The 72089-nt window shown below is 44.0% G+C and overlaps 2 long non-coding RNA genes across 2 annotated transcripts; one reads left to right on the plus strand and one right to left on the minus strand.

Annotated features, from left to right (window-relative positions):
• Nucleotides 1-3804: 3804 nt before the first annotated feature.
• Nucleotides 3805-9175, minus strand: LOC125960695 (uncharacterized). Its single transcript, XR_007470625.1, has 2 exons — nucleotides 8459-9175; nucleotides 3805-4714 (listed from the first exon to the last, which is right to left on the minus strand). It is a non-coding gene; the product is annotated as an uncharacterized LOC125960695 (long non-coding RNA).
• Nucleotides 9176-20106: 10931 nt separating this feature from the next.
• LOC125960690 (uncharacterized) lies at nucleotides 20107-30431 on the plus strand. Its single transcript, XR_007470619.1, has 5 exons — nucleotides 20107-20409; nucleotides 23994-24082; nucleotides 28624-28744; nucleotides 29013-29156; nucleotides 30007-30431. It is a non-coding gene; the product is annotated as an uncharacterized LOC125960690 (long non-coding RNA).
• The last annotated feature ends 41658 nt before the right edge of the window (nucleotides 30432-72089 follow it).

Raw genomic sequence — 72089 nt, forward strand, 5'->3', positions numbered from 1 at the left:
ACTTATTGCTAAATTATCCTCCGGAGAGATGGTAGCAATCTACACTGAATCCAGCAAAGCATAAGAGTGTGAGTTTTCACACATCCTCTCCAACCCTAAGTACTATCATCCCTTCTATTCTTTGCCTATCTGACAAGTAAAATCAACGTATCACACTGTTGGTATAATTTTATGTTCATTATTGTTTCTCTTTCTCCATGTCTTAAGTTCATTTCTTTTCTGTAGAAGTGCTTATTTTTCTTATTAATATATACGAATTTATGGATATATGCTTAATTGTCAAATGGGTTGAAAATATGTTTTCCGGTTTGTTGCATATTCATTTGTATTTATATTACGTTTGGGAGAACTTAAATTCTTTTAAAGAATTTTATTGGCCAAATGTATACATTTTTTTCATGTATGGATTTTTGGGTAGTTTTGTCATACTGACTTGGTGAATAGACAAGAAGTTTAGGATAATAACTCTGACCTTCATAAACCTCAACCTCTCCCAAACACCTTATTATTAGTTGGGATGTTCACCTTTGAAAGTAAGTATGCTAACTTTATACATTAATGAGGAGCCCTTGACTCACAAAAATGAGAAACGGAGAGGTAGGTAAGCTTCAGGCATTGTTTTCCAGGCTCTACCTCCTTCTTTGCTATACCCTCACCTCTGTCCTCTTCTACTGTTGACGCCATGCAGGCTGTCTTTCTTCCTTCTGGCCAGATGGCTGCCAAGAGTCACCACGCCTCATGCTTTCTCACATTTATAAAGGAAGAAAGATCCTTCCCACAATGATCAGGAGAGCGTCCTAAGCTTCTCTCTAATTAGATCAGTCAAACCCATTCAAACGCACATGCGTGCATGCCGTGTGCTGATTGGCTTGAGTCTGGTACGTGAACCAATCGTCATTGGTTGGTGACGTCATTCAGAATGACGTTCTCATTGAATGGTGAGGTCATTCAGATTGGTTTAGACCAATCCGTCCTGGAGCCAAGGGTGGAGTCAAATCACAGGCTATTTCACAGTGGAGGGTGGGTGGGCTGGATGTTGGAGTGATAACCTTGATGTCCACTTAACGTGGTTCTACACCCAGGATGGGGGTTGGGTATGATATAGTGGTTGAGGATCTGGGCTTTGCAGTCTGGAAAACCTATGAAGCTTGGTTTCACCCAACTTTGACTTCAGGGGTAATTGTATTGACCTTGAGAAGTGTTTTTAGGAGGAGACAATGATCTTATGTATGGAAACCCCTGAACACTGTGTCTGACCAATGGCAAGAGCTTAAATCTAGTAGCTATGAACCTTTTTGTTCGTAGCTTGTAACCTGCTTGAGGGCAGGGACTGAGTGCATCTTTGACTCCTCAGAACTCACCCAGATGCCTGGCCTGGAGTAGGTCTTTAGAAAATGTGTGTTTGTGGGTATGAAATATAGTGTGGGGAATATAGTCAATAACTGTAATATTTTTGTATAGTGACAGATTCTAACTAGACTTACTGTGGTGATCAGTTTGAAATGTATAGAAATAATGAATCACTATGTTGTGTACCCGGAACTAACATAGTGTTGTAGGTCAATTATATTTCAAAAGCAAACAAACTCATAGAAAAAGAGGTCAGATGTGTGGTTACCAGAGGCAGGTGGAGGGAGGGGGAATTGGATGAAGGCAGTCAAAAGGTCCAAACTTCCCAGTTAAAGGATAAATAAGTACGAGGGATGTAATGGACAACATGAGAAAGATGATGAACACTGCTGTGTGTTGCATATGAAAGCTGCTGAGAGAGTAAATCCTATGAGTTCTCATCACAAGAAAAAAGTTTTAAAAATTTCTTTAATATTGTATCTCTATGAGAGGATGGACGTTCCCTAAACTTATTGTGATAATCACTTCATGATGTATGTAAATGAGATCACTATGTTGCACACCTTAAACTTATACAGTGCTGTATGTCAATTATCTTTCAATAAAACTGGAAGAAAAAACCCCACATGCATGTCTGGCGATCAGGTCAACAGCTGCAGCCTCTCTTACTCAGGCTGCAGGCACCAGGGACAAGCAAAACCCTTCTCCCTCAGGCAACGTGGTCCCCATGCTGTTTCACAGTGGAGGATCCTTCACGCTCCTCTGTCATGGAAGTTCCAGAAGAGGTAGCTCTGGGCACAGGTATAGAACTGCATAGGAAGTGGGCATAATAACAACGTCTACTCATTAGGTTGTTGTGAAGATTAGATAAGTGGATACATATAAAGGGCTTAGTAATATATAGGGCGGATAAACAACAAGGTCCTACGGTGTAGCACAGGGAACTGTATTCAGTATCCTGTGATAAACTGTAATGGAAAAGAATGCGAAAAAGACTGTATATATACGTATAACTGAATCACTTTGCTGTACAGCAGAAGTTAACACAACATTGTAGGTCAACTATAAACCAATAAATAAATTTTAAAAAATAAAGGGCTTAGGACAGTGCCTGGGTCCTGGTGAACCCACAAGAAAGGTTAGCTATTCATGTCATGATCAGGGGGCAAAGGTAGTTAAGGTCACAGACTTTGGAGCCAGTCTGCCTAGGTTCAAATCTCAGGTCTGCTAAGAGAACTTGCGCAAATCACTTAACCCCTCTTGCGCTTTAGTTTTTTTAAAACTTGAAATGGAGTTAATGATAATAAAAGCTACTTTATAGGACTGTGAAAATTCAATGAGTGAAGTTGTGTGAAGCAATCACAATGGTGACTGACATCTAGTAAATGTTATATATTAAAAAAAATTTTTTTTTTACTACTGAAATTGTTTTATAAGCATAGCAACATTGAGGGTATCCTCCCCAGGAATGAAAATGCCTCTGATAACTGAGAAGAGCTCTCCTAGGGTCAGGCTGGGGTGACCAAGAGGGTGCATGACCCCTTCTGGCTCAGGGCTTCCAGGAGGAGAGATGGGTTGTAGGGTGTGAGTCCCAGCCTGCTGCCATCAGTTGATGTCGCCAGACAGTTTCTCTCTCCCCTTAGTATCTCACTGGCCCAGTCGTAAAAGAGTTAGTTAGAGCCAAGGTTTCTTTCAGCCCACCAGACTGTGAGGCTCTGGTCGAGTTTCCTCTAGGGAAATCGACTCTGTAACACAGGCTGGGAGTGAGCCAAGCCCTAATGCGGTGTCCTTTGAAGGCGCGTCCAGCTTCACCATTTCAAATGCAATATGCTTATTGCTGGTCTGATTTTTATTGGGAAAAAGCAGTGGTGTACTTTCCAGGTCCCTGGGGTCTGAATTAAAATAAAGGAAGTACTTTAAAAAATCAAATCCAAATAGCAGGGCTTGGAAACGTGCTGTTAAGCCAGAGTATCATGGACCTCAGAAGCGGCTTCCACACTGAGTCCTGAGACAAAGCCCCATGGTAATTGCATTTGGAGCTCCCAGAGGCATTGGTAATGGGGGCAAGCTTCTCTGGAAGTCCTGGCTGCTACGAAAAGCAGATCAATTACAAAAGCTACAGCTTATGGGGTACCTGCTGAGTGCCAAGTCCTGTGCCATAGAATATATACTGGTAAGATGGCCACAAAAATGTCTTCGTTTTACAGATGAGGAAACTGAAGGTCAGATTTTTTTTAAAAGCAAACAAACAAAAAAACTTTCCTATAGATGGCAGAGGTGAGATTTGAATCTTTTGTTTTTTAACGTCAAAATCTGTGTGCTTTCCATTAGGCCAGTGTTTTTCAAATTGCCAAGTACTAAGACCCAGTAGTGAGTCATGAGATCATTTTACTGGACTGCAACTAGCATTTTCAAAAATGAAATAGAATAGAATGGAAAATATGACTGCGTTGCTTGGGTAAGGATAACTTGTGTTTAATGAAATATACATATGTATATCCATATATACACACACCCATATATATATATACACACACATACATCCATATATACAGCTATAACACGTATGTTTGTATGTTCTGAGTGATGATGGAAAATATATTTCTTACCATGACTCGTAGTCAAAAAATTTGAGAGGGCTACTTCTCTAGGACATACTGCTTTCCAGCTAGTTATAGCTAACATTTACTAAGATTTCATTATGTATTTGGAATGTTCTATATATATGGGCTTAATTAATCATTACAACAACACTGTGAGGTTGGGTGCTATTAACGTCATCCGGTTTATAGATAAGAAGACTGAGGTTCAGAGAGATTAAATAATTTGCCCAAGGTCACAAAGTGAATACGCAGCAAAACTTGAATTTGAACCTCGATTGTTCAGCTTTAGCATCTGTGTTCTTGATCTCTGCTACCGAGGGGCCTCTTGACCACAAGCACCACACAGCCCAGTCGATGGGTCCTGAGGAATCTGACGTCCTTTTGCATAACTGTATCTGTTACCGTCTTAAATAGCTGCAGTCTCTCACCTCTCCGTATTTTCACTGGCAAGACAGGCCTGCAGATCTCTCTGTTGAATCTGTAGCTTCAAATTTCTCTCATCCTCCTCTATTTTAGATTAATTAACCTCCTAATTATTTAGACATTCATTCACCAACTTGTGTGCAATTCAAATCTATTACACTTCAGGGGATGTGTCTATATCGTGTGTATCCTGCTGCAAATCCCACGTGGTCAGGAGAGAAGTGGAAGGGGGAGATTCGTAGAATCAATTTTTAAAAATTCCAATGCATTTCTGAGGCATCTGAAGTGTTGATGAGATAGCTGGGGTTCTTGGGCGCTTGACTTTTAAATTCACATTTCTGAAAAGCAAGATGCAAAATTGATTATACAGTATGATCTCAACTGTGTTAAAAATGTATATAGGAAGGATTGGAAGGAAGTGAACAGTGTTTGCCTCTGGGTGGTGGGGTGATGGGTGATTTTGATGTTCTCCTTGCCTTCCCCCGCCGCCACCCTCCAAATTTCCTGCCATTGATAAAGAGTGTGGCTTTAAAAATTCACTAAGTAATACTTAATTTCCAAGGTAGAATATGGATTTGGAGGTCATTTTAAGGACAGTGTACTTTGTAAGCCAAACACATCATGCTTTTGATGCAAATTAAGAAGTGTCAAAGTAGCTCATCTGTAGGGTCCCAGTCACGTGGCATATCATGGCATGATAACACTGCCCATGTGGCTGCTACCCACTCTCTTCCTGCTGCCTCAATCTAATATGGGGAGCAGCCAGGCTGGAGCCCCAATTCTGCATCTGACCAATAGTCCCTTGGGTAGGGTTAGGATCTGCTGCTCACAAGCGAGCCACTGCAGAGTCTGACTTCCCACTAGACTGTGCCGTTGCCCCTGGGCTGGCCTCTTGCCTTATCCATCTTTGTACTTCATAGGGCCATGCATGGGACCTGGCCCAGGAGGGATGATGGATGTTTGAGGAATGAATGTGTGTATGTTCATCACTTCCTATAGTAAGCATATATTTGAGGCTTCGAAGGACGATTGTGGGCTTGGTTTCTGTATTTATTTTAAATAATGGGACTGAGTAACCCTGTCAATAAGACAGAAGCTTGTTCCAATGCTTCTCGTGAGCTGCCTTTCGGGGAGGTGCCAATCTTCCCCCAGACTGATGGGCAGGAGGCAGAGTAACAGGGTAGTTAAGCAAATGGACTTTGGAGTGAGAATGCCTTTAGTTTTCTAACAGAAAAAAATAGTAGTGCTTCCTCTCAAGGGTTGTTGTGAAGATGAAATGAGATAATACATGGAAACCTTTTAGAACAGTGCCTGGCACCTGCTAAGGGCTCAGATAATGTGGATGGTGGTGATGATGATGATTCTTGAATTGTTTCTAGGGGGTGTGACACTGTGATGGGCAGAACCAGACTCATCTGTGAGTCCCTGAAGTGGAGGTGGTAAAAATGTCTGGGCCATATGGGCTAAAAATGGAGGAGGAGTTGTTTACTGAGGAAATCCAGTCTGGCCTCACTAGAAGATGGATGAAATGATTGTGTGAGCGGCGTGGGCCAATGGACCGGTAAGGTGGGTAAGCAAGTTCATTCTCGTGGAAAGAAGAGAACATGGGATTTAAAAGCGGCAGCAGATCAACCTTTCAGTCCCAGTTCTTCCATGTACTGCCTGCATGAGTCACATAATTTTGAACCTCCCTCAATGCCTTCCGCTCTCAATGCTTACCACTCACCAGTATCCCCATTTCCTAAAGAATTCACTCTAATTCCTTATCTGGGCGTACAAGGCTTTGCCCCATCTGAGCCCAGGCTTACCCAACCTCGAATGGAATCTGTAATCTAGCCACAAGAAGTTACTTTCAGTTCCCCTAACGTCTCTTGTACTTCCACACCACTGTGCCTTTGTATACACTGATTCTTTTGACTAGAAAGTCTTTTATTCTTTGTACACCTAAAATCCCTGCTCTTCAAGATAATGATGGTTAATACTTATTGAGGACTTGCTATATGCCAGGCTCATATTTAAGCACTTGACATGTGTTAAATTATTTAATAGTCACAGCAAATCTAGAAGGTAGGTACCATGATTATCCTTATTTTATGGATGGGGCAATTGATGTAAATACCATTTAAGTAATTTGCCCAAGATCACGCAACTAGTGAGCAACCGAACTGAGGCTCAAACCCAGGCAACACTGCTGTAGGATATCATTTTTAGCCACCGCACTGCACTGCCTCTCTGGCTTTAAGACATTGTTGAAATTCAAGGCCAGTCACGGGAGACCCAGAAGGCCATTTGGCTCCCAGACCTTCAATCACAGAGAGCAAAAAATTTAAATTTTTGACATTATCTCCAAGTGAAAACCTTTATCCAGTCACAGAGAAACATTGACGGGACTGAAAGAGGAAGATGTTTGTCATGCAGCCTTAGTCTGTGTCCTGTTACTGGACCATCCTACCTGAAATGAACAATGAATCAGTATATTTTCACAATCTTGGAATTACCTTGTGACTAGCACAAGTACCTTGCGTTATAACACATATGCATGACAATCATCTGTTACGTATAAGCATTTAAAATATACCAAAATTCTGTAACTTTGATTTTATGTGTTTATTTTAATATGCCAAAGTCTTAAGAACAGAAGTGATGTGGGCCTCTGGGGCTCTGGGTGAGCCCTGTTTAAATGGTCTCCTGCCTTAGATTCTCCCATCCTCTGCCTTACCCATTCCTCATCACTACAGTGGAAAGGTGGACATTTCTAAGGTGGTACTTAACATGTCACATTGGGCTTGCTTATCTATAGTGCCTGGGGGGGGTAGACTTTACAGCCAGACTCCGTGGGTTCAAATCCTACTTCTGCCATTTGCTCTCTGGGAGAACCTGGGGGAATTTAGTTACCTTTCTGGGCTTGTTTTCTTATCTGTAACATAAGGATAATCACTGTGCCTACCTCACAGAATTGCTGAGGATTAAATGAGTTATCACTCATGAAGGGCTTGGACGGTGCCTGGCTTCAGAAGAGCTCAGTAATGTTAACTGTTCCTAGGATGAGCATGACGAGGTCCTCCTCTCTTCTCCTGGTGTCTGAGAGTAGGAGCTGCATTTTATTCATCTCTCTGCCCCCCAAAATTCCCCAGAGTGGGGTCCAGAATATGTGCTCCCCAAACGTCTCTGAAATAAGTGAATGAATACCTCTGTGAAAGTGAGCTGACTGTACCTACCCCACAGGGTTGTGGTGAAGATCCAAAGAAAGAAACCATGCTATGCTAAAATCCCCAGGACGCTGTAAAGCATGAGATATACGTTCCTTCCCTCTTACCTCACACTTCTTCTAGACACATGCCTCCCTGACAAATGTACTTACTTAATTCAAAGCCCTGCTCATGGACAGCACTGAGCGGTCAGGTAAGCAGGCAAGTTTTGACCAATCACCACCAAGCAGGCAGGTGCTGACCAATCCCCAGCCCGCATCGGTTATTCTGACTGGTCGGCAGCACAGGTGGTTGCTGACTAGCCTTTGAAATGAGGGCACCTGAAGCCATGAGGCCCGGACCCAGACCTGTCTGTGGCTCATTTGGTGCCTCCAGGGAAGCATAGACCCCGTGTCCAGGAACTGGGAGCACTTGGGGGTGGAGAGGCCTGGTCCTTCCCCAGCCTGAGGCTTGGCCATCCTCGAGCTGAGGTTGCCCTCAGGGAGGAGGGGTTGCCAAGGCAACAGGCATTCTCTCACCCAGCATGGGTTGTGGGAGTTCTCGCCCTGCTTCATCTTCTTTAATGGCCTACTGCTGTCAGAGTAGCATTGCTGACATTCCCCGTTCCCCCCTTGTTTATGGCATCTTTGGCTGCCCCTCCCCTGTTGCACGAGAAAGAAGCTAGGAGAACTGTGAAATCACCAGAGGCTTTTGTCCTGTTTGGTACAGAACTGTGTTCTGTGTGGACGTACAACTCCTGTTGGCCCCGGGCGTATTGGAGCAGGGAGCGGGGCAGGGGAGCATAGGTTGGCCTTGGTTAATGAATTCCAGAAGTGCCTGTTTATTGTACCTCTTGAATTATGTTTCTAACAATGTTTATCTGTGTCCTCTCACCTAATCTTCCTTTCATTGTTGGTGCAATGTTCACAGCTTCATTTTCTTTGTCCTGGGGTTGAGGCCAGCAGGGATCCACTGGCATGCCTGGAATAGAAACCTGCAAGATCCCACAGGCTCGGAAAATCTGGTTGGGTTGGAGGGGACTTGTGGCCCCCTGCAGCTTTGAAAAAGTCTGTTACAACTTGTGACTTTCCCTCTCATCTTGTTCTCAGAGATTCGTTAGTTCAAACCTCAGAGAATTGTTTGAATTTATTCCTTCAGCCACTGGTTCTGAGAACCCGCCACAAACTTGGGGTGGGCACCGCAGCTCACAAGGGTGAGAAGACAGATTGCCCCTGCTGGCCTGGAGGCTGCCACCTAGAGGGAGAGGCGACTATAACACACTCATTCTAACCGAGAGCCAGATAAGGCGAGTACTAATAGCAGGAACAAATAGTTTGTTAAGAGCATTGCAGAGGGAGTGAATATTATTGAAAAAAGAGCTAGAAGTCAGGGAGACCATGTAGAAAAGGACAACTATGAAATGGACTTTGTTTGTTTTTTTTATTTTTAAGAAATTTTATTAAAATATAGTTGATTTACAATTTTTTCATTGATTTTTTAGAATTGAAGTATAGTTGATTTACGTTGTGTTAATTTCTGCTGTATAGTAAAGTAACTCAGTTATATACACATATACGTTCTTTTTTATATTCTTTTCCATTATGGTTTATCCCAGGAGATTGAATATAGTTCCCTGTGCTATACAGTAGGACCTTGTTGTTTATCCATCCTATATGTAATAGTTTGCATCTACTCATCCCAAACTTCCACTCCATCCCTCCCCCACCCCCCTCCCTCTTGGCAACCACAAGTCTGTTCTCTATGTCTGTGAGTCTGTTTCTGTTTTGTATATGGGTTCATTTATGCCATATTTTAGATTCCACATGTAAGTGATATCATATGGCATTTATCTTTCTCTTTCTGCCTTATATGAAACAGACTTTGAAGGACGAAGCAGATTTCAATAGGAAAAGAATGGAAAGAAAAACCTTACCAGAATACTTTTTTAAAACACAGGAGGAAGAACAATTATAGGCTAGTCTCACTATCATTATTTGCAAAGTATGGTGTTCGGCGTGATGATGGACCAAGTAAATGAAGGCATGGCCCCTATCTTTGAGGACAGGATAAGGGAGAAGGGTACAACCACACAACATACAGCCTGCTGTGCTGGGGCTATAATCATGGCACAAATGAAATATTTGGGGACTATTCAGAAGGGAGATGATCACGTTACAAAATAGTTGCCATTGGCTATATTTCTTGTTTTAGTTTCTGCCTAGTCATGATTTCCTGGAAAATGTCATCTCTTTCCTTCCCTCCATCCCCTAATCTTCACCACCATCTTTTCTGTAAATGGATTAGAAGACAATGATTCCATCTCATGCTAATGACAGTAGCATAAGTACCACTTACGGACTGGCTATCAATCCTCGATACCATGGTATTAGCTATCTATCGCTGCATAACAAATTACTCCCAAACTTTGCGGTTTAAAACAATAACCACTTGCCCTCTCATAGTTTCTGTGAGTTGGGAATCTGCCTGTGGCTCAGCGGAGCCCCCTGACTCAGGTCTCAGACAAGCTGCAGTCAAGATGTTGGCCGGGCTGCCGTTAGATTCAGGCTTGACTTGAGAAAGGATCTGCTTCCGAGCTCCTTTATAGGGTTGTTGGCAGGATTCAGCTCCTTGGGGGCTGTTGGACTGAGGGCCTCAGTTCCATGCTGCCTATTGGCTGGAGGCTGTCCTCTGTTCTTGGCCACATGGACAACCCATAAGGCACTTCGCAGCCAGGGAGATGAAACAGAGAGAGAGTGGGGCAATGTGGAAGTCACAGCCTCTTGTAACCTAATCTCAGAAGAGACATTCCATCACTGTTGCCCTATTCTGTTTGTCACTAGCTACAGCATACATTCAAGGGGAGATTGCATAAGGACGTGAACACCAAGAGGCGGAACAGTTGGGAACCATTTAGAAGCTTGCACACTCCCACAACCACTCTATATAATAGGGTTCTCTCCTTTTTAAGAAAAGGAATTGGAAACTCAGGCTCACATACTAAGTAGCAGAACCAGAATTTGAACCCGTCTTTCTCCAAAGCCTGCCCCTTCGCACTATCTCATGCTGCCTCCTGTGGCTGGATAAAGTCCCTCAGGACAAACAAGATGACATCCCACCCACAGAGTCACCTGTTCAGGTGGCTTTGTTGACATCTGCCCAGCCTCACACTGAGGCTTAGACTGCCAAGCCTGCCTACCTTTTCTATTCTCCCTGATCCCGAGGGCATTCCAGGTTTAGAAAACAGTGAGGTACAGGAAAAGCCAAATATTTGATGCCCTCTGAGCAGCTCTTTTCCTGGAAGCCTCTGCACGAACCATCCAGGGTCTTGTCGAAAGCACTTGAGTGAGAACACGCACCTTGCAGTAACATAGTTTATTCAGAGATGATTAATCAGGAGCGTCCCCGGATGGTTTGGCACAGATGGAGGTAAGAGAGAGCGCCAGGTCGTAAATCCAAGTGAATGTATAGCCTCACCATCCATCCCGTTATTACATCAGGAAGTCTGTGTTTCCCTTTAGTGCTAGAAGATACGGAAGAGGATTTGCATAACGAGGGCTCAGTACAGAGAGGCTAAATCCATCAGGCAGGTTTTTGATGGAGACTAACCAATGGGACATTGTTTTGGACAAACTTAGGGATCTTGTCTTTGCTGATAGGAGCAGCATTATAGAAGTTTCACAAGACACTCTTAAGGCACTTAATACATGATGCCGTAAACTGTAGTTCTTTCTTGTTTCCTATTTTACCCTCTGTCTTGAAACTTCTCAAAGATTACCAACTTTATATCTGCACATCTCCTAAAACATCTTGTCCACAGTAGGTACCTAATCACTTTCTTTTTGGAGACCGTCTTAGGAGTGTAACCATCTCCTAAGTGAATTTCAGCAGCCATCTTTACATCAGTTTCAGCTCAGGTGGTTCTTTTTGCCAAAGCCTGGAGTGCCAGCGCCAACTCCTTGTGCTTGTAGCAATTCACGTCTACAGTGCTTTACACCGTCTATCTGGCCAGGAGGTGGGGTGCATGAATTTCCTATTTCATATTTAAGGCTTTTATAATTACTGAAGAAATATTCTGATGAGACTCTGGTAGCTCTGAATCTGTTCCTGGTTCTTGAAAATATTTGCCCTTAGTTCTGGGTCTGCCCTACGCAGGACTCTTACCTTCTCTGCCATTGTTTCCCTGTTTGTCCAAGGTAGAGAACAGTAAGCCATCTCTATTTTAGGATGTGTGAAGACAGACAAATTTCTTAATAAAAGAAACATTGGCCCAGGGACCAGATCTCTGTGTAAAAGTTACTTTGTTTCTGATATTGTCCCTTTTACAGGTCGTGGAAAAAACACTTATTCTGCCACTTGCCACATGGTATTAGTCCAATAAAATACATTCTTTACTGGACATTAGTCCAGTAAAATACATTCTGAACCTAACGTATCTCTATAATGAGACTATTATTACTCTCCTGCTTGCCTAACAGGGTTTAGGTGGGAATCACAGGAAATAATGGATATAAACCACTCCATGTATGCTGTTAATGATGACAATGTGATTGCAATAGTAATCACGCATCAGGCAGTTTCTCTGTGTCGGGAAATGTGCTAAGTGCTTTATATGAATTATCCCCTTGAATCCTCATAACAACCCTGTGAAGTAAATAGTACAATCCCATTTTACAGATGAGGAAGCTGAGGCCTAGAGAAGTTAAATGACTTGCCCAAGTTTATACAGCTTATAATTTATAAATTATAAATTATGCAGCCAGGATTCAAACCCAGACAGTACAACTACCAAACTCATGAATTTTCTAATTGACACAAAACTACCTCACAACATAAAGTACTGTATAAATACAGGATTATATTACCCCCCAGCCCCGGCCATCATTTATGCAAATATACAGTGTTTCTATTTTATTTTCACATTTACCCACAGAGTGCATTGAAATCTTTGTCTTTCACAATATAGGAAGCATGTAAGACCTTCTACATGGGCGCCAAGACCATCCAGTGGGGAAAGGAAAGTCTTTTCAACAATGATTCTGGGAGAACTGAATATCTGTGCAAAGGAATGAAGTCATATGCTTATCTTATGTCATGTACAAAATTAATTCAAAATGGGTTAAAGACCTAAGCATAAGACCTAAAACTATAGAAATTTCTGAAGAAAACACAGGGGAAAACTTTCATAACATTGGATTTGGCAATGACTTGGGTATAAAAGCATAGCAACAAAAGAAAAATTAGACAAACTGGACTTCATCAAAGTTTAAAACTTTTGTCTGCTAAAAGACAATATCAAGAGAATGAAAAGGCAACATACAGAATGAGAGAAAATATTTGAAAATCATGTATCTGATAAGGAATAAAAATCCAGAATCTGTAAAGAACTCCTACAACTCAACAACAATAAAAAATCCAATTCAAAAACGGGCAAAGGGGGCTTCCCTGGTGGCGCAGTGGTTAAGAATCCGCCTGCCAATGCAGGGGACGTGGGTTCGAGCCCTGGTCCGGGAAGATCTCACATGCTGCAGAGCAACTAAGCTCATGCACCACAACTACTGAGCCTGGGCTCTAGAGCCTGTGCTCCACAACAAGAGAAGCCCCTACTCGCCACAACTAGAGAAAGCCCGCGCGCAGCAACGAAGACCCAACGCAGCCAAAAATAAATAAATAAATAATAAATAAGTTTAAAAAAATGGGCAAAGGACCTGAATAGACATTTCTTCAAACAAGATATACAAATGGACCACAAGCACATGACAAGATGCTCAGCATCATTAATCATTAGGGGAAAGAAAATCAAAACCACAGTGAGATCCCACTTCACACAAATTGGGATGACTATAATCAAAAAAAAGAAAAATAACAAGTGTTGACAAGGATGTGGAGAAACTGGACAGTGGGTGCATTGCTGGTAGAGATATAAAATGGTACAGCTGCTATGGAAAACAGTGTGGAGGTTCATCAAAAAGTTAAACATAGAATTACTATATGATCGAGCAATTCCACTTCTAGGTATATACCCCCCAAAAATTGAAAGCAAGGATTCGAATAGACACTTGCACACCAATGTTCATGGCAGCATTATTCATAATGGACAAAAGGTGGAAACAACCTAACTGTCCGTCAACAGGTGGTATGTATATAAATCAACTATACTTCAATAAAAAAAGAAAACCACTGAGCTACCTCCCCCCAGATATTTCAAGGAAAAAAAAAAACCCAACAGATGGTACATGTGGCATAGATATATAATGGAATATTATTCAGTTTTAAAGAAGAATGATATTCTGATACATGCCACACCATGGATGAACGTTGAAAATGTTATGCTAAGGGAAATAAGTCAGATACAGAAGGACAAATATTGTAGGATTCTACTATGAGGAACTTAGAATAGGCAAAAGCATAGAGACATAAGTTAGAATAGAGGTTATAGGGGCAGGAGGAGGGGGGAATGGGGAGTTATTATCAAATGGGTATAGAGTTTCTGTTTGAGATGATGAAAAATTTCTGGAAAAAGATGGTGGTGATGGCTGTACAACATTGAGTACAACATTGTACTTAATGCCACTGAATTGTACTCAACAATGGTTAAAATGGTAAAATTTATGTCGTGTATATTTCAGTACACATCCAAAACTTAAAAAAAAAAAAAAGCAGTAAGAAATTTTACCTTAGGATATTTAGACCTTGTTAATTTGATTCTTTGTCATAAAATAACTTTTATTTTTCCACTACTTAAATATAAGTTCCTTGAAGCAAAAGTAGAAAATGCAGTTAAACCAAAAGAGGAAAATTAAAACATTCCTTATCCTAGAGATAGCCACATTAAAATCTTAGCATCCTTCCAGACTGTCCCTCACCCCCTCTCTCCATGTCTCAGTTTCCTTCTTTTTTCCCCTTTTGAGGCAGTTCTGCACCCTTCCATTCTCCAGGAACTTTGAGGTCACTTTCATTTGTGAGTTCTCATCTAGATCAAAGTTTGGTCTTACTCGTCCAATGGGTAGAAAAACACTCTCTAAAACCAAGCAAAGTGATAAAACACTGAAGAGAAGCCAAGAAATGTGTGATCAAAATGCTCCAATTCCTGCTGAGACCATTTGGAAGTTGCATCGGAAAGGACAACTTTCAAAACACTATGCCCAGAAGTCTCTGAAGACGTGTGCCCAAAGGAATAACCTGCAATGTCAACGTATTCTCTACCGCAGAAGAAATAATAAGAAAAGAATTTCAGTTCCTACCTGTCCTCCATTCCGGGCTCTTTATTGGGTCACAGGGCAGAGGCAAAAACTGCTGAGCAGTGTTCTTGGTCAACAGATTATTTATTGGCAGAAATGTCAGTTCCTCATCCTCCCAAGCAGGAACATGCCCTAACGCTACTCTCACCTTTCAGATTATGCACAAGTTCTAGCCAGCAAATTGCAGAGTGTGAATTTCTGTTATTTTCTAGTTACCATAATATAAGAGGGAAATTGATGGCTTCCTGTTTAAGGAGCAAATAAGCTTCTGCTCAGTAGGGGGTGCCCTTCCTGTTGAGCTTCAGAGGATCAGCAAAGATAGGCAGGCTCTGGACCTGGTTCCTTTCAGGAAGCTTTGCCCCCCATGGTCCTAGATTCTCTTGCTCCATTTGGTTGTTGGGAAGAAGGAAACACCACTGGAGTTTCAATTTCGCTTATAGGGTCAGGAGGAGTGAAAGTCAACCTGGTTTCTAGGGGCAAGCCTGCTGCGTTGGCATTATTCCCTCCAGGGCTGTCTGCTTTACTTCTCAAATATATGTTCTGGTAATACAGTGATAACCCAATCCAGAATTTCTATTTTTATTACCTTAGGTTTTCTTAAGCACCTCCACTACTTTCCATTTCCTCTTGGCCCTTTGGCTCCATTCCATGGAGTTTTGTCCACCTGTGCTCCTGGGCCATGAGGCCTACTTGGGCTGACTTTCCTTTGTTTCCATTGCTTGTCCTTAAATCTTGCCCTGTGTGGGACATGACCAGGCGGCTTGGTCTTCCAGAAGCCAACACACAGTTTGGTATGTGTCTTCCCCTGGGGAACATTCCAGATGGTCCTCAAGTTTACCCTGATCCTCTCCCTAGTTCTGCTAACTCTTAAAGCTATTGTAATGCTTTCTCCAAATAGCTCTTAAAGATTCATTAATTAGTTCACTCATTCAACACATGTTTATAAAGCTCTTATGTTCCAGGGCCTCTGTTAAGCACAGGATATATTTGTAAATGAGAAAATCCCTAGCCTAGAATTCAGTTGAAATGAAGAAACAGGTTTTCAGCTCTCTTCACCTAATTCCTTGTGATGGTTCTTACGTTGTGAGTATAATCTTGGTGTTTTGGGGACATAGAGAATGTGTAGCCATGACCCCTGTTCTCTCTTTCTCCTCCTTTGCTTTTAAGACATGAACCTGCTTACCTTCCTGCCTCTCCAGCCAACTATTAAATGTTGGTATTAATCGTCATTCGATCCTAGGTTCTCTCCTTTTCTCTTGTCATATCTTTTTTTTGTTGGTGTTGTTTTCTGGACTTTTTTTCCCCCAGACTTCAGTTACCCACAATCACTGATGAACTCTCCATCTATTTCTCCAGGTAGACTCTCCCCTGAGCTTCCTCTGCCCTCTGTTCCCCTGCCTACCTAGGGCATGTCCACATGCACTTGCAATTCAGCCTATGGAAGACTTCATTTTTCTCCAAAGCCTGTTTCTCCTGTCTTCATCCTCTTCCTCCCAGGCCCTCAAACGAGAAACCTAGAACACTAGCAACTAGTCTAATAACTTTCTGTTATTTGCACTCAACTGAGAAGCTGATTCCTAACTTTCTGCATATCTCATCTCCTCTCTAGACTCTCATTACTATCCTCTCCTGAACGGTCTAGGCCAGTGGCTTTCTAACTGTTTCACTCGAGTCCTTTTAGGCGCTTCCGAGGTTGGAATGGAGGAGGGTATCAAGCAAGACTTGGGGCTTCTCATCCCTGATTCAACCAGAGCAATTGCATGTTTATCTGTTTTACATATTGTTTGAGGAGCATTCAATGGCCGAAAGTTTGAAAACCATTGGTCTTCACGCCATATCCTTTCTTTCCTGGATTTTTGCAGGGATGCAGAGGATCGTGCTCTCTGTTCTTTCATCCATCTAGTCCAGTGGTTCTTAATCTTGTCTTGACTGTGATGCACGCGAAGGGTGATGCTATCATGCTGGGCATACTTCCTGTTTTAGGTATAAATACCTGATGTACAATAAAGCAGTTAGAATGCAGGTGAATGAACGAGGTGCTATTATTATAAGTGTAACCTTGAATCCACTGTAATTTATTAAAGTAAGTAAATCCTCTTTTGTCTTTACCTATTATCTGTGATAAATAACTTGTAACACATCTCACATATGGTCTCCACTCTGCTCTAACCCACTCTCCACACTGCTGCCGCCCTCCACACATGGGAAATCTCAGTCACTCTCCTGCCTGACGCCCTTCAGTGACTTCCAATTACTTCTCAGGTGGGTTTTAAGCTCCTTCGTGTGGCTGGCAAGTTTGGCTGTGATCTGGTCCTTGCTCACCTTTCCAGCTGCTGCTCTTGCTCCAATTCTCCAATGGCCCCCCATGCCCACCCAGCACATATCCAGACTGGCTGGGCTTCTGGGCTTTTGCCCATCACTGCTTCTCCCCTTCTCTCCCTTCAGCCTGCATGTCCAACTCCAAATAATTTTTTTTTAGATGAAATAGTTTCATTTCTTGTAGTAACTGCCACCCAGGTGGTCTATCAACCTCTTTTTCCTTTCTTGCGAAGCAGCAAAGATATTTAGTCCACCTTAATCTAATCATTTTTCAGCCTATTTCTTTTTTTTTTTTTTTTTTTTGTTCTTTGCGGTACGCGGGCCTCTCACTGTTGCGGCCTCTCCTGTTGTGGAGCACAGGCTCCGGACACGCAGGCTCAGCGGCCATGGCTCACGGGCCCAGCTGCTCCGCGGCATGTGGGATCTTCCCGGACCGGGGCACGAACCCGCGTCCCCTGCGTCGGCAGGCGGACTCTCAACCACTGCGCCACCAGGGAAGCCCTCAGCCTATTTCTTAAGTGACTCATTCCTGTTCACACTCAATCCTGATCTTTTTTAGCTATTCATTTTGAAAAAAATTTAAGCGTATTGGAAAGCTGCAATAACCTTCCAATATCCTTCATCTGGCTTCACCAATTATTAGCATTTTGCTACATTTGCCTCCGTCTTTTTCTCTCTCTGTATTACATGTATGCCTTTTTATGTACGCACACTCATCTTGTTATTATTTTCTTAACCATTTGAAAGTAAATTGTAGACACCAGTACCCTTTTTTTACTCCTAAAGACTTCAATAAAGGATAACCTGGATTTTTTTTTTAACACATCCATGATATAACAGTCACATTCTGGACATTTAACATTGATAACAATTCATTATCTAATAAAGAGTTCGTATCCATATTTGCAATTGTCTGAATACTATTCTTTATAGCAAATATTTTTTTCTGATCTAGAACTATCAATGTCTTTGGAAAGACTAGCCAGATGCTCTCTCTTCCTTGAAACCTTTCCTAATTGCCCTTTTCCCGACGGTGCTGACCTCTCCCTCCTTTGTTCCCCACTTGACCTCTTCAGTCTTCCATCATAATGTACATAACATTTTACTTTATGTGCTTGTTCCGGTGTTTTTGTCTTCCTCTCCAGATTGGAAACTCCTTGAGAATAGAGGCCTTATTTTATTAATACTAGTTTCTCCAGTGTCTATTATCTAAATGAATTCAGTACTGAGCACCTAAGGAATAGCCTGGACATTGGGAACTCTAGGTTTGTGGTGACACTTTTCTTATTTGATGGTGTCTCCTCCTATGACAGTAAACTGGCTGAGATGGTGGAGCATACATGGCACTGAGCATGAGAAGACCCCAATCCTAATCCCAGTTATGTTTCTAACCATCAGGGTAGCCTGGGGCAAGTTATTTCATCTTTGTGAATTTTAGTTTCTTCTGTATTTTGAGATTAATTTTTCTTGCTCTGCCTACCTCGCTGGGATGTTGGGTAGATCAAATGAGAAGATGAGTGCAAAAGTGTTTTGAAGTGGTGATGTTATCCCAGAGGCAATATGGTCTGCTTGCTGGGAATGTTCTTAGTTTCAGGTCTGTTGGGATTACTGGGCTGCTGTACCCCAGATATACCCCAGGGCTCTTGCTCCGCCTTCTGAGATGCTAAAATCACTGGGTTTGGCGCATAAAACACAGAGACCAGGAGCTGGTATAGGCTCCGGAAGCTGGGATAACTATAGTGGATCGGATAGCGTTGCTCCAAAATTCATGTCCACCTCGAATCTCAGAAATGTGGCCTTATGTGGAAATAGGGTCTTTGCAGATTGAGTTTTAAGTTAAGATGGGGTCATACTGGATTATTTAGGGTAAATCTAAATCTAATGACTGCTGCCCTTATATGAAGGCCATGTGAACACACACAGGGATGAAGGTCATGTGACGACACAGGCAGAGATTGGAGTGACGCAGCTACAAGCCAAAGAGCACTAAGGATTGACAGCCACCACCAAAAACTAGGAACAGGCAAGGAAGGATCTTCCCTGGAGACTTTAGAGGGGACATGGCCCTGCTGACACCTTTCCTTTGGACTTCTAGCCTCTAGAAATGTGAGAGAATACATTTCTGTGGTTTTAAGCCACCCAGTTTGTTAGGGCAGCCCTAGGACACAAATGCAGTGACTTTCTCCTCTCCACCTCCATGACACTTATGTGAAAAGAACCTTCCTACTGGAGTTGAAGCACCAGATGAGTGGAGGTGAGAAGGGGTGGAACTAGGTCGCTGAGGGCACTCGGTGCCCTCCTGTGCCTTCTAACCCCCTGTGTGGGTTATAGTCCTGTTGGAGACAGGGAAGGAAGGGCTCTGGTTGGTCCATCTTTCCTCCATAGTCTCAGGGGGAATGTTCTGAGTAAGGGTGTACAGAGCCAGAGCTCCCCACCTTGGACCCCCGTATATCAAGGTGGGCTCCACGGATAGTTCCGTCGGCAGCTTTAGTTTGTGAGCTCACTGAGCATTGGGAGGGTTTGTCATGGCCTCAAGGGCTTGGCTTGGTTACTAGGCGGTGTCTCGAGTTTGGGGCCTGTGCCTGCTGGTGCCATTTGACGCTGCAGGAGATACTGCATCTGTGATCTGAATGCCTCCTCTTCACTGCCAAGGCATGTCTTCACTGGGGCGGCTCTTCCCTGATGCAGGGAAGGTGCTGCACACCCCAAGGTGTCCTTTTGGGCCACTGCCCCCTTGCCTGTCTTCTCTGGGGAAATGACATTTGGGTGGGTGTCACTGCCTTAGCCCTGGCTTGTGGGAGTTAGAGAGGAGAAGTGGGGGAGGGAAGGAGAAGGGGAGGACATGTAGCTAAGAGTCTTTCCCTCAAATTGGAACAAGCTCCACGGCCCACCCACTCCTATGATTATGATGTCACAGAAAAGAGCAGCGCATTCGGGGTGTAAGAGATTCATGAAGTCATCTGGCCCATTGCCCTCTTCATCTTCCCTGCCACCAGGGTGGCAGAGATTGGCACATGTTCCTGGCAGCTGGGCTTGTGAATACCCAAGGCCACACAGCGGCAAAGTCGGGGGACCAGCCCAGTGGGCTGATGCCCAGCTGCTCATCTGGGAAGTTCTACTGGGTTCTCACTTGTCATTAGCAAACCCAGACTCCTTCCTTTAGGACTATCAGACCAAGCTTCTCTTGGGATCACTGAAGATGCCTGATGATGAATGCAAAATGATGACTCATATCATATTTAAGCAAGACTCTGGGTGTGAGTGTGAATGGAAATCACTCAAAATCAGGTAGATTGGGGTGCTGCTGATTATATCAAAGCCTCTCCGTGTGGCAGAGGGGAGGGTGGCAGGGGAGGCAAAATGTAATTGCACATTTTAATACTAAAAGGAATTTTTAATACTAAGGAACTTTCTAGAGAATGATGATTTGTGGTCATGGTTGATTTTGCCTTCAGATCCTCTGTAAAACACTTCGTTATTTTAAAAGTTCTTTAGGGAGAGAAAGTAAGAGAGACTTACCTCAGCTTTATGTAATGATCAAATACAGCATAATAATGCTGTCAAAGCCAACATGAACCAGTTAGGCCCAGAACTCCTCTCAAAAGAGGAAGGAGGGACAGCAATCTGGCCTGGTTCCTGCTGCTTCCCCCTGCTTGGTAAGGGGTTAGTGCAGTGTCAAATGCCTTTTTGCTCCTAGTTCAAAAACTCCAGAGGATGACCGTGTGATTGATCTGTTAGAAGATGTTTCAGGACCACCAGTGCTGTTTTGTACTGAGAGCCACTCCAGCCGATGACAGCTGGATTCTTTTTGTTTCAAGACCATATTGCCTCTTGTTGCAAAAGCTGAGGGGACCAACCAGAGTCAGACAATTTAGTTTGTAATCTTGTTCCTTTCTCCTTTGGGGGAAAGTGTGAGTCAGATGTGGAAGTGGGCCAAATCGTTCCATGTTTCTTTTCTATCAAAAATGAAGATAATGTTGTGACTTCATGTTGATGGTGATGGGCCCTCCCAAGCAAGAGTAAACTTTTCCCAATTTTTCAGGAAAAAACATATTGTGGTAGATTAGAACTCAGTCTGAGGGGACAAGGTATTGATGCAATCCAGGCCAAATCATAGCCCTGTATTTCTAGCTGACACCTCAGAAAGTCTCACATATCAAGGCTTTTAGAGACTTTTAAAAGCAGAATGAGAACAATCTGATGGACAAGTTTTAGGGTTACATGAGGAAGGTAAAAGGTAAAACCTGCTTAAAGCACATGTCTCCAGAAGCTACAGGGAAAAGGGAGGTATGGGAAGCTTGTTTCCATGGAGATGAGCTGGGAGAGGCAACTTTGGGACAGAGAACACAAACATTGGGCTTGAAATCAAAAGTCCGGGGTTCAAGTTCCAGCTGTTCTATGTACTACTAGCTGTGTGACCTTGGGAAAGGCATTTCACCAAAATTTCCTCTCAGGTAAAAAGTAATAACTCCATTAAAAAATGTTACAAGGGTCAAACGATGCATTTGAAAGCACTTTGAGTGTTGTATACTGCTATGCAGGGATGGGGCGTTGTGATTCCCGTTGTGGCCCTGAACATGGAATGCAAAAGGGCAGTTGTTGAGTTCACTTCACAGTCAAGAAACCTGGGTGGCCATGAGCATCGGGTTTAATGGAAAGATCTGCTCTTTTCTGAGAGCAAAGGTTGATGAGTATTTTTTACTTGTAGGTGACTGGGGATACTTTTTCTCAGGCGCTTCTAGCTAAAAAGTCTTCTTCTGTCTTACATTGCCATCTACTGAAATTCCTGGAGTGACCCTGCCCATTCATCTGAGCCTTTGTTTCTTCATCCCTGAAATGAAGGGGTCAAATAGATTTCCTCAATGATCCATTTCTGCTCTAAAGGTGTACGATTCTATCAACCTAGAGGAAAGCTTTTGATTGAGTCAAAATATCACTAACTTTATGAAACACAAGTTACATCCAAGGAAGTGTGCTGAGCATGTTGGGAGGACAACAGTCTTTGGTTGTCTAGAGCTGGAACTCACAATCTAGTGAGGGTACCCATGCCCAGGTGACTGGCGCTGCTCTGAGAGGGTGCACCCACCACTTCAGAGTGCCCACAGAATTTCATGGGAGTTCAGAGATGGGAGGCATCACCCAGCGTGGAAGGGAGAGGGAAGGAAGAAGCAGGGAAGGAAGTGGCATTGAGCTGGCCCTTACCTGACGAGAAGGTCTTGCACATGCAGTATAACTTACATAGTGGACAGCTTGTGCAGCAGCTTAGAGGCAGGAAATGGGAGGTGGCATATTCTGTTATTCACCTAAAGTGTTAACAAAAAGGAAAATCACATAATTACTGAAGCTGGGACGTTGCTATTATGTTCTGGGTCCAATGCCTGACCCAGAGGTAATTGGTGCACATTTCTGAATGAGTTGGCCTGACTTGATCCCTTCTGCTCTCTTTGTTGGCAAGTGGGCTTGTGTGCCAAGCTTCATCCCGTACGATCAGACGCATGGAGGTAACTTTCCTGTCTGGGCACCGCCACTTTCCATCCACTCACACACTGGTGTTTCGACATATTAGTGCCTGGCCTGTTACCACGGGATAACAAGAGAGCGCATGCATAGGCAGCACCCAGCTCCTGAGCTGGCACTGGGCCAGGGCAGTCTGGGTTAGCTCCTTTCTCTGGGGTGGCAGGAAGGCAGCTACTTCGTAGTTCTACCTCCTCTGAGTGCTTCCAAAACCAACTGTCTCCAAATGTCAGGGAGGAGAGTTGTCGACTTCGTCATTCTATGATGTGCCTTTAAGGCCAATTATTTCCAAAGCTAATAATCCTAATATCTCATTGAATTAGGCATCGGTAAGAGAAGGTATATATTTTAAAATCCATGAAATTACAAGCAGATTAAGTGACTCAGTATTCTGAGTGTGTGCTTTACAGTCTGTGGTTATTATGATTATTAATATTAATAAGCATTTATTCATACACACACACACACACACACACGCACACACGCCCATGGGGCACTGGCCAGAGCTCACTAGGGACACAGTCTCTGTCCTCAGGGATCCGTAGAAGGCTGTCTCGGAGACACTGTAGTAAATCACATTGTAACTGTCAAGGTTTTAAATACCTAAAAATCAGCACTATCATTAGCAATCAGTAATCACTGTTATAGAAGAATAAATCTCGTAATCTCCAAATTACCTGTTTGCACCAATTAGAGTTCAACTGATGAAACATACCAATCAAAGGGGAATTTACTTGAGGCACCCAAGCTTATCTAGGTTTAAAAAAAAAAAAGAAAAGGAAACCCGCTGAGCTCCCAAACTGTTGTTTCTCAGCTCAGTCTCTGTTAGGGAGGATTTTCTGGAAGCAGAGCTGACAAAGCCCTGTGCAAGTACCCCCAGGCAGGAGGGAGTCTGTTATTCATTTATTTGTTTGTTTATTCATTCATTCCCTGCCTGCCTACAAAAAGGATTTAAGGTAGGTCACAATAAACACACATATATCCTAAGACAGATTTTTAAAAACTCGAAAGGAAGGTTGGAAATCTTAGGATGGAGGTGGGAGCGCTGTGCTTTTGAACATTTAACTCCCACAAATCTTCCCTGAGTCCTTTCACTAAACACTGAGCTAGACCCTGTAAGAGTGAAAGGAAAAATCCACCCTTCTTCACCTGTAAGGAACTTATAACCTGGGGTGAAACACAAACACTGGATTTAGTTCAGAGCTTCTTAGAAGGCAATGCACAGAGAAATCACATGGCTTGTCTGGTTCTCAGCGTACATGGGGAGGTAGATTTTTTTTTCCTTTTTGTAAATACTGAAGAAATATTGAAGGGACCCGGTAGGAAAAAAATCTCACGTGTTTTTATGAATTTCCCAGAGATGTGGTCATGTCTTAGCTGGAGATGATAATGTGGGTCCATTGAGCCTTCCCTGGTTTGCTCTGGAGCTTCTGAGAACCTGGATCTGGTGTTTGAGGCCAAGGCAAAGCCGGGGTGGGTAGGGTAGGGTGGGGGCTGGGAGGAGGTGGGGGATGGGAGCTGGCAGTGACCTGGAACTAAAACCAGTCCCCTAGGAGGTTTGGCTGGGGAATTAGGAAGTGAAATAAATGTCTAAAGCTGGGAGACAACTCTTAGCAGTCCCACTCAGCCTTTTGGTGGGTGCCAGACTGCCCCCTGAGATCGCTTCTACATATTCTGCTACTGGAACAGTCCTAGCATCCTTGTCCTTGACTATCCCTGGATCTCAGTCACATCATTGTTTTCCCAGCCCCTACTTGGCTTCATTGCTTGTCCATGTGGTTCGGTTTTATACTTTATCTCCTGGGAATTATGTCATGGTCATAGTAGGGTTCATTTTGTCTTTTGCTTTTTGTTTTCAGGTTACCATGTGTTTACTTTGCTTTCTGCCCTTGAACATGATACGGTTGTTATAATGGCAGAACTGCGTAAGGGGTATCTGACAGTATCTCGGCTCCATGCCCTCTGTTGGCAGGTAGCCTCCATGATGACCCCAGTGGCCCCTACCCCCTGTTACTCACGTTCTCTTGTGGTCCCCTCCCACACTGACTCAGGGTTGGTCTGTGTGACCAGTCGGACACCACCGTGCCAGGTGCTACAGACAGGACAGCAGAGTCTTTGACCTTGAGCTTAGGGACCTTGCAGTACGTAATGAGGAGAATATGGACTTTGGAGCTAGAGAGAACTGGCTGGATCTCGGCTTCTCCACTAGGCATTGTGACTTCGAGCAAGTTAGTTAATCTCTCTGAGCCTTGGTTTCCTCATCTTTAAATCAAGCAAAGTCATATCCGCTTTGGAGAGTTGGGTGAGGATTAAATGCAACAGTGTGTGTGAAGTGTTTAGCTCAGTGTCTGGGTTTTGGTGGCTCCTGCATAAACAGTATCCCCCCCAGCGGTGCTAGGCGCTGCGAGTAGGGTGATGAATGAGAGGTCATCTCTGCCCTCAGGGGGCTCAGCATCGAGTGGACGGGACAGGTGTATCCTCTTGAAAGTTCAAGGCAGACTTGACAAATGCTATAACAGAGGCAGAGAGGGCAATGGGAACCCAAAGGAAGGCATAGAAAAAGCTTCACAGAGACTAGCTGACATTTTAATAAGCCTTAGAGGGTCAGTAGAATTTTCATCAATGGAGTATAGGGCACAAGGATCACAGTAGGCAGAGAAAACCCTGAGAGTTGCATACAAAACCTCCTGGTATAAAAGATGGTGAAAGTGCCCTAGCTGGGTGCTCTTGGTCAGACCCCTTCTCCATCGTAGGCCGCGTTCTCTGGATCTGTAACCTGCAGCTGTTGAACTAGATAGTGAATGTTCCTTCCAGCTCACATATTCCAGGAGAGCAGGGAGTATTGCTTTATTCATTACCGATTTCCAGCTCCTAACACCCGGTAGGCACTCAATAAATATTTATTAAATGAGTATGTATAATGATATGTGTAAGCAGCTTGTCCCAAATGAGAAAATCAAGGAAGTATCTTTTCCGTTTATTTGATGTAAGTCATTTCCTCAGGGTACGTGTGTGGTGGCAATGAACCCGACCACATCATGTCACTATGTTTTGTCAAAGTCCTTCTTCCATTCTGTGCCTCTGATTGCCTGTCTGTGCCTTCTGTTGCCTCCCTAGATTCCCGAGTCTTGTTGTGGGATTCTGTTCAAACTTGAAAGCGATTGACATTTCCCTGGAGATTTCTTTAGCACTCAGCGCCATGTCATCAGGCCTGGAGGGGCAGACCCAGCCAACTTTGAAGAAGTTTTGCATGTTTTCCATCATTTAACTTCCATTTTCCTTTTGGTGTCTCTGTGAATGGAGGAACTTTGAAACCAGAGCTCAGCAGAAGGATGTACAAAGTTGTTAAACTACTGTGTTACAAGACTGGCCTGGCTAGTGGTTAAACTGTGAGGGTCCCCTGTCACACCCTGTTTGGACTCTGCTCCCCTCCCCAGGCCAGCGCTTAAGGCCATCATGTTGCTTTTTTTGCCACTGCGACTCCCGCTGTACATCGTCCCCTGGGGCTTACTCTGCCCCGAGCCTTTCCAAATCACCCTTGTTCTTTCAAAGCTCATCCTGGGTTCCATTTCCTCTGACATCTGTTGTTTCCTCTGTTCTTGGTACAATTCAATACACATTTGATGCCTCTCCCTGTGCCTTGATCTGTACTGAGCTCACAGGATGCAAAGATGAATGAAATACAATTCTCAGCCCCCGATCCAGCTTTCCAGGATGACAGTCACCAAGATGACAAACTAAACTATGCAGAATTAGTGATGGACAGTCCCTTTCAGGTAATAGATTTGCATTTTACCAAGAGCTTTTTGAAGACAGTCACTTAACTTCAAAGCACATTTTTTGGTAAAAAAGAAAAAACTTCAAAAAAAATTTTTTTACCTTGAAAGCAGTAAAGCAGTACTTATTAATTGTAGAAGACTTGGAAAGTAAAGAAAAATATAAAGTAGGGGACAAACTTTTCGAAGATCTCACTACCCAGGGGCCAGCCAGCACTGACATATTTTCCCTTTGTTTTCTTCTATGCCTTTGACATGCTCTGTTGACATAATTTTGCACACCACTTTTGTTACTGAGCACTATATCCTAACCATTTTGCAATGTTATCAAACACACTGAAGCGTGATTCTAATGGTAGGAGTTTGTCAGCAAGTGGGAGTGGGGAATTTATTGGCACAGAGACTTGGGGTAGTCTCTCTAATAATACTCCATTTTCTGCCGGCTGTTAAGCCCTGGCTCCCTGCAAGTACCTCCATAGCTTATTTGTAGCTCAGCTGATCTGCTCAGCCCTTGTTGGAAGAAAACAGCATCCTGTGCTATAGGGTGTGAGCGTTTCCAGTCTTCAGATTCTCCACCTCCTCCCTTCCCCCACCTCGATTTCCCTGTCTCCGGCGAGCGATAATATCTTTCATCCGAGCCTCTCTCCCTGCCTCCAATGACTGCCTCCCCTGATGAATTCTCTCTGGGTGACTTTGGCATTTGCATATTTCCTCGCTTGGATATTCTGAGATGTTGGAACCAGAGAGCAGGTTGACGCGATCAGGTACTTAGCTGAATGAGGCTTTCTCGGGAACTGCACAAATATTTGGAGTCGGGTGTGCGCCAATAGGCAATTAATTGAAATGTGGACACAGCAAGCTTCTGGAGTAAGGAAACTGAAGTTGAGAAATTAGCTGTGGGAAGTGATCCTCCGCAAGATACAAAACAGTAATTTGGGAATTTCCTTTACCTCAAACTGAACTTGATTTGGTACAGAAAGAGGGAAAGAAACAAACCAAAACAAAGAACAAGCGTAAGATCAAAGTTGACTCCTGCATCACTAGAGCTGCAAGGCATTCTCAGGGAACTGGTCTGACCCTCTCGGAGATGGAAAAGAGCCCAAGGTCAATGGCAAGTCAGGGCAAATTCAGGACCAGAAGCCAGATGTCCTGACTCCGGCCCAGAGCACTTTCCATTTTATAAGCTGACTGTCTACCTGGAGACCTGGATTATCACATTAGGAGTGAAAGGGCCAGGACTGCGACTTAAGCATTTTCCTGTCACCAATGACTCTGTGAATACATTTAGTAAAATCCATAACAAAACCAAGGTACTCGCTGACTGTAGCCTTAACTCAAGCATAGAAGCACATCTGGGGCTCCTGCCCCTTGTCTGGCTGCCTGCAAAGCTCTGGGGATGGAGGTGATTACAAACAGGGTCCCTGTTCTACCCTGTGCGATGTTGGCCTGATCCCAGGTGAGGTCTCAGCCTCCTGACTATTCTTTTCTAAAATATGATGAAGCCTCTGTGCCCACCTACATTTCCCCATCTTCCAGGAGAATGGACCCATCTCCTGAAGGTTTTTATAAAATGTACGGAAGAGAAGAGCTCTGGCCGTGACGTTAGGATTCCGATTGTTTTAAGGTGATAAAAAAAAAATTACCTTTTTGTTGCTTAGGTATATGGGGACCAGAATGATCATTTTTAGCCATCCCCAGAATATGGTTTTCTTTTTTTTTAATTGAATCATAGTTGATTTACAATATGTTAGTTTCAGGTGTACAGCAAATTGATTCAGTTAGATATATAGATAGATAGATAGATAGATATAGATAGATAGATATAGATAGATAGATATCTTTTTTTTCAAATTCTTTTCCCTTATAGGTTATTACCAAATATTGAGTATAGTTCCCTGTGCTATACAGTAGGTCTTTGTTTGGAATATGGTTTTCCAAGTGTGGTTCTTGAAGAGGCATCAGCACCACTTGGGAACTTGTTAGAAATGCATATTCTCAGGTTCCACCCCAGCCCTGCTGAATCGGAACCTCTGGTAGGGCCCAGCAATCTGTGTGTTAACAAGCCCTCCAGGGGATTCTGAGGCACAGTAAAGTTTGAAAACCATTGCCCTAGAAAATTACGATTTGGAAATCCAGACTGTCTGAATACCAGCACTAGGGAAGTAATACATTTTTGATTATTGGCTCCTTAAAAATAAACTCTTCGTTTCAGAATGCTCGGGTGAACTGTTTCTATGCACTGCCGAGTGTTAAATAGCAAAAGATTTCCAAGTGATTCTTCAAAATGTAACTGACCAGCCCAGTCACAATTCTGGTAGCCCATCGCATTTCCAGTAAGTACAACACTTCCATACTTTAAAGTTTCATGGAATGACTGAATAAGCTTAATCTGCTATTTTTAGAATGTCACTTCCTTACCTCATGTGAAAGTTTATTCAAAATTCAAGTGGGAACATTACCCCAAAATGTTTTCCTGTATACTTTAACATGTTACTAAGGAAACCAGTTGCAACATTGCAGGGATATTGTTGTGCTAACAAATGAACGATTCAGCAATGTATATGCCATGCTATAAGATTTTTTCCCTCTCTCTCTCTCTAGAAAATTTCACACTTATTGAATTTCTACATTCAACACAGGACATCGGAAGCAACGGGAGTAAAGCTGTAAAGAAAAATTGGATTCCAGAATGACCGAGATTTCCCTGGGATGTGTTTGGTGCTGTTTGAGCACAGGCAGAACTAGGTGATGGTTCATCCTGCATTAGGATCCCCCCTGTGCGGGGAAGCTGAGTTAGAGAGAGCAACCATCTCACAAGGACACTTCGGTGTCACGGCTTGTGGGGCTCTAACTTTTGAGCAGGTCTGGGAAGGACTAAAACTGGGTGTGTGGTGCAAAGTGTGTGCTAATCACACATTTAAGGAATCAAGCGACATCAAAGCATGAGATCACACGAGCAACGGAGATAGCACCGGGGAGATGGGGGGGAGATACAGCACAGCGGGAGGTCTCCTGCTTTTTCTTTCCTGATGAAGCGGGGAGGAGAGGTTATTAATGATGGGATGGATTAGAACAGATGGGTACTTTTGACACATTTCCCCATGTTGTTATTTTCCAATTTCCCATCTTCCCACCCCTAGTCATGTGCCTTTCTCTTGGTTAGGAGTAAAAGCATGTGACTTTTTAAAGGGAAGCCTCAGGAACGGAGGGTAGATGTGGAGATGTTGCCATATCGCTCAGAGGGCATGCTGGGCCACTTGGGAACGTCTTCCCAGAGCCTTCGCTGGGAGGGGCGCGTGTGCTTTTGGACGCTGTGTTCAAAGGCAAGCCACATGACTTTCCACAGGCTCCATCTCAGCCCCACTCCAGCCCGGCAGCCATCGCTCCCTGATTACCGGTACCTTCCTGCAGCCTGGAGATTTGCATTGTAAATGGTGTTTGTTAGGCCCCTGAAATAATATTAATCATTGTAAAACATTTATGTTGCATAATTTGTACATAAAAAAGAAAGAATGAACCTTTTGCCTGAATTAATATTTCCTTGTACGTATCTTTCTCATCCCCACAATAATGAAACCCTTGTCTGCCCTTCTAGGTGAGAACGGCTCTGGAAAAGTCAAGCTACCTATCTTCGTATGGCTTCTTGAAATGATGTATGTTTGCCCAGAGCCAGGGAGCGTATGCAGTTTCGGGGGGAACAGCTAGGGACCCTGGGGAAATGGACATCTCAGCATCCCATCGCTAACCCCTTCATGCAAGAGGAGGGAGAAAAGGATGGGCACCATGGGGGTGGACAAGGGGAAGCTCTGAGAAGCAGAACAACGAAGCAGCAAGGCTTTCTGCCAGCGTCTCTGCCCATACACACTTGTATCCCTTTGGTGCCAAACAGCCAGTAGTGAACAGAAGCCTCGGAGAGCTGGGACCCACCTTCCACACCCACTGTAGTGGATTAGATGGTGGCCCCGCAAAGATACGTCCATGTCCTAAACCCTGGAACCTGTGAATATGACTTTATTTGGAAAAGGGGTCTTTGCAGATGTGATTAGGTTAAAGATTTAGAGATGAGATCATCTTGTATGATCGTGGTGAGCCCGAAATCCAATAACAAGTATCTTTATGTGAGACAGAGGGAGGAGAGACACACAGGAAGATGAGAGAGAAAGGTCCTGTGAAGATGGAGACAGGCATGGCAATTATGCAGCCACAAGCCAAGGCATGCCTGGAGCCACAGAAGCTGGAAGAGGCAAGGACGGATTCTCTTCCAGACCCTTCCAAGGGAGCGTGGCCCTGCTGCACCTTGATCAGACCCCTGGAATCCCGAACTGTACGAGAATAAATTTTTGTTGTTTTAAGCCACAAAATTTGGGGTAATTTGTTACAAGAGCCCTAGGAAAGAAACACACATCATGCTCTACCCCTTCCCACAACCTCCCAGGGAGGTTCACTGCCTCACATTTTAAGTTGATGATATTATTCTCTGGTTTTGCATCTGGAACCATTGCTGGAGGCCCCCTAGAGCCCACCCAAGTCAGATTGCTGTGCTGCATCCAGGTCCCAGGTGATTTTTCCCAGGAAGGTTCTCCTTCCCCGGAACTCAAGAGACCAAGCATTGACCATGGAGAATTTCAATGTCAGCTCACCCTGGCGTACAATTTAGGACTAGAAATAAGGGCCCCGCTATGAGGCAGGATTGACGAAGCTTCTGTAGCTGCCATCTTGAGACTCTGCCTTTTTACCAAAACTCATCAGCCCATGACCAGCTTTAGCACCCTACAGTTCAGAGCAAAATACATTAAAAAAATAATAGTACCATAAATTGCACAATATGTGCCAGGGACTGCGTTAGGAATTTTATGTTCATTTCATCTATCTTTGTAGCAGTCCTGGAGGCATGTAGGTGTGGTTATCCTGATTTTCCAGTTGAAGAGACAGAGTTCCAGGAACATTAAGAAATACTCCCCAAGTCAGGAAGCCCATGTAGTGCAGAACCAGCACTTGAACCCCAGTGTCTTTGACGCCACAGCCCACACCCTCATGCACTTTACTACCCCTTTGTTCTTAGAAGTGAAGCCCAGAGCTGGGACACATCTGCGCCTGCTTTGGGAGCTGACCCTCCAAAGAATATGAGTATTTTGCATTTGAGGCAATTCAGCTTGGGCAGTTCATTCACAGTGTACGTTTTCTTTCTGTCAAGCTTTCAGGGGGCATCCGGGGACAGATTCCAGCCTGAGTTGGACCCTCCAAAAGGTGTTCTCTGGTTTGTTAAGGCTCTGCCTTCATGTTCAAGTTCACATATCTGAACATTGTATAGAAGGCTTTTCATGGTCTGGCCCCTACCGGCCTCTCCAACCTCATCTCCCTTAAAGCCCTTCTTTCTACCTCTTGCAGTTGCCTTAGCAGCTATTCTGAGCTACTTTCAGTTCCTTACGTGTCTCATCCTCTCACTGAACTCCTTTCCTTTGCACAAGCTGTTTGCTCTGCTTGGAATTCAACCTCCCCACTGCCCTCTCCACTGTCACTCCATCTCTATCCTTTGGCTAAAGTCAACCACTCGAAGAAGCCTTTCCAGATCCTCTGAGCTTGGTCAGGTGCCCCTCTTGGGCTCTCATAGCATCCTTTATCCCCACGGCAAAACCTATCACTTTGTATTAGAATTGTATTGTCTGCATCTCTGACTTTGCTGTGCGTTGAGGGCAGGAACTGTATTGGTCACCGTTGTATTCCCAGCACCCAGGGCCCAGAATGGGCATTCAGTAAGAATTTGTGATATAGATGAGTTAAGAATGCCAGAGATTCCTTCCTGAATCATTAGGTTCAGAATTATGCCATTGATTAGGACATTGAAGAATATTATGTTAAAGGGAATAGCTATCTGACAGTTGTCAACTCAAAGAATATTCTAGATTGTTTCATAAGTTACTACCCACAACTTCATCTAAATCATTTGGACAAATTTTAGCATTAAAGGAGATGGTATTATTTGATGCCTTCAGTTCTGTTCTCTGTGACTATAGTTTTAGTAGAAAACTTAGAGTCATGAATTGCAAAACTTGACCACTCGCTGCATAAGGTAACAACTTCTATGTCATTTCAAAACTGACTCTTCCAAGTTCAAAGGGAGCCCCTAATTCAAGTACCTAATGTTGGCTGACGGTGGCCTTTTCCTAAGTCCCCTGATGACTGTGCATTTGGATCCTGCCTCTTCCGAACCTTCTGACCATGCTGACTAGGGGACTTCTATCTGTCAACACAAAGTCATTGTCACCATCCTTTAGATTCTTTCTGGCCTTCTTGAAGGGCAGTGACTTTGTTCGGGATGGCAGAGCCTGGTTGGAGGTGCTGGGCTGTGAGAACGGTTTTACTTGGCGACTTAAAGGTCAATGCTCTGTGGCCATTGCAGGAGAAAGAGCCCTGGATTAGGAGTCAGAAGACCTGGGTTCTCACCTGGCTCTTCCTTGTGGACTCTCCAGGCTCCAGGCTTTAAATGAGTGACGTTAGGATAATCATATGTGCCTCATAAGTTGTTGTGAGAATCAGAAGACGTAAGAGATCTGAGAGTGCTTTAAAAACTGAAGATGGACAGGTGTGAGGGTGGCCAGTACATCATAAGTCCTAGTTAGTGTCTGCTGAAGGGATGTGTCCTGTGCCTATGGATGGTTTTGTATCCATGTCTGTGCAGCCAAAGGGAGCCTCCCCCTTGACTTTGTGAGGGCAGGGAGAGCAGGACACCCTCCGTCCCTTGCCTTGTCTTCTAATTTCTTTCCTCTCCCACCCTAAAACAGGACAAAGGGAAACCTCAATAGCATTGTCAGAATGCCATTCCAATTGGCCCATTCTGAGTTTTGTGGCTTCGTATCTGGAGCCCTGCCTTCAACTGACACCAAAATAGTGTTGCAAACAGAAAAAAATGGGGAGTCCACAGCTGCAGGTAAAGGTGATGGAAGATGAGGATGATTGAGTCAGAGGAAGCAAGGAAGGGAGAGAAGGTGGGGGGAAGAGATAGAGAGAAAGAAAGAGAGAGAGAGAGAGAGAAAGATAGGGATAGAGAAAGAGAGAGAGAATATGCACAGACTTGATCATTGGATTTAATTCCATGACTGTAAACCCAAGTTGGGTATTCCCAGTCAGAGGAGTGACATGCTCCTTATGGGGTACATGCAGATTGAAACAATGGAACACTCAATAACCTCTTCCCTCTTTCTTGTTTCTCTGGATCATTGCAGCAGCCACGTCTGTGGTGTGCATGTGAGCACGGGGGCCCCTCCTACAGGCTGGTGAGGTTGGTATAGACCACCCCCTGGAGCCCTGTGGGAATAGTGCCCAAAAAGCCTCCCACGGCAGCCTTTGCAGAGCCTTCCACACCCAGGTCCATCGTGTCCTGCTTGCGACAGAGCTGGCTTGCCCTTCAGAAGGTAAAACGGTGAGAGGCTGAGCCAGCCTGAAAGATGTCAGAGGTGCTAAGGGAGGAGGCAGGTCTTACTGAATTGGGAAGGCTGGCTGTCAGGCACCGACTGGGCTCTCCTCCGATTATCAGGAGGCTGGAGCAGAGCTCAGACTTTCCCTTTAAACAGAACCTACAGGGAGGAGCCTGACTGGGCTGGTTCCCAGGCACTGGAGGTCGCTTTTAGCCCACCGCAGGGCCATAGTAGGGCCCTTCTGGGGCTCTAGAGGAGACTTTAAGGGGAGGCCTTGGGCTCGCAGCAGAAAGAGAGCTTCCCTGGGGCCTTGGCTGGGACTGTACCAGACCCCAGCTCTTCCCCAGCTGAGCCTCAGGCTAAGGGCTGAAGGTCTTGTGCTTTCTGCCCAGAATCAGGACGGACTAGCTGAGGCTACGCCTGCTCCTTGGGGCTTTAGAAAGAGTTGTTCCAGGTGTAGGAAGCCAAATTAGGAAGTCAGTGTTTCTAGGTTTGGGGGGAGTCTGTCCTCCTCCCTTCCCTGACACTACCTCGGGGGTACTTCTAGCCTTATCATTTCTTGCCAGTGTTATTTTGAGAGTCACCTAAATCGGTCTTGCTCGTTTGGGTTTCTTCTCCTTCCATCCTTCCTCAGCTCTGTGGGCAGGGGCATCTGTCGAATACCAACCCCACGTCAGACACTGAGTTGGTTATTGGTTGATATAGAAATGACCCAGACCCTGACCTCTAGAAGCCCATGGTCTGGTAGGGGAGCTAGACTGTGAAGATGGGGACAACAAGGTGTCTTTTGTACCGGAACAGCAGTGAGCTGACACTGCTTTGGAAGCATAAACAAGTCACAACAGACCAAACTAGTGACATTGGAGCTGAGCTATAAAAGGCAGGTAGGCATTTGCCTGACAGTAAGGTAAGAAGGAGATTTCAGGTAAGCAAGTTCCCAAGAGCACTGACCTGGTATGTCTGGTGCCCCCAGGACGGTAGGGAGAGAGGATTTCGTGCTGGATTAGTAGCTGGGCGGTGAGCGCCTTAGGCAAGGCTTTGGATGCCCTCCTGCATTGGCTGGGAGTTTTGCTAAAACCAAAACCTGATCACAGGGCAGAGCACACGTCCTATACTGCACGGTTTGCTTATGCTGTGTTCTTTTCCTTGACCACCTTTGCTTTCCCCGTGCCCACCTGTTGAACTCTGAACCATCCTTTAGCAATGATCTCAAACCCAACCACCTCTGTGAAGTTTTCCCAGGTTTCTCCAGCTGAACAGGATCTTGCCTTCTTTGAATCCTCATGCCGTCGAATGCCCCTTGAGGGTGTTTCCTTTCTGTACTTTGTGTTCACATCTGACTCATTTTTCCCCCCCGAAGAGATCGGCACACAGCCGGGCACACGGTAGTCGTCAAAGGTTTGCTGAACTAAGACTCTGCTTTTTAATGCATCTTCTGGGATGGTTATTCTCACACACACCCCACCAAAGATATTTTCAGATCCTAACTCCTGCTACTGCTATTGTGAATGCGACCTTATTTGGAAAAAGGGGTTTTGCAGGTATAATCAAGTTAATATGAGGTAATAGTGGAGTAGGATGGGCCCCACTCCAAGAGGACTGGTGTCCTTATAAGAAGAGAAGAAACAGAGTTAATAGAGGGAAGATGACTTGAAGACACAGAGGAAAGCTGGCCGTGTGAAGACAGGGGCAGAGATTAGAGTGATGCTGCCATAAGGCAAGGAAGGCCTTGTCTACCTGAACCTGGAACTGGCAAGGAAGGATCCTCCTCTAAAGGCTTTGTAAGCAGCATGGTCCTGCCACCACCTTGATTTCAGGCTTCTGGCCTCCAGCGCTGTGAGACAATACATTTCTGTTGTTTTAAGCCCCCAGTTTTTTGGTACTTTGTTATGGCAGCCCTGGGAAACTCAGATGATGCCCTTATTCTTCTCTTCTTCCGGTGTTGTGCCCCGGTGCTCCTCCCTGGCTTTCTGGGTCCTGACAGCCACACCTGGGCCTGCCCCCTCCAGCTGGGGTCCTCCCGGACTCACCTGTCTTCACCGCCACCACCATACCCATCTCTTGGCCTTTTGTCAAGGCCCCTTTTCATGGTAGTTGGCCAATCTGTTAGGCCAGCACTTCCTCTCGTGTACTCTTGCTTGAGTAATAGATTGAATTTTAACCTGGGCCTTCTGGAGACTTGGAGCTTTCACTCCCAGGAGGGACTCTAAATGTGGGGCGAACTTCTGGATACACATGCAAAGGAATGAAATCGCCATCTTGAAGAGACATCCGCACCCCCATGTTCATTGCAGCGTTATTTCCAACAGCCAGGACATGGAAACAACCTAAGTGTCCATCAACAGGTGAGTGGCTAAAGAAGATGTGGTCTGTATGTATACAGTGGAATATTATTCAGCCATGAAAAGAAGGAAATCTTTGACATTGAGGGCCTCATGCTAAGTGAAATAAGTCAGGTGGAGAAAGACAAATACTGTATGACCTCACTTTTATGCAAAATCTAAAAAACTAAACTCATAGAAGCAGAGAGCAGATCGGTGGTTGCTGGGGAACGGGCGAAGGGGGCCAAAGGCATAAACTTCGAGCTATAAGATAAATAAGCTCTGGGGTTATAAAGTACAGAGTGGTGATTATAGTTAACAATATTGTATATACATATGAAAGTTACAAATAGAGTAGATTTTAAAAGTTCTCACCATACACACAAATATTTTAACTATATGATGTAATGAATGGGTTAACTAACCTTACTGTGGTAATCCTTTTTCAATATACACATACACAAAGTCACTATGTTGTACACCTTACATACATATACAGTGTTCTATGTCAACTATATCTCAATAAAGCTGGAAAAAAATAAAGGTGAGGCTAGCACAGCATCACAGAATGGCAGGGCTGGCAGGGCCCTTGCTGCAGAGATGGACTGACTGAGACCCAGGAGATATTTACAGAGTGCCTCCTCTGGGCCAGGTGTGGGATGGACAATGGTGATTAAAAAAAAAGACAGACAAAACCTTCCCTTGTGGATCCTATAGCCCAGTGAAGGAGGTGGTACTGGCTATTAACCAAAGAATCATCTAAGTAGATGCAAAATTACAACTATGATAAATATTTAGGAGGGAGGTACCAGGTGCCATGAAATCAGGATGAAAACAGACCCTGGACAGTGTTGTGGGTGAGAGATTTTGGATTGGGATGGTACCTTTTGACATCTCTGTGGTCACACCTCTGCTTTCATGGCTGGGAACTGTACCCTGCCCATGTGTAGGGCTTTCTGTGTGCAAACGCAAGAAATGATCTCAGGGACTTCCCTGGTGGTGCAGTGATTAAGAATCCACCTGCCAATTCAGGGGACATGGATTCGAGCCCTGGTCCAGGAAGATCCCACATGCCGCGGAGCAACTAAGCCCGTGCACCACAACTACTGAGCTTGAGCTCTAGAGCCTGTGAGCCACAACTACTGAGTCCACATGCCACAACTACTGAAGCCCATGCACCTAAGGCCCGTGCTCCGCAACAAGAGAAGCCACTGCAGCGAGAAGCCCGCGCACCACAACGAGGAGTGGCCCCCGCTCGCCGCAACTAGAGAAAGCCCGCGCACAGCAATGAAGACCCAACACAGCCAAAATGAAAAAAGATCTCAGAAGTGTACTCATTAAAGTATAAAAATCCCTAAGAAAAGGACCACACACTTCTTAAAAATTTACTTATTCCTTTATCCATTCATTTAACAAAAACATTTATGAAGTCCTTTCTATGTACCTGGTGATGGGTAAGTGCCGCAGACACACATTCAAGTCCCATCTTTTAAAAACAACACACAGTCTGGCCAAGAGGAAAGACTGATGAACAAATAACTATAAGCTGGTGTGATAATTATATGAAACAGAGGTAGGTTCTATGTGTCTGCCTCTGTAGGAATGTAATCCTAGAGGAAAAGGGAAGTTCAGGTTCAGCCTTGAAGGATGAGGCCAGTTGCTATGTAAAGAAGTGAAATGAGATGCAGCACATGAGGGGAATCCAGCCAGAGGGAACCGCAGGACACAGACATGGGGATGTGAAGGTTCGTGGCAGGTCTGGGAAGTGGCAAGTGAATTCCATGTGACCAGGATGTAGAGCCCAAGAACAAGAGTGCTGGGAGGCCAGTCTGAAGAGACCCAGTTTCTGTTTTTCCCGCTAATCCCTTTCCCTGGGGTTACTTGGATGAGATCTGCTGCGGTTTTCCACTGTCAAACTCTAGCCAGTTTTCAAGGCTATAGAACTATTTTTGGCTAAATGCTGTTCTTTTCCTTAAACAAGCCAAACTGAAGGCATCACAGGGTGGGACCCATACCTGTGTCTCTCCATTTGTCCCACATCCAAGGATAACATGGAGAGAAAACATGGATCGTTAAGTAAAACAGACCTGGGTATGGAGACTGCCTCTGCCGTTGACTAGCTCTTCAGTTATGGCAAGTTATTCACCCTCTCTAAGCCTCAGTTTCCTCATCTGTATAATGGCGATAAAAATCTTTACTTTGTAGGATCCAGAAAAGTGCCAGACACACAGTAGACACACAAAACAATTTTTCTCTTTGAGATCCTGTCCCTGGAGGCCATGAGGAATGGACCAGCTGCTTCTCCACAAGCAGGAGTCATGGTTGCTGCCAGGTGCAGGCTGAAGAACACCGACTGCCTTTTCTTTAAGTGTCTTTAGAATGAGCCGATTCAATGTCTTTCCAGTGAGATCCCTTTACATTGAACTTGGCTGAGTCTTTGATTAGCACCCAAACCTCATTTTTTCACTTTCCACTGGTTCCCCCCACCCCCTTTTAACAGTGGCGCTCTCAAGATGTTCTTTGTTTCTGTTGCAAATTGTGTGTGTGTGTGTGTGTGTGTGTGTGTGTGTGTTGCAGGGCGGGGGTACAAAGAGGCAGAGGCAAGGTGTATTTTTAGAGCTAGAGAGGAGCTGGCAGAAATGGAAAATAAGGTTTTCAAGTTCATATGTTTATGCTTTTGAAGGGATGTTAAAGAACAGCTCGGTGGCGGTCTGTGTGTCCTGTTCAATATCTAAGAAGCTTTCTGTGACATGCCTTCCAGCATTCTGATTACAAAGCCTCCCTGCCCGTTCGTGGCCGCCTCCCTTCCTCTTCCCCTCCCACAGCGGGGGCCTGGCAGGGCCCAGTGGGTCGCAGTGCATCAGGACCAGAAGCCTCCTGTGCAAGCCTCATGCCTGAATCAGAAATCCGCTTTCCCAGGTTCGCAGGACCCAACAACCAGGGCAGATTAATCCCAAGAGGTGGTCGGTGCACAATTAACATTTCTGCCTCTTACTTTTAATTAAGAAGGGCCAGGGAATGGGGTGTTAGCGCGTCTAATGGGACCCTGTGGCATGTGCCGACTGCCGGAGGAGTTTCGGTTATTAGCACTTGTTGAAGACTTTCTAGATAATTAAATAGCACATTAATCATTGCTCCGAATGGACACGGAATTTTCTTTCTCATCTGGACTTCCCACCTGCAGAATGGAAAGTGGCTCCCAGAGCTGGTGGTACCCAGCACTCAGGCAGGAGCTCAGCCCGTGCATGCCCACTTCCAGTGATTTTGCGGAAAAGAAAGGATTCTTGCAGACATTCGCCTTCGTGGTTCTGACAGCTGAAGCTCTCTTCACAGGCACATTAACATGACCTCATTAGTTTGTGCATCTACTCTCCTAACCACATAAAACGGAGTGCGGTAGGAGCCAATCATGCTAATTACATCAGATCGGTTTGCATATTCATAAACCATTTTCTGTTTTATGGACAGCAAAAATAAACACAGTATCTCTTTAATAATTTTAAGTGGGTCACTTTCAGGACTGTATCTGTTTTAAATAAATTATCATATTGTTAAAGGCCACAGTCAAAAGCTATTTTTTGAGCAGCCTGAGAGGTGAGTGTGAGGGGGCAGGGCATGTGGAGGGGACTTGGAGAGTCAACAGGATACATCAGGTAGTGGTCAATTTCCAAGGTCTCTTCTGCCAAAGAAAATCCAAACTTGCAAAACCTCCTGCGTTTAGTGAACAGGTGCAGGGAAGCCTCTTACTAATGACAAAATATATTCTTGTCAGCTATTTGAGATGATCTAAATCACAGTCTTAAGCAGTGGGAGTGAAACCCAGGAACATACGAATTCCTGTGTTTTCTTGGAAGTGTATTTTAGGGGCTAAGTTTGACATTCTGGCTTTTCTCAGGTGGGACAAAAAATTGGCTTGAGAACAATCAGAAGTAGAATCAAACCTGCAGTGGAAAGAAACCTTTCCACTGTCCCACCTGTGCCCACCCAAGGCCCCCTACTCTGCGGGCGTCCTTCCAATCCAGGACCTGTAACCACCGACAATGAAGCCAGGTTACAGATTTCCTTTGCTTTAGGGTAAAAAAAAAAAAAAAAAAAAAACCTTTACAAAACAAAGATACACAAGATTTTCAGAGAGTGCTTAACCTAGTTAAGAGACTCAACTATTTTCAAGACTACCCAAAGACCTATTTACACGAGACAATTGATTTGATAATTTCAGACCATTCTTATTCATTCATTAAAGTAGGTCCTGGAGGACTAATATTGGGCTAATCTGACTGAGTGCGCTGTGTATTTTAAGGTAATAAGACAGCATTTCTTTCTGTCCTAGGCATTCCAGGGATACAAACTGATCTTTTTTTTACCCCATTTAATAGAGAGATGGTTCAGCGCTTACATGCAGTCCCATCACCACATTTATTTCTAGCTCTGCATCTTGCTTCCTCTTCTCTTTGTTGTAAACACTCCTGGGAGAATTAACGCAGCACTTCTTAGTGGTAGTTCAGGCTATCCCCATTTTGTTGTTGTTTTTGAAATGCTGCTTCCGATTGAGTGGGCGTAGAAGCTGGGAAAGGCTCTCATTTTCCTTAGTGCATAGGTCCCTGACTCAGAGCTTCTTGAAGACCTTCTGCTCAACCTCCAAAAATGTTTGCATTTATTCACCTTCACCTTGATTCCTGACTAGGTTAGTAGACTCTGAGCACAGATGGCTGCCTCGTGTTATTATCTGAACCAGGGCTGAAGCTTTTGTGTGTCAGCTGCACTGATTTCAAAATACCCTATTATTTGTGCAATATACCTTGGAATTACGGTTTATAATTTCATAAAAGCCTAACGTATCTGAATGTTTACAAGTTCTATTCCTTGGGGAAATATATAGTGTTCATTTCTTTTGTTTAGTCTATTTAATGTAGGACTAGATACAAAGCGGGAGTGATTGACAAATTAATGCTCTCAGCTCCTACTCCAAAGTACTTGAATTATTAGTACAAAAAGCATGTTACAAACTGTAATAATTTTAACTCCATTTCATTGCTAAAAGCTAATAATAATGAAAACAAATGAAAATAGTAATGCAATCTAACGCTAGCCAGAATGGAAGCAGTCACAGAGTTGGGACTCTGCAGTCAGATAATTAGTTCCATTAAAACTCAGGAATGGTTGAGTCTGTTCATTTCTTTTGGATTCAGTTCTGTGGGGGAAGAAAAAGAGGAAAAAGAATGGCCCGTGTGCGACATAAATCAGCTATAACCTTCCTCGTCTCCATCTCCTCCCCTCCTCAGCCCGGGACTTCATTTCCAGGGCGACGGCTACCCTCCCGCAGTGGAGAAGACAGAGCCGAGGAGCTAACGGAGGCACCAAGCGAGTGGAAAGTCACTGCTGATTGCAATTAGAACAAGGGAGTCTGGAAGGCTCTAGTCCCACCTGCAGACCGTCTCAGCCATCTTGGGGGAAGGGAGAGAACAGTGTGTGCTAAGGAGAGCCTAGGAGCAGAGGACACCAGTGATCAGGAGACTGGGTGTATCAGTCAGGGTTCTCCAGAGATACACAACCAACGAGATGCATACTATCTATAGACCTATTACATTTTATATATATATATATATATATATATATATATATAAAATAGAAATATAAAGTATAGTAAATACAATATTATTTATTTATTTATTTCTATTGAGAGATTTATAATTAGGAATTGGATCACATGATTATGGAGGCTGAGAAGTCCCAAGATGTGCAGTCAGCAAACTGGAGACCCAGGAGGGCTGGTGGTGTAAGTTCCAACCTGAGTCTGAGGGACTGAGAACCAGGAAAGACAAGTTCCAGTCTGAAGGCAGGAGGCCAGTGTCCCAACTCAACAGTCGTGCAGTCGAAGTTCCATCTTACTCAGCCTTTTTGTTCTAGTTGGGCCTTCTTTTGATTGGATCAGGCCCACCCACGTTAGGGAGGGCCATCTGCTTCCCTCAGTCTACCGATTCGAATGTTACCTCATCCAGAAACACCCTCACAGACACACCCAGAATCATGTTCCACCAGAAGTCTGGGCAGCCGGTGGCCTGGTTGAGTTGACGTGTGAAATTAACCATCACACTTGGGATCACTAATCTGAGTTCATCCTGGTCAGTTATCAGTTATTATCAGTGTGGTCTTTCTGCTCTGGGCTGCTAGGCTGATTCCACTGAGCTCACTCCTGCAGCTGTGGTCAGCAGGTGGCTGGGCCATGGCTCAATGATCTAGGATGGCCTCATCCACGTATCTGGGGGTCGGCAGACTGTCACCTGGGAGAGTGGGCTGAGGGCCTCTCATCGTGCTTGCAGGCCTGCCAGGGTGTCCTTCTATGGCGGCTGTGGCAGGGCTCCAAGTGCAAGTGCTTTCAAGTCTCTGCTGGCATCGTGTTAGTTACTGCCCCTTTGGCCAATGCAAGTCACCTGGGCAAACCTTGAGTCGGTGCAGGAAGGAACTACTCAAGGGTGTGGATACAGGGAGGTATAAACTAATTGGAGGTGACTCTGTCTGCCACAGTCACTTAGCAGTTTCCCTAGATGCTCTCTCTGACCAGGCATGGGGGGCACAGGTGTGGGCAGACACACATGTTCTGCCCAGTTTTCCTTCCCGGTCTCTTGTGGACTCCTTGCCACCAGCCCACCCCTCTAAATGTTGGTATTCTCTAAGCCTCTGTCTTTGGCTCCTTGTAATGAGGGTCATGTTGGGACACTAACCTGCACACCCAACCAGGAAACTCTGGAATCTCAGAGCAGATTACTGGGGTATAAGGTACACCTGCATCTCAATGTCCTTCGAGTGGAGACCCTGACAATACGATGTGGTCCACCCCTTGAGAAACATCTTCTAAATTCCCTGGCAGAATGAAAGGGTCAGAGATGTCTTAGGAGTTGTAGGAGGAGCTGTATTTATCTGACAATTGAATTATTGTCAATCATTTAAAGACTTACAATATTGTCATGTCAGGTCATCTAAGCCCAGGAACTCTACCCTGTTTCCACCCATAGCTGGATCTTGCCCTGGTGAAAATACTGAAGGAAGGGCAGCCTCAATGACATGAAGAGAAAATCCCTGTGGCTGTTTAGTGAGGAGCTGGAGACATTTAGGGGAAAGGATGGGGTAGAAGGAGCTGGGAGTCTAAGGGAAGCACACTGGCTGTTTTTGGAAGTGGCAGTGAACTGTGTCTTCCCAAGTTGTGGAACATTTGGCCCAAGACATTCCAGGAATCTCGCCTTAGCCTTGAGGCCCCAGAAACCCTGACCCAGCCTGGTGGCCCGTTTTGGTCGGGTGGGTCACAGTTCGTTATAGTTATGGGGCTGGAATCAGTGCGCAGCCAGCAGCAGACAAGACAAGCCGCCCACAGTTCTTTTCTAGTATGTTGTGCTGCTTCTGCCTTCAGAATTAAAATATTGTGCAGAAATGCAGGTTTCTTGTTATCAATCCCATCTCTTGAAACTTGACAAATGCATTCTTAGGCAGATGATTTAGAGATAATGTCAATGGAACAAAGCTTTGTCACTGAAATAATGGTTTCCTGCTGTGAAGTTTACGCCTCAGCAAAGTCAAGGTGTTTGTTCCCAAAGTATAACTCCCTATCCCTTTGACAACTGTCTGTGACATCCTGCTTCATCGCCTTACCCCTCCTCCCCAAGTCATTGTAACAGTAGAGCCAGAGTCTGGGGATAACGGGTAGAGATGAGAATTCTCTTCACTCAAGAGGACTGGGTTGGGAAGAACTCTGCGCTTCCAACATAGGCTTTTCTGCTTCTGCCTTGTGGGATTCAACTCAGGCAAAATTCCTGCCTTTATTTCCCCTGTTCTAAAATGAAAAGAGTAACTCATGACCCTGATTCCCAAATTGAACGGGAAGCATCTGACAGCACCTGGCTATATTAGACAATTAGCAGGATATACACATAATGTAGTCATTGGGTCTTGTTTCTGCATCATGCATGTTGTATTTCTGAAAGCAAATATGCAAATGAGCTCTTAGACTAAGTTAAAATTGATTTTAAGAGCATTAGAATTGGACATCCATGAAAACAGCTAAAGAAGCTTGCGTCACGTATGCTCTATCGTGCTTTTCCTTTGTGTGGTCCAATAAGGGGTTAAGTAAGAATATTATCTCCAGTGCAAGGATCAGAAATAGCCCTGGTCTTACTCAGGAGCTGCTATAATGGGGCTGAAGGACCTCCTCTTCATTGAGCAAGTGTGAACATTTCACTAGAGAAGAGTAAACCATGCTGCCCTAGAGCAGACGTCAATAGAGTGATGTGTGGAGAGGGATGGGCTAGCGGACCTGCTGGAAGGATGTACCACGGAGGCAGGAGGTCTTAGCATCAGGGTGCTCCATGCATCAGCAGGCCGTCTCCAGAGGGGAGAGTAATGGGCTTCTTGGGTAGATGGAGGGATGTCACCAAGATTCCAAGTCCATCTGCTCCAAATACTTCATAGGTTTTTACTTCTAGGTGTTCTTTTATTATAGTGATTAGAATTTCATTCATATAGGCCATGAGGGAAGGTGAAAACCCCAGTTTCTGCTCTGATGTTCTGGGATGTTTTAAATTTAAGAACCTGACAAGAGACATGAAAAGAAGAAGGCACAGGGCCGTGTTGAGACCTGGGTGTTTGTCCCTGACCTGCCCCTCACTCCCTGGCTGACCTTGGCAGAGACTTTTGAACCAGGTCTTAACAAGGAGGGGGCACCTGATGGTTTCTAAAGTATCAGCTAGTTCCACATTTTATTATCCTGATACCTAGGATTAAAGATGTTCATCTATTAGAACTGTGTTATTGAGTGCACGCTTGAAATTTGTTTTTAGAATTGTATCAAAATGTACTTTTTTTTTTCAATTTACACTTCTCCCCACACTTGGTCATGTGTGTGTGATTAATCATTGGAAAAGGAGTCATCATTCCTGAAAGCTGCTTACTAGAAAGGATCCCTTTCTTTTTTTACTTTTTTTTTTTTTTTTTTGCGGTACGCGGGCCTCTCACTGTTGTGGCCTCTCCGGTTGCGGAGCACAGGCTCCGGACGCTCAAGCTCAGCGGCCGTGGCTCATGGGCCCAGCCGCTTCGCGGCATGTGGGATCTTCCCAGATTGGGGTACGAACCCGTGTCCCCTGCATCGGCAGGCAGACTCCCAACCACTGCGCCACCAGGGAAGCCCGAGAAAGGATCCCTTTCTTTAAGGAGAAAGAATCATTAGAGATTTCTCTTAATTTCTTAGCTTTCCCTCATTTTTCTCTTAATTTAAGGGGAAGAGGAGGAATGAAAATCAATGATTTGGGTTGAGACTAACTTATGCCTATATTACAAAGCTAATGTAGTAACACTAATTTTGGAGAGCAGGGGTTCTGGTGTGTTTTTGAACGCAAAGCTTAGCTGGGATTAGTACTTAGAATAGTTATATTTAGAAAAAGTCGTTTTGGGGAATGTCAAATGTAGGCATAGTTGAGAACTATTTTTTAGGTTTTTATTTTGTGGCAGGAAGGATGGGGGTAATGAGGTTTGGGGTTTTCAGGACTTAGAAGAAGTATGTACTCTTAAGTTAGCTTCTTCTGTATTACAGAAAAGGGGTGCATCTTCTGAAGACAGACAAAATATGCAAAGAAATAGTTCAACTGAAACTGGAGGATAGAGGTTGAAAAGAACCCTGATTTCTACATAATAAAATAGGAGAAAGGGAGTAGAGGATGCTCCTGGGAGATAAAGGACAGTGAAGAGGGGGGAGGGGGCAGAAGAAGGGAAAGGAGAGGAAAGGGACAAAGAAATTAAGTGGCAGCTTATTAAGAAAAAGATTTCTGATAACGAATATAATTTGTTAGCTTTGCTGGAATATAAACACATTTCCAAACCTTTAATAAAGGCTCCAGTACTCATGCAGGTCTTTAGTAAGTGGGCAGTTTGTTTTTGTTTTGCTGCTGTTACTATTTGTTGGGGGAACCTATCTTCCCAGTGTTAGTTTCCATGGGGAAGGATACCAAGTCGTACTCTTGCCCTGACTGGATGGTACTCACTTTGCCCCCAGGATGGAGGCGGGTGAACTGATTGGTGAGTTTGGAGAGGAACCAGGCTTGCAGCTCCTTCTCCCCTTTGTTTTGGGAACCATCTCAGCAGAGGACCTGTGCACGGGCAGCCCTAGCAGTAAAGGCGAGGGTGAAAATTTTCCAGCCACCCTTGTGACTGAGTGGGCCGTCTACCCAATCCTGGGATTCAGCATTAGGAAGCCCATCATCACCCTGCGACCAAGCCACACCCTCCAGAACCAGTCTTATCAGTAATAAAGCCAATTTTTCAAGTCCCACCTGCCAGACTCCATGTCTCTTTCAAGAGGTCCAGAACTCAGGTAGGAAGAGGAGAACTGGTTGGTTCCTTAACTCCCAGCACAGTGGCCCGCACATTAGACGACAGTAAATGTTGTGGAATGAAAGACCGAACCAATTAGTCATTGAATCCCAGGGATCAGTCTGGGATACAGTGGCACAGACAAATGAACTCACATGAAGAGCTTAATGTTCGGCTGGATCATATATTGCTGGTTTTGTTGGTCAAAACCAGTCGAATATTGGCAATTTCATATGGTTTGATCAAATAATCCTCCAGTCCCAGGGGAACAGTGAAGAGCTTTTCTGAGCTCCCAGTGGCCTCATAAACAAATTCCAGCTGTTGACTGACTGGAGGGTACAGGCCGCTGCCTGGACTTCTATCCAAGTTCTAGATTTCTGCATGGAAAACATCGTCTTATTTCCTACCATCTAGAACGAATCGTATCCCACCACCATGCTGCTCCACCCAGAACAAAAAGAGGGTCTCCCTTTGTGCTGTCCTCCCCCTGCTTGGGACTTGGAGAGCAATAGTAATGAATACCCTTGAGGCCCATAGACTATCCTAGTATTTCCAGATCAAATGACCAGTTTAATCCATCCCCTCAGCACATAGTATTTTCCTCACACTTTTTATTTTTATTTTTATTTTATTTTTCGGTACGCAGGCCTCTCACTGTTGCGGCCTCTCCCGTTGCGGAGCACAGGCTCCAGACGCGCAGGCTCAGCGGCCATGGCTCACGGGCCCAGCCGCTCCGCGGCATGTGGGATCTTCCCGGACCGGGGCACGAACCCGTGTCCCCTGCATCGGCAGGCGGACTCTCAACCACTGTGCCACCAGGGAAGCCCCTATTTTTAATTTTTTAAAAAACATTTTATTGGAGTATAGTTGATTTACAATGCTGTGTAAGGTTTTGTTGTACAGCAAGGTGAATCAGTTATATATATATACATATATCCACTCTTTTTTAGATTCTTTTCCCAAATAGGTCATTACAGAATATTGAGAAGAGTTCCTGTGCTATACAGTAGGTCCTTGTTGATTATCTATTTTATATATAGTAGTGTGTATACAGCACACAGTATTAATATCATATGCAACTTATACAAAGGCTACAAAGCACATCTTCAATTGTCATAAAGATCCCATGAGAGAGCTGCTATTAGCTCCATTCTACAGATAAGGACACTGAGGTCATAACAGTTGATGACTCTGGAGTACTATTTGAAAGGCACTGTGCTATGTGCCTTAAATTGAATATTTCAATTCTCATCACCCTCATGATAGAGTGAGTACTACATTTATCCCCCTTCTACAAATGAGGAAACTGAGGCTAATTGTGGGCATGGACTTTGTCCAAGTTCATGCAGCTAGTAAGTGGTGAAGCTGGGATTCTAATTAGGGCCCTCTAGGCTGTTCCCTCATTTACATGAAGAGAATCACTCAAGGTCATACAAATTGAATAGTAGAACTGAAACCTGAGGCCAAAATATGACATCATTATTTGGTCCCCACAGGTATTTTATCAATCAGCATTGCCTTTCAATAAAAATTTATTTCTAATGAACAGTTCCTTAATCCTTAGTGTTGGAAGGACAATAAAGACTTAGAACAGGGACTTCCTTGGTGGTCCAGTGGTTAAGAATCCACCTGCCAATGAAGGGGACATGGGTTCAAGTCCTGGTCCGGGAAGATCCCACATGCCACAGAGCAACTAAGCCCGTGCGCCACAACTACTGAAGCCCGCGCACCTAGAGCCCGTGCTCTGCAACAAGAGAAGCCACTGTAATGAGAAGCCCGTGCACCACAACGAAGAGTAGCCCCTGCTTGCTGCAACTAGAGAAAGCCCACGGGCAGCAACAAAGACCCAACGCAGCCAAAAATATAAATAAATAATTAAAATACACAAATACCTCCAATATTAAAAATAAAAGATATTGATTAAAAAAAAGAAGACAGAATCAATAAACAGAAAACATTACCTAGACTTAGTTTTAATTCAAGGAGCAGAATGACATGCTATATGGAATTCCTGTGTAACTTGACATGCTGCACAGTTACTAATAAATGTAGGGATGGGGGCTTCCCTGGTGGCGCAGTGGTTGAGAGTCCGCCTGCCGATGCAGGGGACACGGGTTCGTGTCCCAGTCCAGGAAGATCCCACATGCCGTGGAGCCGCTGGCTGGGCCTGTGAGCCATGGCCACTGAGCCCGCGCGTCCGGAGCCTGTGCTCCGCAACGGGAGAGGCCACAACAGTGAGAGGCCCGTGTACCGCAAAAAATAAAAAAAAGTGTAGGGATGGGTTGAGATTATAATTATTATAATGGCAACTCAAGGGAAAGGCCTTGACCTCAGAATGAGGGTTTTGATCTCAGCTTTGCTGCTATGACAAAGACTCTCTCCTTGAGCAAACTTTAGGCAGCCTCCTCTGAAGCCTCTTTTGACTAAGTCTTGACTCTGACTTTCTGTGTCTGTCCATGAACAGCTAAATTTTAGCAGGAATGCTACTAAGTCACTTCAGAGAGAATCCCCCATCCCTGATATCTGATCAAGTTCTTTATCCCCCCACTTTGTTGTCGAAGTTCTTAGCCTGTCTTTAGCGAGAATTCCCCTGCCCTTGACTCTCCTCTTAGTACTTTCTTATCCACTGGCCCCCTCACGCTATTCCTTGGTCAGCTTTCTTTGCTATGTTTGGAGTTGAGCTCGATCTCTCTCTCCTATTGCAATAGTCTTGAATAAAGTCTTTTTTTTACTGTTTTTAACAAGTGCCAGAATAATTTTTCCTTTAACACTTAGTACCATATTGACCTTTAACACTTACTACCATCTGACCGGGCATCACTCATTCTTCTTGCTGTCCACCTCCCCTTCCAGGAGTTCACCTTCCCGGAGTTCACCTCCCAGGATGGGACTTCCTTAAAAGATTCCAGATAAATGTCTCTTTTGACAGAGAAAGCTCTGTATATTTAGTAAATCATTTGACATCTTTGCCTTTCATTTTCCTCCCCTGTAAAATAGGGTCAATAATTCCTGCTGGGATCCCTCTCAGTGCCTCTGGAAGAAGCAAATGGGATAAGAAATATAAGTAATGTGTGCAAACTGTCAAAAACTGAACAAACCTATGTACTATCTTGGAGAAAACTAACAAGAACCACAGATTTATGCTCTGTTGAGGGCCTTCCCCAGGCTGTGTGGGGACTTCCAGAAGGATCTGGCAAAATGGGAACTAGGTGAACAGTGCCAGAACACCAAACTCCACGCGGGATGCTTGGAAACCTCCTGCACCCTCTTAACGCGCAAACTGTTGCCGTTCCCAAACCAAGAAAGATTTCACTGCCTCCGAAAGCGAGGTGTGATTGCACATTTCCCACACGGCTTCTGACTGCAGGCACCAGGCAGGCTGCTGAGGGAGTGGGCCTGTGTGTGTGTCTGTGTGTGTGTGAGTGTGTGTTTGTACTTGGAGTGGGTGTCTGTGAAACCTGAAGGGCCATATCCCACTCTCTGTGGCTCCGAACAGCCAGCGCCGTCTGAGGAGCCCAATCCTGTATGGACACACTGGAGGTGCTAACAGATAGCATTCTAGAATTAATGTGTGAATTAGTTTGGGGTGAGTTAGTGGGAAGTTTGCTGGCTTTCCAAGATTTCAGGAACCGTAGCCACGCGTAAGCTTGCTGGAATCACCATTCACTTTAGCTTGGCCAGAGCACAGTCGTCTAGGCAGGGGTCATTTTTTGGGAAGTTGCTTTAAGAATAGTAACATTTTAAGGCCATTATTGGTTTTTTGTCTTGTTTTGTTTCTGTTTTATTTTTAAATTTTTATTGGAGTATAGTTGATTTATAATGTAAAATGTTGTGTTACTTCCTGCTGTACAGCAAAGTGAATCAGTTATACATATACATATATCCACTCTTTTTAAAAATTCTTTTCCCATATAGGTCATTACAGAGTATTGAGTAGAGTTCCCTGTGCTATACAGTAGGTCCTTATTAGTTATCTATTTTATATATAGTAGTGTGTATATGTCCATCCCAATCTCCCAATTTATCCTTCCCCCGCCCTTTACCCCCTAGTAACCATAAGATTGTTTTCTACATCTGTAACTCTATTTCTGTTTTGTAAATAAGTTCATTTGTACCATTTTTTAAGATTCCACATATAAGTGATATCATATGATATTTGTCCTTCTCTGTCTGACTTACTTCACTCAGAATGACAATCTCTAGGTCCATCCATATTGCTGCAGATAGGCCATTATTGTTATTATTATTGTAGTAGTAGTATTGTAAGAGGGTTTAGGCAACTGTTTTCTCTTACTCTATAAAGGTTTTACAGCTAAGACTGATTTTAAGAACCCAAGATAAAGAGACAGGTGATTTGTCGCTCCTTCTTTCCCTTCCATGTATCCACCTGTTCTCTCTCTTTTCTCCTGAAAAAATACTTGATTTCAGATCCTTTCTTTAGGTTAAATGGCCCAAACCATATCTGAGTTCTAAACTGGGACAAGGCTGTGGACCATCAGCTAATTCAACTATTCCTAAGTATGTTCAAAAACTAGAAGAGTGGGCCATAAAGGGTCTGTGAGCCAAGACTTTGGATGGAATGGGAAAGTGACACACTGGTGCTGGGCCACAAGCCTGCAGATGCCGGGAACAAGGCCCACAATTAGTCCCACAGGCGTCGTGGGGGAGTGGCAAACAGTCCCCCCAGTTTTGTAACCTCTTTTGTGAGATCTTTTATCCAAGCTGAGGACCCTGGGAAACACTAGTTACACATCTCCAGGCAGAGGCTCCTGAGGTGGGCTTTAGAGATGCTAATTGTGTAATGGATTGACAGGCAGCAGGACAATAAACCACGGAACTGTGAATGAACCAGGCTTGCACTGAGGCTGGAGGGCCTCAGGGATGGAGAAATTGTAGGTTTCTATCTACTTGTACATCCCTGGCTACAATTCAGATATCTGCAATGAGAACTCAGCAAATAAGAACTAAATAATTTAGACTTCTAAAAACTAGGGTGTCCATGGATGAGCTTTTAGAGGTGCCTGAAATGAAATCAACATTTCATTTGTGGGTGAATTTTTCTGGAGAGAGGACGCATACATTTGGCTAGATTGTCAAAGTCCTTTGTGACTCCAAAATGTTTTAAAACTCCAAAATGTTTAAAAAACACCGGGTTCCGTGAGCCATGGCCGCTGAGCCTGCACGTCCGGAGCCTGTGCTCCGCAACGGGAGAGGCCACAGCAGTGAGAGGCCCGCGTACCGCAAAAAAAACAACAAAAAACACCGGGTTCCGTGTCTCTAGGGAGTAAGCTATCTTGGGGAGGAACAGGTCTGCGTTGCCAAATCCAGATGGAGGTGAAGTCCTCCAACACTCCATTCAGTCTGCTCCCCTCCCCCCATACCCTCAGTCTCTTAATTGCCAGATTCACTGCCACCTTTTTAATGCTTATGGCATTTGACACCCTGGACTACTCCTCTCTGGAAAACCTCTCTCCCCTATTTCAGTGACACCACTGCTTCTAGGTTTCTTTTTGCTTTTCTGATTTTCTTGGTTCACCCTTTAAAGGTCAGCCTTCTCCAGAGCTCCTTCTTCTGTTCTCTTCTGTTGGTCCTATTCACATGCTCTGAGAGGCCTTTTCCCCAATGCCATCCCCTTGAAATTCCATATCATGACATCCACAACCTTCCCTTTCCCTTTGCCTATCTGTCCTGTCCAATCCAGCCACGTTTTAATATTAATAAAATTAAAAATTCAGTTCCTCAGTCACACTACATCGTCACAGACTACATTTGAAGTGTTCCATAGCCACGTGTGGCTAGTGGCTACCATATTAGTAGAATATAGAGCATTTCCATTATTGCAGAAAATTCTACAAGCCTAGCTAACGCTTATGTGACCTCTGAAATTCAGCCCTTGCCATGTCTTCCAGGGGAGTCCTTCCAGGCTCAGTTAGACATCCCACCTCACTGCATCCTCCACTGTCCTGTACTAGGATCCTCGCTGACATCTTTTTGTTTTGTTTTGACTTTTCTTTTTGTTTCTTTTTTGTTGTTGTTGCTTTTATTGACTACTTATATTACATGTGTAAATTTACAGTGCATTAAATTTTTTAAAATTTCTAATTTAATTTATATTTTATATTGGAGTATAGTTGATGTACAATGTTGTGTTAGTTTCAAGTGTACAACAGTGATTCAGTTATATATATACGTACATTCATTCTTTTTCAGATTCTTTTCCCACATAGGTTATTACAGAATATTGAGTAGAGATCCCTGTGCTATACAGCAGGTCCTGGTTGCTTATCTATTTTATACATAGTAGTGTGTATATGTTAATCCCAACTCGCTGACCTCTGTGAATGCTCCACCATCCTGTGGGTTCCCTGAGGACAGGCACCATACTTACTTACTTGACTCACCAGCACTCAGCATAACGTCTGGCAGAAAGTACGTGCTCAGTAAACATTTGCTGAATGAAGGAAGCTGTGACAAGCAGAGCTGGGCAGCATAACCCTGGCCGTCTGTTATCTCCACCTGCAGCAAGTTCATTGGTGGTGTGTTGGTTGCAGTTAACTTCCTGTAGGAGACAGATGAGGCTGTGATCTCCAGATTGGAGGGGGAAGGAAAGAGGGCTCCATAGTCCCTTGGCTGGTGCAATGGAGGTGACCAAAGGCAACTGTTGAGCACTTTTGGTTTTCTGTGTATAAGATCTTGGCCTGAGATTCAGGCCCACATGGCTTCCTTTGCTCTTACTAGGCAATTCATACACTTAGAGAGTCACGGAAACTTAAAATTGAAGAGACCTGGGCTTCCCTGGTGGCGCAGTGGTTGAGAGTCCGCCTGCCGATGCAGGGGACGCGGGTTCGTGCCCCGGTCCGGGAAGATCCCACATGCCGCGGAGCGGCTAGGCCCATGAGCCATGGCCGCTGAGCCTGCGCATCCGGAGCCTGTGCTCCACAACGGGAGAGGCCACAACAGTGAGAGGCCAGCATAACGCAAAAAAAAAAAAAAAAAAAAAATTGAAGAGACCTTAAATGTAATGTAACTCGGACCTTTATCCAACGAATTAATCTCCTCTGTAGCAGGGGCCTCCACTTGCTCACATCCAATGACAGGGAACCCCCTTCCTCCTGAGTCAGGCTATTTCATTTCCAGGCAGCTCTTTGGGTGCAAAGTATTTTTTTAATATTGAACTGCAATCTGCCTCTTTATATCTGCAGCCCTGGCCCTGGCTCTGCCTCTTGCACAGAGAATGCATCTGTCTCTCTCTTATGGTTAAAAGCAACCCATGGGTGCAGACATTTGTCTCTTCCTCCAGGGACCACTGAAATTCTTAGGTGGGACACCTTATGGGTGGTTAATTTTTATTAAACCAATGATTTCACAGCTTCCTATTTCCTCACCAAGTCACAGAGAGATGTAAGCCAGCAAACTTTTCTTGTCACAGAAAGGCACTATAGTATTTTACCCCTAAAATGCTTTTTATGTATAAGAACTGAAGCCAGTTTTTGGCTGAGATGCGTGTTGGGGGAGGGAACTGAAATGACAAGCGAGTCATTAGACTCGCAGTAGATGTGGAATGGATAATCAACATTGCCCAAGTGGAGGCAGGTGTGTCAAAACCTCATGGTTGATATTTCATTATTTATAGAATACTGATACATGGCATTCACAATAATAGCAACAAAAATAATAACTAACTTCCCCTAAGAGCTTTCCATGAACCAGGAAGGGTTCTGAGCCCTTCATCTATTTTATATTTTAAGACAATCCTATGCAAAGGTCCTATTATTATCCCCACTTTACAGATGAGAAAATTGAGGCACAGAGAGTGAGTGCCCTTGCTCTTGATTGGTTAGTTTCCTTCTTCTCCCATTACTCATGCAACTTCCTAGGTTTGTTGTGTGCGCATGTGCCACTCTCTAACAGGTCACCTTGACCTGCAGCTGACGGTGCTGAAATTGTTCTCCGTGAAATCCTCACAGCATCTCTGTGAGGCTGGATTTATTAGTTCCATTTAATGGTTGAGAAAATCAAGGCTCAGAGGAGCCTTGTCTATCAGAGAGCTTCTAAATGATAAGAACTGGAACTCCAGTGAGGATCTCCAAACTCCCAGCCTAGTGTTTTCCCCTTTACAGCCACACCTCTCCAAATGAAGGCAGGGTCCCAGGTGTGCATGGTCATTTCCAACACACTGCGCATCTGTATTTCCTCCCCTTTCTGAAGTAGTTGGACAGGTATCTTTGCCCTATTGTCTTAAAGGTAAGGAGGTGGTGAGACTGGGCCTAGGACACAGGTGTTCCAGCTTCGTGCCCAGGAACTTCTGAAGACTCTTTGACCTATGCAAGGACCAGCAAGGTAGAGCATGGCCCCAGGTATATCCAGAGCAGTCTCTGGTGGGGCTCCGGGACAGGAGTAGGTGCTGAGAGATTCTGACTTCCTCCCTTTGAATATCCATCATCCAAGTTCTCCAGACCTGCTCCCCCTGAAGCCCTGGTGCCCTAGGCCAACCTGACCTTCCATTAAACCATCCAGGAGTCCTCCACACAGAGGATTTCACACAGAGCAGAGGGATGGCTCTGGAGTCATGGAGAGGGCCTTAAACCCTCCCCCACCCAAGTTCCTCTTTCACCCCCAACTCTCTGTGAACATGGATGAGGAATTTATCATCCTTCTGTTTAAATTTCTCAGAGCTGAGACAAAGCTCATAACCTGCGTTTCTCATAAGGCTGTCAGGAGGTTCAAATGGGATAAAATATTCATTCGTTTATTCATCTGCTCATTCATTCATTCAACAGATATGCACTGTCAGCGAGGTGCCAGGCACTCTTAGGCGATGAGGATACAAAACAGAGTCCAATTTTTATGGAGCCTCTATTCCAGCTTCCATTCTGGAGGGGACTACAGGTGAAAGGCATATAAAGAAGGAAAAATAAAGCATGACACGGGGATACAATGTGACAGGGGTGTTATTTTCTATGGGGTGGTCTGAGAAGACTTCTGTGAGGCTACACTTAAGGAAAGAACTAAGTGAAGTGACTAAGGCGAGAACCATTCCAGTCAGAGAAGAGCATGTGCAAAGGACCTGAAGTAGGACCATGCTTGGGTCCCAGGACCCCCAGGAGGCCAGCATGGCCTGAGTTGAACGAAGGAAGGTGGGAATGGTAGGGGATGAAGTCAGAGAGACAGCCTGGGGTCTAATCCTGTAGACTCCTATAGCTCAGGAGATTCTCTTAATGTAGAAGTAAACTGAAGTCCAGGCCACCCTTTGAACACTGGGTACCAGCCACTCAGGTCAGCCCAGTTTAGAGCTCAGAAGATTATGGCCAAAGATAGATGGGGCCCTTGGGGCTATTTGAAATGTAGGTTGGATCCTGGATGCAGCCGCAGCAGCTATTCACACAGAGAAATGGGGTCCAGTACCAAGTTGGAGGATTCAGGGGCATGGCTCAGGAATCCAGTGGGCATGGGTGACCCACACAGCCTGGAAGCAGAGTGAAACCAAGTCTAGCTCCTGTGACCCCAAGCCAGTCACTGTAGCAGGTCTGCCCTGGGAAACACAGAGCCCTTCTCTAGCAGGGCTGTGCTTAGGGTCTGGGGATCCCAAGCCCACCTTGGTTGCTATTGTAAAGCCACAGAATGAGTGGAAGAATCTCTTCTTGGAATTTCAAGGCACAGTCTAGCCCAATCTGATGAAGGAAATCCATGGTGTGTGTACATGGGGGGCGCAGGGTGGGGGGCCCTGCTCAGGGTTACCCTGCTCCTGGAATTCTGGCTGAGCTCTCTGATTCTGACTCAATACCGTTGGCCTCCCTGTGTATGCTGTCTTTCCAGGCAGGCTTACTTGTACATTCCCCATCCTCCCAACCTAGAGGGCTCAGCAGACCTAGAAATCATGTGCCCCATTCCCTTCTGGAAGACCAGGGACACACAGAAGCCCCAGTTAAGGTCCTGAGGCCTAGGACTGGCTACAGTGCCAGCCTCATCCTGGTTAACTGCTGGCATGGAAGCTGAGAGGGGACTCAGGAATTAGGCTGACGAGCATTGTGGATTCCATGTAATACCTAGGACCTCCTGCCTCTGCTGCAGAAATTGTATTGTGTGTGGTGTTTTACAACTTGTAGAACTTCTCACGTGCATAAAAATAAAAACTACAACAATAACTGAAGTATAATTCATATATCATAAATTTCATCCTTTTAAAGTGTACAGTGGTTTTAGTATAGTCACAGGCTGTGCAACCATCACTTCTAATTCTAGAATATTCTCGTCACCCCAAAAAGAGACCCTGTACTCTTTGGCAGTCACTCCTCATTCCCCCTTTCCCCCAGTCCCTGGCAATCACTAATCTACTTTATGTCTCTACGGATTTGCCTATTCTGGGCGTTTCGTATTAATAGAAGCATAAATATGTAGCCTTTTGTGTCTTGCTCATAGCATGTAACAGCACTTCATTTCTTCTTATGGCTAAATAATGTTCCATTGTTTGGACGTACCACATTTTGTTTATCCATTCATCAGCTGATGGACATTTGGGCTGTTTACGCTTTTTGGCTATTATGAATAATGTGCTGTGAATGTTCATATACAAGTTTTTGTGTGGACCTATGTTTTCAATTCTCTTGGGTGCAATTGCTTGGTCATGTAGTAACTCTGTGTCTAACTTTTTGGGGAGCTGCCAAACTGTTTTCCATAATGGCGGCATCATTTTACACTTTCACCAGCAACCTATGAGAGTTCCAATTTCTCCACATCTTTGCCAATACTTTTCATCGTTTGTCTTTTTGATTATAGCCATCCTGGTGGGTGTAAAGTGGCATCCCACTGTGGTTTTGACTTGAATTTCATTAATGACTAATGATGTTGAGCATCTTTTCATTTGCTTATTGGTCATTTGTATATTTTCTTTGAAGACATGTCTATTTAAATCCTTTGCTCATTTTTTTTTATTTATTATTTTTATTTTTTGGCAGTACGCGGGCCTCTCACTGTTGTGGCCTCTCCCATTGTGGAGCACAGGCTCCGGACGCGCAGGCTCAGTGGCCATGGCTCACGGGCCCAGCCGCTCCGCGGCATGTGGGATCTTCCCGGACCGGGGCATGAACCCACGTCCCCTGCATCGGCAGGCGGACTCTCAACCACTGCACCACCAGGGAAGCCCCTTTTGCTCATTTTTAAATTGGGTTATTTGTCTTTTTACTGTTGAGTTCTTTATGTATGCTGGGTACTAGACCTTTATTAGATATATGATTTATAAATATTTTCACTCATTCTGTGGGTTGCCTTTTTACTTTCTTGATAACGTCCTTTGAAGCACAAATGTTTTTAATTTTCATCAAGTTCAATTAATCTATTGTTTCTTTTGTTCCTTGTGCTTTTTGATGTCATATCTAAGAAACCATTGCCTAATCCAAGGTCATAAAGATTTACACCTGTGCTTTCTTCCAAGCGTCTTATAGTGTTCGCGCTTACATTTATGTCTAGTCTATTTTGAGGTAATTTTTGTATATGGCATGAGGTAGAGGTCCAAATTCATTTTTTGCATGTGGATACCCAGTTGTTCCAGCATCATTTGTTGAAAAGACTATTGTTTGCCCATTGAATTGTCTTAACACCCTTGTCAAACTGCAACTGACTCACATGCATTTTTGAAGATGTTGGTTCCGCACTTAATTGTGAATTGACTTTTGGAGTCAAAGTTATCCTACAACTTTGTATGCTCAGCAAAAAGCACAGGCCCTGGCACAGAGTAGGTGCAAAGTAAGTGTTGACTTCAGTCAAATGGAGTAAGCCTGATAGATAGGCACATTCAGACACTGAGCCCTTCGGTATCCAGGGAGCACAGGGGATGGAGAGAGGTGATTTTTCTCTCTGGTTCCTGCTCTGTAACTGACCCTGTTGAGCATCACCATTTCTTCCAACCACATTTCTGATTTATCTTGTAGTTGTGATTCTGTGTCTGCCTCCTGGGGACTCAGCAAGCAGGCAAGTCTTAGCTCCTTCCTTAGACCTGAGGAATTTACTCTGAAGCTCTGATCCACATCCTTGGTAAGGATGCACAGTGCCTGCAGGCTGGTGTGTACATCTCTCTGCGGGTTACTGGGGTGGCCTTTTATGTTCAACCTTGTATGTACATGGGTACTTTCCAGCATTCCCAGACCCTGCCTTGACAACACAATGCGATGACATTAAAGTTAGGCTTGCAAAGTGAAACGTGCTAGCACTTCCACTCCCCAGAGCAAGTGTTTTCATTCTGCCATGGCCCTTTCCACTCCTTTGCCGCATGCAGACATGTTTTGTTTGTTTGTTTGTTTTTGTCTTTGCAGGTAGAGTGCAGATATGATTTTGTGGCCTGATTTTTTTACTTTGTTTTCATAATATTTCCCATGTCTCCACTTAGCCCTCATAACACACATTTGTAAGATTTTATTGTGTCGATAAGCCAATCCTCTTTGTTGAATATTTAGTCTTTTCCTGCTGGCTCTTAAGAAACAGATTTTAAAATACAAAAATAAGAATAAGTCATACCCCACCCTCTGGGATAACAGTTCCTACTGAGATAAAACCTGCAAGGCTTAGTGGTCAGACGCTGAATGGACCCCAAATGACTGGAGACTATGTTGATTCAAGGAAGGCCACGTATTGGGTGGACCTAGAGATTATCATACTAAGTGAGAGAAGTCAGACAGAGAAACACAAATGCCATGTGATATCACTTATGTGTGGAATCTAAAAAAATGATACAAATGAACTTATTTACAAAACAGAAACACACTCACAGATATAAAAAACAAACTTATGGTTACCAAAGGGGAAAGCGTGGAGGAGGGATAAATTAGGAGTTTGGGATTAGCAGATACAAACTACTATACGTAAAATAGATAAACAACATGGTCCTACTGTATAGCACAGGGAACTATATTCAAGATCTTATAATAATCTATAATGGAAAATAATCTGAAAAAGAATATGTATATATGTGTGTGTGTGTGTATATATATATATATATATATATACACACATATATACACATATATATATACACACACATATATATGTGTGTGTGTGTATATATATATATATATATATATATATAACTGAATCACTTTGCTGTACACCAGAAACTAGCACAACTGTCATCTGAAACTTCGGTGCTTCCATGAAATATGAAATTAAGCAGTTTGCTCATGTGGCTTAAACTCTTCCAGCTCCTAGTAACGTGCTCATGGAAACACTGAGGTTTTAGATGACTTTTCATACACGGCTTTCTTTTTTTAAAATTTTTTTTTTTTTTTTTTGCAGTACGCGGGCCTCTCACTGTTGTGGTCCCTCCCACCGCAGAGCACAGGCTCCGGACGCGCAGGCTCAGTGGCCATGGCTCACGGGCCCAGCCGCTCCGCAGCATGTGGGATCCTCCCAGACCGGGCCACGAACCCACGTCCCCTGCATTGGCAGGTGGACTCTCAACCACTGCGCCACCAGGGAAGCCCTAAAATTGAAGGATATTTGATTTACAATGTTGTGCTAGTTTCTGGCGTACAGCAACGTGGTTAGGTTAGTGAATGGTGAGAATCTGAGCTGCGTGGAAAAAGAGAAAGACAGGAAACTAGAGGAGGAGAAGAAGACAGGCGAGCAAAGAGCCATTCCCAGGGTGAGGGGAACATTGCCAACAACTCTGCTTGGTATGATCATTTGGTGCTTTGAAGAAAACCTTAAATGACATGGAAGTGAACCTGGGAATATCTTATATCCAGGCTCATCAACTGACCCTGTGTGCAGAGCATTGGACCAGGTCCTGGAGAAATCCTCCCAGAAGAAAGAAAACACCTACCCTGTTCCCAGGAGATTTTTCTGGAAGCCGAGGGAGTGAGAATACACACAGAAAGACGCAGTTGGCCTGGCAGAGAAGCTCATTTGTATATGGCTGTGTTCCCTTGACTTTCTTTATCTGAAGCCCCCATGTCCAGCTAAACTCTCTCTGAGCTGGGTCTGCAGGGTGCATTGTGCGCGGGCAATTAAACAAGAATGCTCCGATCTGACAGTTCCACTGTGAAAGTTTTCAAATAGTGTTTGGAATGTTTACACAATTGTTCAAAAGAGGCTTTTTCAATGTACCTGTTTACACTCTTTACTTTTGGAAATTCTTTCAGCAATCAGGCCTTGGAGGGTTCTCAGCCTGTACTTGCCACCCTTGATTGCCAAGGGAGGAATGAAAGGCCTGTCAGTGAATCACTGGGAAAACATTCCCAAACAAATGTCCTCTAATGAGGGGGTGCTGAGAACAGAGGGGGAGAGCTGGGGGCAGGGGGGCGGGTAAGGTCGAGGTTTTGTTGTGAGGTTTTGTTGTGAGCGGTTTGGCAAGGGAGCACCAGACACCGTGCCTTTGTGTGCAAATTTCCCACCGGGGCCAAGCGACTTTCCACAATTTAATTAAGTGGCTTTAGAGTCCCCGGAGTTGGCCTAACAAGCTACTCTTCATGAATGAAAGATTTGTCCGCAGCCCTGGGGGCCCGACTGGAAACAAAGTGGGCAGCAGTTATGGCTGGAGCGGCTGGGGAAGGCGGTGCAGGGGCTGGTGTGGTCCTTCTGGGACACATCTCACCTAGCTCACAGCACATATGCCATCCATATGCCCAGGATCACAACCCAATCAGCTCCGTCAGACCTGGCAAAGAGGCATTTAAATTGCTAATATTGTGCTGGGGAGCGATGACAGCCCTGCCAAGGATCAGCTCTGTAGGACCCATCTAGACAAACCTGGGGGTTTCGAAGGAGCCCAAGTGAGGAACACTAGAAGATGGCTGTTAGAAGGCAGCAGAAGTGGGGATCCTTAGGAGAGAGCCATCGGCAGAAACCAAGGCAGGAATGCACCCAGGATGCAGCATTGGGGCTGGTGGGCTGACTCCAGCCCCTTTCTCATCCATCATTTCTGATAAGGGGCCAGCTGGAGTTTCCATAATGGCTGCTCTGTAGGGGGTCACATCTCCCTCACCTTAGAACAAGCCAGGTTTTCTAGAATGCCATAAAAAATAATAAATAGGGCTTCCCTGGTGGCGCAGTGGTTGAGAGTCCACCTGCCGATGCAGGGGACATGGGTTCGTGCCCCGGTCCGGGAAGATCCCATGTGCCGCGGAGCGGCTTGGCCCGTGCGCCATGGACGCTGAGCCTGCTCATCTGGAACCTGTGCTCCGCAACGGGAGAGACCACAACAGTGGGAGGCCCGCACACCGTAAAAAAAAAAAAATAATAATAATAATAATAAATAAATTGGAGCGCAGGATGGTTGGAAGAAGGGAGGGCCGGCTATAACTGTGAAATATGCCCTCCGCTGTGGAGGTTGAGTGCCCTTGCCCTTGGCTGTGGTCTAGGGAGTCAGTTTGGGATCTGGGGTCTTTGGCAGCCACTTTCCAGTGGAGGGTTCGCTGAGTGTTTTTCTCTGACTGTATTTTTAGAAAAGATTATGATGACAGTTGTTAGGTCTCAGGCAGGCAGGCAGCACATCCCATTACAAAGTTAGCATGAAATCAATATGTAAATAACCCTTTCTAACTGGCAGGTATTTTTGAAGGCAGAACGCACCTGATGTTGCAGGTTTGTTCCAGTTCACTCTAAATACCTCTCTGTCCTCTGGGTCTGTGAATGTGCTCACATTCAGAAGATCCTTTCTTCCTTTTCACTGGATCTTTGCATCAGCCCGGAGAGTGCTAATGCCACCCTGAGCCTCGTCCTCAAACCTTCTCTGTCATTTAAAAATCAGATTGACAAGACCTGCTGCAGGCTGGGAGTGTTAGTTCCCTGTCGGCAGGGTCACTTTTCAGAAGCACGGGTTGCTCCAGGAAGGGAAGGGGCGGCAGAAACCTTGGTCATCCATGGAAGGAATTAAAGGAGGGAGAAAGCCCAAGAGGCTGAGATCAGGGTTGAATCAGAAATTCAGACAGTCACTGCCAAAACACATAGAAGTCATTGCCAGGACGTAAAAGGTCAGAGGCTCCCAGCCCTGGGAGGAACCAGGTTAGAATCAGCTGCAGCTCAGTGGGAAGAAACAGGTCTTAAGGTACTCTGGAGTGAGCAGGGTTTTCAGTCTTTGAATAGTGTCTGTACAGTTGTTCGATTTTTAACTCGGCTTGCTATGTGCAGCTGTATTAAAAATAGAAATGCTTCTAGAATGTTCTGTGCCAGGCTTGGATAGTGCCAGGAGCCCAGTGTGGTATATGGTGTGTGTGTGTGTGTGTGTGTGTGTGTGTTTATTTTCTGAATTCAAAGGGGTGATGAAGTTCAAGCTGGGGCCTGATAATAACAATGATGGATACACTTTACTGAGCATCTACTCTATGTCACTTACTGTACTGTGAGTTTTTATGTACTTGGATGGTTCTAGAGTCTTTTCTTATAAATGAGCTGAATCTGCCTTCCCACAGACTTCTACCCCAAGGCTTCCTCTTCCATAGAACAGTCCTCAGGACAGGTAGTATCTCCCTCTGAGACGTCTCTGCTCCAGGCTAAATACTTCCTGTTTTTTGATTATCGGAGTCCCCTCTCCAAGTAGACTCCATCAGACCCATTTCTTGCCTCCATATTCTTGCCATTTGGTGAATCTCTAGAAGGAATCAAGGTCAGCTATTCCTTTTGAGACTTTTTAGTGTGTGTCTAAATAAAAAAGGAGTATTTCTTGGCTAGAAAACGTGCATTTGGGGTAAGGCTTTAACTTTCCTAGTGCACAGAGCTCTGCCTTTTATTGTATAAGGGTGGTCAGGTGAGATAGAAATTTGACCTATTCTCTTTGGCCCGGAAGGCAGAGGTAGGACCACTGAGGTTGGAGAGAGATTATCAGAAAATCATATCTTAGCTTGGCTTAAAGAAGAATTTTCTAGTGAAAAAGATGCATACAACAATGGAGTGAGGTACTTTGAAAGGTAGGGAGTGTCCTACAATCTGGAGGTGTCTCAGCAAAAGTGGGAATTGTACAAGACACTTGTCCACTGACTACAGGGTTCCAGAAATTGCTTCTAAGGCACTTTCCAACTCCGGGATTTTGCTTACTCATTCACTCACACATTTTTTGAGGACATGCTGGGAGCAAGGTGCCATTCTAGGCTCTGAGGAGATTCACACTTGTTTTGAATAGTGGAAAAAGCAACCATTTTTTTCAATTGTGGTAAAATACGCATAACATAAAATGTACCATTTAAACCATTTGAGGGATACAGTGCAATGGCATTAAGTACATTCACATTGTTGTGCAACCACCACCACCATCCATCCACAGAGCTCCTCTCATCCTGCAAAACTGAAACTCCTATGTCCATTAAACACCAACTCTTCATTTCTCCTTCCCCCAAGTCCCTGGCAACCACCACTCTACTTTCTGTCTTTATAAACTTGACTATCTTATGAACCTCAGAGAAGCAGAACTGTACAGTATTTGTCCTTTTGTGATTGGAGCATTTCATTTAGCATAATGGTCAACCATGTTGTAGCGTGTGTCAGATTGATAGTTCTTTCCTCTTTAAGACTGATAATATTCCATTGTATGTATATACCACGTTTTGTTGACCCATTCATCCATCAATGGACACTTGGGTTGTTCTACCTTTTGGCTCATATGAATAATGCTGCTGTGAACATTGGTGAGCAAATATATGTTTGAGTCCCCGCTTTCAATTCTTTTGTGTATATACCTAGAAGTGGAATTGCTGGATCGTACGCTAATTCTATGTTTCATTTTTGGAGGAACTGCTGCACTGTTTTTCACAGCAGCTACACCATTTTACATTCTCACCAGCAGTGCACAAAGATTCCAATTTCTCTACATCTTTTCCCATGCTTGTTATTTTCTGTTTTATTGCTATTATTGTCTTTTTTAGAGTAGTATCTTAATAGGTGTATGGTGGTATCTTATTGTGGTTTTGATTTGCATTTCCCTAAAGATTAGTGATGTTGAACATCCTTTCATGTGTTTATAGGCCATTTGTATACCTTCTTTGGAGAAATGTGTATTCAAGTACTTTGCCCATTTAAAAATCAGATTGTTTATTTTGTTGTTGTTGTTGAGTTATAGGAGTTCTTTACATATTATGGATATTAACCCCTTATCGAATATATGATTTGCAAAAATTTTCTCCTATTCCATGGGTTGCCTTTTTCCTCTGTTGTTTGTATCCTTTGTGCACAGAAGTTTTAAATTTTGATGAAGTCCAATTTATTTATTTTTGTTGTTGCCTGTGCTTTGGTGTCATAGCCAAGAAATCATTGCCAAATCCAATACCATGCAGCTTTTCCCCTATTTTTTCTTCTAAGAGTTTTATGGTTTTAGTTCTTATGTTTAGGTCTTTGATCCATTTTAAGTTAATTCCTGTGTAAAATGGTCTAGGGTAAGCATCCAACTTTATTCTTTTGCATGTAAATATCCAATTTTCCTAACACTATTTGTTGAAAGAAACTGTCCTTTCCCCACTGGTACCCTCTTGGTATCCCAGTTGTAAATCATTTGACCATATAGATGTAGATTTATTTCTCGGTTTTCTATTCTATTCCACTGGTCTATATGTCTGTCTTCATGCCAGTACCACACTGTTTTAATTACTATAGCTTGGTAGTCAATTTTGAAATCAGGAAATGTGAGACTTCCAATTTTGTTCCTCTTTTTCAAGATTATTGTGGCTATTGGGGATCCTTTGAGATTCCAAATGAATTTTAGGGTAAAGGAACTAGTGTTTATTGAGTATGTATTATCTCCTAAGCATGTTGGTAATGCAAATACAAGGTAGGGAGAAAGCAAGCCTTCCCTCTAAGAGAGCACAGTTTTATAAGAAAAGGTAAGCTATAACAAATAAACATGAAACAGAACTGGCTAGGTGCCTTAAGCATGTATGTAATATGAAAGGTAGAGAAGGGAGGAAAAACTGAAGGCAAATTCTCCAGACTACTTTTAGAAAGAAAAGTTATGGTGAAGTCTTTGATTTATTGGTTATTAAAGTCATCACAATGTTTTTGCTGAGTGTGAAGAAGCGGACCGTGCTAAGATAGCCAAGCCTTGTCTCTTGGTTCCTCCTCTCCTCTTTCATTAACCTAATGGCTCATGGCTGTCCCTCATGACATTTACTTCATTCAGCAAATATTACTGACCACATACTATGTGCTAGACATTGGAATACAGTGGTCAAAAACAGACCCAGCCCCGTGGAGCTTACATCTAGAAGGAGAGACAGACATCAAATACTTATATGAGTATACATTGTTACAACCTGATCAATGCAATGAAAGGAAAGTCCAGGAAATAATGAGAATATGTACTAGGTGGGGGACTGAGCTGGTTGGGGGAGGAAGTGTCAGGGAAGGCTTTCCCAAAGGAATGATATTTTGCCCTGAGATGTGAAAGACGAATAGGAGTCAGTCCTGTGAAGGAGGCTTTCCAGGCAGCGTGGAACACCATGTGATAAAACCTCATAACAGATTAATAAAATCTATTCTTAATACCAAAAAGAAAAAATAGCCAAGCAAGCAGAGTCCTGCAAATGGATCCTCTGGTTCCGAAAGTTACCCAGAACCCAGGAAATGTGAGGAATTCACTAATTGAAGCACTCAAATGTTGTTATATGTGTGATTTACATAGGAGCATGCTGTTATTGCTGCCATTTGGACGAATGCCACCGAAAAGTGTAGTCAAAACCAGCCGTGGCTCCACAGCCTACTTGGCACCATGTGGGTCCATGAACTTGCTGCCAGGAAGATACGACTGAAGCAAGGAGTGGTGTTCAGTGTACAGGTTCAGTCTTCCTCAATGAACAGCCGGGCTGGTTGCCCCCTTGGCCCTTCCAGCTCTATGTGTATGATAGTTTGTCTCAAACAGCAATCGTCTAAAACACTGAGTACATCACATGGGACTTAAATATCCAAGCCTGCTTTATCTGTATGGGCAGAATAAAAACACCTGCTCAAAAATAGAGCAATGGCTAAGCTCATTATGGTTATTGACTCAGTGAAATATCAGACAGCAATTAAAAATGATAATTTCAATGAAATATAGAATTTGGAAAAATGTCTGCAGCATAACAGCAAATGAAAAAAAACCACACAAAATGGTATGTACACCAGGACTACAGTGGTGTGAAAATATGCCTGCATTTGGTTGAGGACTGGAAAGGTAAGTATGTAAATTGGGAATAATTGGTATGTAGGGAGAAAGACGATGCGTGAGGTTTTCTTTTCATATATTTAATGTTATTACATTTAACTTTTATTTTTAAAAGATTGTGGGCTTTTTCAAATCAAGAATTTTCTTGGAGACAAAAGAATAAACACAATGTCTTTAGGCTTAACCAACAGGATTTGGGGACTCCTAATGGGAAAAAAATCTCTGTCAATTATGTGATCAAACCATTAGGTTGAGAAAAGTTGTCATAACTAGAATACTGGTAGGAATCAAATATGCAAATATTTCTTCTGGAGGTTAAAAAGTCTAAATAGTTTTATGATAAACAGTTTTAAGATAATTTCATTGGATAGTAGTACTGATCCTAGAAATCTTGGTTACAGTTTGTTTTCCTTATATTTTAAGTTATTCCTTATATATAGTTATTTATTTTTAATTGTGGTAAAAAAAACCACATAATATAAAATTTACTATCTTTATACATTTTTAAGTTCACTAATGTTAAATACATTCACACTGTTGTGCGATGGATGTCCAGAACTTTTTCATCTTGCAAAACAAACTCTGCACTTAGTAAACCACTGCTCCCCATTTCCCCATCCCCTCAGCCCCTGGCAACTATCACTCTACTTTCTATTTCTATGAATTTGACAACTTTAGATATCTCATATAAGTGGAATTATACAGTATATTTGTGACTGGCTTATTTCACTTAGCATAAAGTCCTCAAAGTTCATCCATGTTGTCAGAATTTCCTTCCTTTTTAAAGCTGAATACTATTCCATTGTATATATAACACATTTTGTTTATCCATTCATCCACTTATGGATATTTGGGTGCTTCCACCTCTTGGCTATTGTGAATAATGTTGCTATGGACATGACGTGCAACAGTCTCTTCAACATAAAGTTATATTATAATGCTCCACTGATTTGGATTCTCTTTGGAAATCACGTTCCTCCATTTGCCTTCCCCTTACTCCTCTATGTCTGGAAGTCTGCAAACTCTAAGATTTTCTTTAGTTAATCTCTGGCCTTCAAGAGGTGGGAAGTGGGGCTTTCCTGGTGGCGCAGTTGTTGAGAGTCCGCCTGCCGATACAGGGCACGCGGGTTCGTGCCCCAGTCTGGGAAGATCCCACATGCCGCGGAGCGGCTGGGCCCGTGAGCCATGGCCGCTGAGCCTGCGCGTCTGGAGCCTGTGTTCCGCAACGGGAAAGGCCACAGCAGGGAGAGGCCCGCATACCGCAAAAAAAAAAAGGTGGGAAGCTTGTTCCAGTTAGTGAGAGCTGATCTTTAACTTCAGAGTCAGAAAGTTATCTCTTATCTGGTGATTACCTATTTACAATGTTATTCTTTAAGAAGTCTTTCTCAATGCTACCACCAATATCTGAAGAAGATGCTAGTTTCCCAGAATAAAATTATGGCCTCAAAACTGCTTTATGTTTCCCAAGTGTCATTCGGGCTTGTGGCTAATCTATCCTACCTTTGTCATATATTCAGAGATGATTCCACCACTTAATAACTGGGTTTTCAGTGATTTGGGATGTGTGATAATTCAGCTGGTGCAAGACTGATATTTATTTTTATACTGTTTAGGAATTAAAAGACTGTCAAACAAAATAGTTCTATAAACAAAATTACACGGTGGGGCGAGGATATTTCAATTCCTTAAGGGGACAAAACATATTCAAGGATATCAACAGCGTAATTTACATATAATTGATGTTCTAATTATAGATAAGCTTGTCTACTAATTAAAGTAACATCGTTAGAACTTCTCCTTAGAAATATTGGTTAACAAAGTATAGACTTGAAATTAGCAAAATTATATTTATTTTCCTTTGCAGTTTAAATATGAAAATTTTCCATTTTTTGCTACAAGTTCCTAGAAGTATTATGGAATGAGTTATTGTAAAGTAGATTATATTTACCAATAAGAACTACGTAAATTAGTTGTCCAACAAACATTATTGAGCCCCTACCATGTACCAGGCATTGGGCAAGGCACCAAATGAAATATAACAATGAACGTGGCAGATAAGATCCCTGCTCTCCTAGAGCTTATCTCTTAGTGGATGAGAGAAAGAGAATTATAGACAAATAACAGCTTAATAAATAAGATAATTTCTGATAGTAAGAAGTGTTTTGGAGGCAATAAAGCAGGGTCAAGTGACAGTGTGAGTGGGGGGCTTGCTCCTTTAGGTCAAGGGAGGTCTATTTGAGAAGGTGACATCTGAGCTGATGCTGGGAATATGAGGAAACAATGGTGTGAAAAACCAGGGACAGAATATTCTAAGGCAAATGCTCTAGGATCACATAGCAAGAGCAAGGCACACTACAAAGAACAGCAAGCTCAAAGACCAACAGGGATGGTGTGGCTCGAGCAGGATAAAGAAAGATGGAGAATGGTGTGTGATGAAGTTGACATGGGCAGGGGCCAGCTGAGCGGTAAGGCTGTGGTAAGGAGATTTCATTCTAAATGCAATGGAAACCATTGGGTGGGTTTAAGGAGGGCAATGACATATTCCAATTTGTGTCTTTAAAAGATATTCTCAGAGCTTTGTAGAGAATGAGTGGTTGATTGGCAAGAGAAGAAGCAGATCTTATACCTGATGAAGGACAGGTGCATGAAATAGAGTTGGGAGCATGTGGAGTAATTCCGATCTTTTTATGTGTCTTCTTTTTTCTGTTTCCCTCTTCTCTCCCTCTGAGCCCAACATGCCCTAGGGCAGAGGTTCTCAAGCTAGAGGTTACATCAGAATCACCTGGGGCGCTGTCTGTAAGAATGGTGCCCAGTCTCACCAGGGGAGATGTTCAGTGCTCTGGGGTGAAGTTTGATCATATGTGTTTGTTTGTTTCATCTACACAGGTGATTGTGTTGTGCACTGAAAGAAGTTCCAAGTAGCAAAATGTGGTGATGGGTGGGATGTTGTATAAAAAGTGGGGAAGGGAGGAGCAAACACACTCTCTTGCCCTAAGGGACTTTCAGTACAATAGTGGAGACTAGACATTGTACATGATTGTTGTACACAATTAATTGTGATACTAAATATGAAGAAATCAGGGCAAACGCTAATGGGAGGAGTGCTTCTGACAAAGGGTTCCTGGTCTTCAGGGGAGGGGGAGATCCTTGATAGTGAGGAGGGGTCAAGGCCTGATTATGGGGATTTTAGCCCCAGAGCTTTGTTAGTGACAATGAATAGAACAACTTCACCCCTCAACTGGTTGCCCATGGCCTCACAAGCCGTGGATACGGAGAACGGGCAGGAGAAAGCCTCCAGAGACCAGCAAGGATATCCCAGAGGCTGAAAGAGGCAGCGGAAACTTTGAGGCGGGACTTCACTAATTCAGATCCACTTTTTCTGGCTCCCACCCCCACCATGTCTGAATTAGTGAAACTGTATTCCAGCTAAGTCATCGGTACCATAAACAGGAGCAGCGCCCTGGATTTGTGGACAAGATAAAAACCAAAACCAAAACCAAACTCATTTCCAAGATATTAATTTGCTATATAAACCCTCAGTAATACAACCCCCAGAGTAGGGATCTGGAGAGTGCCGAGAGGATCTGCATTCTTCTCATAGAACTTTCATCATGTGTTGAAGACCAAATAGAATTTGGGGTGGAAAGGAAGGGGTGTGGAAGTGAAAAAATCCTGGGTTTTGCTTAACCGCACTGCTTCACTCCATTTTTTAAAAAACACACTGAATTTATAAAGAGATCAACCAAGGGGTATTGCCTTAACAAAAGAGTTCCCTAAGGAGTTTCTTCAAATTGCAAGATCTCCCTAGTGCCTTCATTATTGTGAATCATTAAGTGGAAAAGACACAGTTCATAGTAGGACTTTGGGAGCCACTGGTAGCTGAGCTCTCATCCCAGGTCAAGCTCAGTTCTCTGCTTTCACAGTTCGTGTGGAATATGGGTCATCCAGGTGAGTTCCTACTTTGTCTAAGCTATTTCCAAGCTCCCGCTACTACTGTTGGCCTCCTCATTTGGCCTCTGCATCTTGTAGAAGACGCCAAAGCACTTGACATTTAAAATTTATCAGCAAAGTTAAAAAAAAAAATCTAACGTGAATTAAACAGGATTTTTAATGCCCTCTACTGTTGCCATCAGTATAATCACTAACAGAATGAAATCAGAATCAGTGGAGGAAAATATTAATCATGCATTTGCATCTATTAAATATAATGCAGGAGAGAGTAAGCTGGCTGCTCAGGGTTGGTTTTCTAACATTTGTGAGGCAGGCAGCTGTGGGTCACTGGAAGAGTAGGATGGTGCTTCGGGGTGTCTGCCCCCTTCTCACCAGCTTTTGTGTCCCCAGAGCCCACAGAGGCCCAACCTGCTTAAGGGTGACTTGGTCTGGATCGTACAGGAACCTGTAGGGACACTTCGGGACTTGAGTCAGATAGCAACTGCAGGCCAGGATGCGGGTGACAGCAGGTCTTTGGGGATACTGCCTTCAGCAAAAGACTAGCTCTAGTGGTTAAGAGCATGAACTTTGCAATGAAACAGACCTACGTCTTATTCGCTCTGTGACTGGGAAAGTTATTTAAACTCGGCTTCAGTTTCCTCATCATCACCTCACCTCACCTCACCTCACCTGTGATTTCAATCTCTAATAGCCTGAAAACCTTTGTCTCCACATCTCTCATCTGCATTCCAGACCCAAACGTGCTCTAAACAGGATCCACAAGCACCCCAAACTCAAGTCTACAACTGAATGATGAATTTACCCCCAATCCAATCCTCCTCTACCCCCTAATGGATAAAGGGCACCACTCTTCCCACAGTCACTCAAGCCTTGGAGAGCATCTTCATCTCCTTCAACCTCACCTCCACTGCCCAAATCAGATTAGGCTGTAGCCTGTCGATCCTACCCAATAAATAGCTCTCAAGTCCATTTCTTCCTCTTTGCAATTATTTGCAAGCCTAGATCTCCAGACTTACGTTCTCAAGTTCAACCCACCCCAGGGTCCACAGAGAGAGCTACCAAAATCATCTGTCTGACCATTTCTGCTCTGCCTACAACATTTTGATGGCTTTCAGAGTGGAATCTAGTCTTCTTGGTTTGGGTACAAGACCCTTCCAGGTTCGTTCCTTGCTACCCCTCCAGCTTCATCTCTTGCTGAGTCCCCTTCCTCATTCTGGGTTCCTTTGGGGGAAATAAAGGCATGAGTCAAGCTCTGGGTGTTTTGTAAAATAGAGTTAAAAAGGTTGGACTTTTCCAACTAGATTTTTTTTTAATTACAAAAGTTCAATAACCAATTCATTTATTTAGTCACCATTTCAGTGAGTATTTGAGTACCTACTATGTGCTAGGTGCTATTCTAACACTGTAAATACAGTAATGGTATAAAAGAACATCTCTTTCCTCTTGGAGTTGTATCGCTCTTGCAGCATCCCATAAACAGATCAATGGAACTGAATAGAAGATCCAACTATGGGCTTAAGTA

This window comes from Orcinus orca, chromosome 1 (assembly GCF_937001465.1).
Source record: "Orcinus orca chromosome 1, mOrcOrc1.1, whole genome shotgun sequence".
Lineage (NCBI taxonomy): Eukaryota > Metazoa > Chordata > Mammalia > Artiodactyla > Delphinidae > Orcinus > Orcinus orca.